Here is a 72,089-nt window from a genome sequence, read left to right as displayed (position 1 = left end):
CATGTCAACCTTCTAATGAGAGTAACTCTTTATCTCTTACACTATTTGATTGTCCTCCATGCTTACCAAAGGAGGTTGAATGTTATGTTCCTGTGGATTCTCTTGAAATAGTCCCTATGAGTAAAACTTGTGATAATAATTATGCTACTGTTATTTATAATAATCCATGCTATTTTGATAAATCTTATGATAATGCTTTGTTTGTGCCTGATGTCGAAATGCATGGTACTAAAGAATTTTTCTTAGCAAATGTTTATGATAAAGCTCTAGATGATGGTCCTATGTTACTTGATACTATTAATTATACTACTAATGAAGATGGGATTGGAAAAGTCTTGACTTTATCTAGGAGTCCCATATCTCTTGAGAATGATCAATCATCTTGTTATATTATTGATAAAAGTGGATTTGGAAGTTTTAATCCCATTATTTTTGAGCTTGATAAAAATTATGTGTTTATAGATCATGAGAAACATGCTTTATGTGATAGTTATATTGTTGAGTTTGTTCATGAAGCTACTGAAAATTATTATGAGAGAGGAAAATATGGTTGTAGAAATTTGCATGGTACTAAAACACTCTCTATACGCTGAAAATTTTGAAGTTACTCTTGTTTTATCTTCCAATGCTTGCCACTTTGTTCTTCATGAATTTATTTGTGTACAAGATTCCTATGCATAGGAAGTGGGTTAGACTTAAATGTGTTTTGAACTTGCTTTTTGATGCTCTCTTTTGCTTCAACTTTTATTTCTTGCAAGAGCATCATTAAAATTGCTGAGCCCATCTTAATGGCTATAAAGAAAGCACTTCTTGGGAGATAACCCATGTCTTTATTTTGCTACTGTTTTGTTGTGTCTTGGAAGTTGTTACTACTGTAGCAACCTCTCCTTATCTTTGTTTTATTGCAATGTTGTGCCAAGTAAAGTCTCTAATAGGAAGTTGATACTAGATTTGGATTTCTGCGCAGAAACAGATTTCTATCTGTCACGAATTTGGGCAGGGTTCTCTGTAGGTAACTCAGAAAAATCTGCCAATTTACGTGCGTGTTCCTCAGATATGTACGCAACGTCCATTATTTTTGAGTTTTCTGATTTGAGCAACGGAAGGTCCTCTTAAAAATTCGTCTTTACTAGCTGTTCTGTTTTGGCAGATTCTGTCTCTTTTTTTTGCATTGTCTCTTGTGGACTTTAAGCAAGGCTTTCTAGACGTGGAGAGCTGTAGCTAATGTTTTATTGAGTACTTGCAATGTTTCACTACAGGACTAAAGTGGATTAAAGTTTTTTGAGTACTAACCCCTCTAATGAAGTTTATGAGAAGTTTGGTGTGAAGGAAGTTTTCAAGGGTCAAGAGAGGAGGATGATATATGATCAAGAAGAGTGAAAAGTCTAAGCTTGGGGATGCCCCCGTGGTTCATCCCTGCATATTTCAAGAAGACTCAAGCGTCTAAGCTTGGGGATGCCCAAGGCATCCCCTTCTTCATCAACAATTTATCAGGTTTCTTCTATTGAAACTATATTTTTATTCGGTCACATCTTATGTGCTTTACTTGGAGCGTCTGTATGTTTTTATTTTTGTTTGTGTTTGAATAAGATTGGATCCTAGCAATCCTTGTGTGGGAGAGAGACACGCTCCGCTTTTTCATATGAATACTTGTGTCCTTCGTTTTACTTTTAATGTTCAATGGTAAAAGTTGGAAGCTGTTGCATTTATTGCTATTTGGTTGGAAACAGAAAATGCCTCATATAGTCTTGAATAATTTGATACTTGGCAATTGTTTTGAGCTCTCAGGTAGATCATGATTAAGCTCATGCATCATGTAGTTTGAACCTATTAGTGGAGAAATACCGTAGAGCTTGTTGAAATTGGTTTGCATGATTGGTCTCTCTAAGGTCTAGATATTTTCTGGTAAAAGTGTTTGAGCAACAAGGAAGACAGTGTAGAGTATTATAATTCTTGCAATATGTTCTTATGTGAGTTTTGCTGTACTGGTTCATACTTGTGTTTGCTTCAAATAACCTTGCTAGCCAAAGCCTTGTACTGAGAGGGAATGCTTCTCGTGCATCCAAAACCTTGAGCCAAAACCTATGCCATTTGTGTCCACCATACCTACCTACTATGTGGTATTTCCTGCCATTCCAAGTAAATACTTCATGTGCTACCTTTAAACAATTCAAAATTTATAATCTCTTATTTGTGTCAATGTTTTATAGCTCACGAGGAAGTATGTGGTGTTTTATCTTTCAATCTTGTTGGGCAGCTTTCACCAATGGACTAGTGGCTTCATCCGCTTATCCAATAATTTTGCAAAAAGAGCTGGCAACGGGGCTCCCAACCCCAATTAATCACAAATAGACACTCCTCCATGGTATGTGAAATGTTGGAAGGCACCCGAGGATTCGGTTAGCCATGGCTTGAGAAAGCAAAGGTGGGGAGGAGTGTCATCTAAATAAAACTAAAATAAATAGACACTCCTTCATGGTATGTGATTGTTGGAAGGCACCCGAGGATTCGGTTAGCCATGGTTTGTGAAAGCAAAGGTTGGAAGGAGTGTCACCCAAAAATAAAAATAAAATACATCATGGGAGCCGCTCTTTGAAGGTCTGTCTGGCAAGGGGGTTAGAGTGCCCACTACCATTCGTTGACAAGAACAAACACCTCTCAAAACTTTACTTTTATCCTCTCTATATGATTTCAAAACTTAAAAAGCTCTAGCACATGATTTAATCCCCGCTTCCCTCTGCGAAGGGCCTTTCTTTTACTTTATGTTGAGTCAGTTTACCTACTTCCTTCTATCTTAGAAGCAAGCACTTGTGTCAACTGTGCATTGATTCTTACATACTTGCTTATTTGCATTCATCATATTACTTTATGTTGACAATTATCCATGAGATATGTATGTTGAAAGTTGAAAGCAACTGCTGAAACTTATATCTTACTTTGTGTTGCTTCGATGCCTTTACTTTGAATTTATTGCTTTATGAGTTAACTCTTATGCAAGACTTTTGATGCTTGTCTTGAAAGTAGTATTCATGAAAAGTTTTGCTATATGTTATCTATTTGTTAGCAACTATAGATCATTGCCTTGAGTCATTTCATTCATCTCATATGCTTTACAATAGTATGATCAAGGTTATGTAAGTAGCATGTCACTACAGAAGTTATTCTTTTTATCGTTTACCTACTCGAGGACGAGTAGGAACTAAGCTTGGGGATGCTGATACGTCTCCAACGTATCTATAATTTCTGATGTTCCATGCTTGTTTTATGACAATACCTACATGTTTTGCTCACACTTTATAATGTTTTTATGTGTTTTCTGGAACTAACCTATTAACAAGATGCCGAAGTGCCAGTTCCTGTTTTCTGCTGTTTTTGGTTCCAGAAAGGCTGTTCGGGGAATATTCTCGGAATTCGACGAAACGAAGACCAAACATCATAATTCACCGAGACGGACCAGGAACCAAAGGGGAGACGGAGAGGAGGCCCAGGGCCCCCACACCATAGGGCCGCGCGGGTAGGCCCCTGGCCATGCCGGCCTATGGGGAGGGTGCCCTGGTGCCCCTCCTGCGTCGCCTCTTCGCCTATATAAGCCCTTTCAACCTAAAAACGCGATACGAATTGACGAAACTCCAGAAAGACTCCAGGGGCGCCGCTGCCATCGCGAAACTCCAATTCGGGGGACAGAAGTCTCTGTTCCGGCACCCTGCCGAGACGGGGAAGTGCCCCCGGAAGCCATCTCCATCGACGCCACCGCCTCCATCATGCTCCGTGAGTAGTTCCCCCATGGACTACGGGTTCTAGCAGTAGCTAGTTGGTACTCTCTATCCCATGTACTTCAATATAATGATCTCATGAGCTGCCTTACATGATTGAGATCCATCTGATGTAATCGGTGTTGTGTTTGTTGGGATCCGATGGATGATACATTACGATTAGTCTATCTATAAAGTTTGTGAATTTATTGTTGCTGCAATCTTGTTATGCTTAATGCTTGTCACTAGGGCCCGAGTGGCATGATCTTAGATTTAAGCTCTATAATTATTGCTTAGATTGTATCTACAAGTTGTTTGCACATATTGCTGTCCGGAACCCGAGGCCCCAAAGTGACAGAAATTGGGACAACCGGAGGGGAAGGCTGTGATATGAGGATCACATGTTTTCACCAAGTGTTAATGCTTTGCTCCGGTGCTCTATTAAAAGGAGTACCTTAATAGCCAGTAGATTCCCTTGAGGCCCGGCTGCCACCGGCTGGTAGGACAAAAGATGTCATGCAAGTTTCTCACTGCGAGCACGTATGACTATATATGGAAAACATGCCTACATGATTAATAATCTTGATGTTCTGTCTTAATGCTATTTCAATCCTATCAATTGCCCAACTGTAATTTGTTCACCCAACACTTGTCACTTGTTATTGGAGAGTTACCACTAGTGTAGATCGCTGGGAACCCCGGTCCATCTCTCATCATCATATACTCGTTCCTATATGATATTGGAAGTAGTATCAACTATTTTCTGGTGCCATTGCCTACGTATTACTTTATTCGCTGTATTCTTTGTTACTATTGCTCTCATATTACTGCTGCTTTCACATCACCCCTGTTACTAGTGCTTTTCCAGGTGCAGCTAAATTGAACACTCAGTTGTTAAGGCTTATAAGTATTCTTTACCTCCCCTTGTGTCGAATCAATAAATTTGGGTTTTACTTCCCTCGAAGACTGTTGCGATCCCCTATACTTGTGGGTTATTAGGCATATCTAGTATAACTCTATCAACTAATGTCCACTTGCACATTTCTTCGAGAAATGTGCAACTAGTGTCTAGTTTGTAAAATGAGGCGCATCTTTTCTTATTTTTGGTTGCACCTCTTTTGTCGAGATACATGCAACTTACCCATCCGGGGTTGCATGTTTCTCAAAGAAATGTGCAACTCGACATGGCTTGGACATTTTTCGTCGAGAAACACGCAACTATAACTCATGTCCATTTTGCACTTTTTAAAACCACCATGAGTTGCATGTTTGTACAAGAAATTTGCAATTCAAACGTGTTAGAAATTTTGTCAAAGAGGCATATCTAGTATAACTCTATGAACTAATATCCACTTGCATATTTCTTCGAGAAATGTGCAACTAGTGTCCAGTTTATAAAATGAGGCACATCTTTTTCATCTTTTTGGTTGCACCTCTTTTGTCGAGATACGTGCAACTTACCCATCCATGATTGCATGTTTCTCAAAGAAATGTGCAACTCGACATGGCTTGCACATTTTTCGTCGAGAAACACACAACTATAAGTCATGTCCATTTTGCACTTTTTAAAAGCACCATGGGTTGCATGTTTCTTCAAGAAATGTGCAATTCAAACATGTTAGAAATTTTGCCAAAGAGGCATATCTAGTATAACTCTATGAACTAATGTCCACTTGCACATTTCTTCGAGAAATGTGCAACTAGTGTCTAGTTTGTAAAATGAGGCGCATCTTTTTCTTCTTTTTGGTTGCACCTCTTTTGTCGAGATACATGCAACTTACCCATCCAGGGTTGCATGTTTCTCAAAGAAATGTGCAACTCGACATGGCTTGCACATTTTTCGTCGAGAAACACGCAACTATAACTCATGTCCATTTTGCACTTTTTAAAACCACCATGGGTCGCATGTTTCTTCAAGAAATGTGCAATTAAACATGTTAGAAATTTTGTCAAAGAGGCATATCTAGTATAACTCTATGAACTAATGTCCACTTGCACATTTCTTCGAGAAATGTGCAACTAGTATCTAGTTTGTAAAATGAGGCACATCTTTTTCTTCTTTTTGGTTGCACCTCTTTTGTCGAGATACGTGCAACTTACCCATCCAGGGTTGCATGTTTCTCAAAGAAATGTGCAACTATAACTCTACCAACTAATGTCCGCTTGCACATTTCTTCGAGAAATGTGCAACTAGTATCTAGTTTGTAAAATGAGGCGCATCTTTTCCTATAGGGTTGCATGTTTCGCAAAGAAATGTGCAACTCGACATGGGTTGCACCTTTTAGTCGAGAAACATGCAACTAATTACAGGGTACTCATAAGTCATTTCCATTTGCACTTTTCTTCAAGAAATGCGCAATTCAAACATGTGTTGGATATGTTGTCAAAGAGTCATTTATAGACATGGCTTGCATAATTTTCATGGAGAAACATGACTTGTATTTTTTTGATTTCATGTTTTGTGTATGGCTTTCCCATTTTTCTTTATAACATATATGCAAATGTCTATTTTAGAACTTTGTATTTGTCTATAATGGATTGATGATGGTAGACCATCATTATCTCTCGAAGAAAGTTGGCTTGCAAGTCCAAGAGGACAGGTTAGCTATATTTTATAATCAACTACGACTTTCTTTTTCTCTGTATGTAAGCTATATAACATGGATTTTGTTTTTTAGGTGCTTAGGCATGAATATATGAAAAAGTTAGCACAAAGGAAGTCTCTCTGTATAAATAAAGAAGAATTGCAACCACATGAAGCCTCAGTACATGCTTTTCAACCTCCTTCTCCTCAAATGGTTGATTTGTTTGGAATAAGAACATCTCCACAGAGGACAAATTATCCTTCCAACCCCAATTCCCCAGCTAGGAATGCAGCCAATGAAATAATATCAATAGTAACACTACAAAGGAAAACATTTTTTTTGACAAATCACTTTCGTCATTTTAAGGCCAGTTTTCGTCAAGCATTACTTCGCGGTGACGAAATTTGATCATCAAGGGGTTCGTCAAGGAAGCTCCATCATAAAATATCGGGGGTGACGGTATGCATTTTTTCGTCAACGTCAAATGTTTGATGGTGACGACCTGCAAATTCGTCAACATCGAAGGTTCATTGTTGACAGAAAGGTTTGTCACGAAAAATTGCAAGTTTCGTCAATATCTAAATCTTGGGAAGTTTCTGATTGGTCCAAAAAAAGCATACGTGGCCTTACATGTGGGTCCCATTTAGCTTCTAACAACATGGTCCGACGGCGCTGACATGGTGGGACCCACAAAATATTATGACAAGCTGGACCCTCAATATTCTGACCGGTGGGATCCACAAAATTCAGACAAGTGGGACCAGGTAGTTGCCGACATATGGGTCCCAATAATGCTGACTGGTGGGACCCACAAATTCTGACAAGTGGGACCAGAAATTGGTGCCACGTGGTTTCATTTAATAGTGACGTTGTGACATTTTCCGTCACCTTTTGAATTTGACAAAATTTGAGAGTATTTGAATTATTTGCGAAATTTGGGAAACAAAAAAACGGCGAAATATGAAAAAATAGACAATAAATATCATGCATAAATGGTGGCACAAGAAGTATATATGTCTCTCACAGACCGAAAGATTCATAAGAAAAATTACAGTTGGAACACAAAGAAATTAAAAGACCTATGATTAATAATGTTGTAGGACGGTGGTGCAATAGATCAGTTGCCCTGGGATTCAGACATGGATGGTGGCTGGGATGTCCTCAAGAGCAAATTAAGCACGGCATTCGTTTCTCTCTGCCTCTTTTCAAAAGCCAGAGTCTTTTCTTCTTGGGCTTTCTTCAGAGCTTCAAGTTCTTCCTGCTGCTTCTTCCTGATCTCTTCAAATTTGTGATCTTGTTCTTGCAGTCTTGCCTGCATCTCACTGTGGTACCTTTCAGCTGCCTGTATGGAGTTCTGCTCTTGTTCTGCCAGTCTTTGTTGTAGCTCTCGGATGCGTGTAGCTAAGACAGAAGACTTCCTGGAGCTTGTTGCGACGCCCAATCTTGGTAGGAATGTGCTGTTGCAGGTGGTGGATGGGCTTTTCTCGCTCAGAACTAGCTGAACAATTTGCAAATCAGTCAACTCAGGTTCATCTTCATTGCGTGGCGCCATTTTTTTTGCCACCATTTTATCCTGCATAAAGATTACAATCATTGCATGGACAACATACAAAACTGGATTATATTATATTGTGCTAATATGAAATATTTCTTACATATGCACTTTTTGCTTCAGCACTCATAATGTTATCCTTGTTAGTGTGTGTTATTCTAAAAAATTCAATTGGAGAGGTTTCTTCTTCCTGCTGCTTAGCCTTCTGCTTGAAAAAATCTAGAATGCACATTACCATTGTACACTGTGTATGACAGAAGTATGAACTGTATGGGGAAATTCAGAACACTTACTATAAGTTCCCAGTGAGCAACATAGCTTCGAGATCCAGTGGTATGGAACTGTTTCACAGCTTCTCTGTTCTTTCCATTTTTTACACACACTACCTATGTTCAGTACATGCATTTTATTTATCCAGATCAGAGAAATGTAAGAATTCAGTAGCTGTTATTGAAAGGAATAACGTTTATGTACCTGGTACTTCTCATCAAACCATCTCTTCACCAGTTCTTTCCAGCTATTCTCTTCTACATGATCTGGCTTCTTCAGATATGCTTGCTCCAGTGTGAGATTTTTAATTTTCGGCCAATACTCCTTTTTAAGCCTATATCGGAACTGCCGAATACTAACTTGCAGCATATCAGTGCACACATCTTGAGCCACCTCTTCATTTTTGTCCATACTGAACTTTCCCTGCAAAATAGTGATGCATTAATCAGTAGATTCTTAGATAGTTGATCATGTAGCATACTAATTAGGTTAAACCAAGATTGCACAGGACTCACCGCTACTGTACTTATAGCATGAGGAATGACATGCTTGAGAGTTTCATCTTTCTTGTACTGTGTCCAGTGTGTTGCAAGCGGCATTTTGGCACGGATGTGAATACCAACCTCACTGCTCAGCTTTGCTGACTGGATATAATCCTTGGGTCTCCTGACACCAGCAGAGAATTCAATTGGCATCTTATTGCCACCATGTCTTCTTGTGTACTCATGTAGTCCATGGTCCATGGTAGGTCTGCGTCCACCTCTCTTTCTCTTACTACCGCCAGATGTTGTCAATGTCTCTGAAATAAGAGATATGAAATGATTCTCTTTTATATGAAAATATGCGGTACAGTGTTTAGTTTTTACAAACTTTCATACCTTGCGGCTGAAAGTTTACAATTTGATTGTCCTCAGGAGATGAGTTGCTGCCTCCAGATGTCACGATCTGGTTAGGTGAGGGTGCTGCTTCAGTGTTCTGAGCAGCAGTGGCCGTCGGCTCATCAGATGACCCAGCTTTAGGTTCAGTTGTTGCCATTGATCTGGTTGCAATGTTGGATGGTGCAACTTCAGGTCTGGATCGCTTCTTCTGTGCAACAATTGCAGAAGAAGCAACTATCTGCAAGCAAAGTAGAGGCTACATTAGTAGGAAACATTTAGCATGTACGTATTTACTATCATAGTTCAGACATAGTTCCACAGACCTGAGCTGAAGTTTTGCCGACAGTGCGCTGATCCTCTTCTGAATGAAGATCATCTTCAGCAGTAGCTATCTCTTCTGGATTCGGTTCGTACGAAGGGTCCTCTTCGACCTCCTTCTCTTCGCAGTCTGTGTCCTTTAGATTGTTACTAGTTCCTATTTGTATCCCACCATACACTAATGAACGTGCAAAACTAGAGAATTCCTGCTGATTTTTTTGGCCAGCTCCAAATCTTTCAGCCAAAACTTTTTCCATGCGTTGTACATTTTCTTGCATTTGTTTCTCCTTGACAAGCTCATATGCCGGCTTGACGGGGTTTTCTGTCTGCGCTGAAATAATCGGAAGAGCAGAGCGTGAACAAAACATAAGAGGGGGCCAATTCCATAGAAAACACCAAATAATTGTCTTTGCAAAATATTGTACAGCAGCAAATGATTGAAAACATAAGAGTCTACGTAAGATGTGGACGAACAAAACATAAGAGGGGGCATATGCCAGGCTAAGGGACATCATGTGCTTTTAGATATCTACTCGTAACAAATAATTTTCAGTGGGATGCAGCCAAGTCCCTCTACTTTTGTTTGAAGTCGTAATTAGGATGCACCATTTCTACCTGATTAATCCCTTGTCTCAGTTACTAACGCACATGCGCACCAAAAGCATCATTGAGGTTACAATATTAGAATCAGAAAAGAATTTAAAAGGAAGTATGTTTTGTGATCACCTAGATATGGGTCAATTGTTTTGTAGTTTGGTTGATAGCCTTTGGACCTGATCAACCTCCTAGATGTAGAGTTAATTGACACATTGATTTGGGAAACACGTGCAAACTAACTAGATCTATAGAAAACAGCAAACAATTGTTCTAGATCAAACTCTGCTTCCCTCTGAAACTGAGGAATAAAAGTCTGAAGCAATGTCGTTGTTCACTGTAGCTCGTCAGGCTGTTTTAGGCAACGGCTGGAATTAGTTCGATTAAGTGTTTCGGCAAACAATTGTCTACGCAAAAGATTGTACAGCAGCGGGATGGCAAAGATTGCATAGCATGGCATGATTGTCTCTGCAATAAAAACGATAAACCCTAGACGTATGATGTCGGGATTGGATCTATCAAATATGCAAGATCTAGATATAGGTCTAACGGGCGAGGTAGACATGTAAAACCGATCTCTCGATCTAACCATCCGAAAAACACAACAACAAGCCGATCACCGACAGATTTACCTCGGGGTTTCTTCGAGCTGGGCGTCTTCTTCGGCGTGTGTGCGCGATTTTCCTTCCCCCCGACGTTTCGACGACTGCCGGCCATGGCGACCACCGGCCGGGGAGATAGATGCGAGATGGAAGAACGTCCGGCGAAGACACCGGATCGGGGTGAGCACGAGAGGATGAGGTCGGGGGGTGGGGAGTTAAGATGCTCGTAAATCATGCGGGAGAGGCACGACGTATATAAGGGAGGGCGAAATATTTGATAGGTGGGGTGCGCGGGAGGAGTGGAGGGAACAAAAAATTTGGGCGTTTTGGCAGCCAGCGTACTACAATTTGGAGGGAACAAGTTTTTGCCGTGAAAGAAAAATATTACTCTGAAAATGGAACTGTACATGTATATTTTAATTAAAAAATGACAGAAAACGAGTAAAACTCATAATAAATGCTAAATTCAATGTAAAATCATCAGTAACTAGTGGGACTGAGTAAATGTTGTGACATTCATGTGGAAAATTCAAATTTAAATTTTTCATGAGGTTTGGTGTAGTTTGATGTGAATTTACACAAGTGAGGGCATTTTCGGCATAACGGTCGAATCGTCGACCCCGGAAGTTGTAAAACCTTTTGCATGTGAGGTATATGTGAGAACACATCCCACATATACATGTTATTGTTCACACATGTGAGATTTTGTCTGAAAACACTTGTGGAACCTCATGTTGGTTGGGTCGATCCATGTGTGGACCTACATCGATCATGTCGGTGAAGGGCTCTTTTTCAAGCAAGCTGCACTTCAAAGACTCAGATTGAGCTGCAAATTTTTGTGAGTGGTCATGAAGGGTAGGTATGTGTGCCTGAGGAGTTTCAGATTTTTCTGACAATTTTAGGTGTTTGTTGATTTTTTTATTAAAAAATGACAGAAAACGAGTAAAACTCATAATAAATGCTAAATTCAATGTAAAATCATCAGTAACTAGTGGGACTGAGTAAATGTTGTAACATTCATGTGGAAAATTCAAATTTAAATTTTTCATGAGGTTTGGTGTAGTTTGATGTGAATTTACACAAGTGAGGGCATTTTCGGCATTGGGAAAATTGGGAGCACGTGCTGGTCTCATTTGGCGTCACCACATTACCCTACAACAGAAGTTTCACTTGGAAAAAGGTTTGACAACCTCTTAGTGCAATGAGGTCAACCTAGGTTTCACCAAACACTCAAACTTTCATATAAAATTGAAAATTTGTTGAAATCTTTCCAAACCTTGTGTATTGGCCAATGTGTGGCTAACACTTTCCATGGAAAATAACAAACTAGAAAAAATTTTGTTTCCCTACCAAAGCACTCACAAAAGTGAGGTGCGTAGTGAAAGATTATGCCCGTCTACCTCGAACGGACAGTTCTTGACCATTTTTTGAGGTAGCTAACTTGAAATGGACTGAAATTTGGCACAAGGGTGCATCAACATGTGGGTAATGACGCTAGCATGCTATCTTGGTAGTTTGGTTTGAATATTTTCAAAAATTCATCCCCTAAACTCAAGAAGAGCCTATGTGTGATCACTAATTCGTATTTCAAATATTTTAGAGTTTTTAATACCCATACTGAAAATTCTGTGCCAGTCCATCCATCATGCGTGGGACCCATGTCAAAGTAATGGGAAAGTGGACTGACTACATGCAGGAATCCACGTTTTCACACGCACGCGTCAGACAGAGGAACCCAAACGGCAGCACCTACTGTATATCCATCGGCCCCATCGTCTCTCCCACCCGCAACTTCTATTCCCCAATCTCTGGCGAAAAACCCTGCTTGCACCTCCACCAGCGCACCACCGACCTCCCCTTCCACCGAAGATCCCGAAGATGAAGCGTGTTCGCGGAGACGAGCCGGAGGCGAGTGCGGTCGTCAACGTCGACAGAGGCGACGGCGATGGTCCGGTAGTAGTCGACGTCGCGGAGGCGGGATCTTCTTCCGGAACTGGAGCTGCTCTTCGCCGCGCCGTGACCGTGGAGGGCTCCGCCCAACCGGCCGTGGTCGCCATCGCTGATGAGGCCAAGGGAGATGTCCTCGCTCGCGCGGCACAAGCAGATGACCAGGGCTTCGATCCGAATGACCCGTTCTACCACCACTCCAGGCAGTGCCGCGAGCTATATGGCCCCAGAGAGTGCGACGAGTTCGAAGAGGAGGCCTCCGACAACTGCAGCGAGGTACTCTACTATTCCGATCGATCCCCTGTTTTTCTTGATCTTACTGTTCACCATAGGGTTTGCTCATAGGGTAGATTGATTTGCCCTGTCTGCGACTTCTTGTACAAATTGATGATTCTGGGGTTCTTGCTCATCTGATTTATGGTTTGTAGTTACTAGATCTGTAATATTTGATGCACATCTTGATTCAACTGTAATGATTCCTTTTGTGTGATGAATCATACCTGCTTAGTGTAATGCTCACTGCATTTCAAACTTAAATTCATCCGAATATGAATCATACCAGAGTGATTATGATTACAATAATTATATTATAGGTACTATTAATTGATCTGATACATGGATTTTATAATCACCATTTGTCTTAAACTGGTGCTTATTTATACGATGAAACCATAGTGTGTACATCATTTTTATTTGGGGAACAAATGAATTATCAGTTGCATGTAATTTATGACCACCATTTTTGTTGAATTCCTGCTTATTGACGTCATGAATCCATATTGTTTTATGAATCAGTACATCTTCAGGGAACAAATGATTGATCCCTGATCCATGAAATTTATAATCACCATTTTCTCTTAAATTGGTGCTTAGTTATAATACTGAAATAATGATTGGACTACCCATGAACAAGTTGTGACAACAGTTTAAATTGGTGCTTATTTATATTAGTGAAGTAATTATGTATGGTTGGATCTAAATCATAAATGTTGATTCTACATGATTAATTCTTAATAATGTTCATACAAAAATATTTAATGCTTGAATTGTATTTCAGTTAATTTCCTTCTCTCACTTCTTCTTTACTTTCAAAATCGCAGGAAGACTCTGAGGATGTTGACAGCGACAAGGAGGACCGGGACCGGAAGAGCCGCTTCGTTCTGAAGAAGCTGAAGACTGGCCAGATCCCTTTCCGTCGGAACGGAAAGCCACATTGCCCATTCTGCGACAGGGTTTTCCCGAACGATCTCGAGTGTCTGATCCAGCACGCAACGAGAGTTGGAAAAGGTAGCAAGCAGAAGCACAAGTCTGCTAGCAAGGCGAAGCACGCTGCCTTTGGCAAGTTCCTCAGGGACTACATCAGGACTGGCCTCATCCCGCTCGTCGGTCCAGCTGTTGGCCCTCATGTTCTCCACTAAATTTAGTTTCTGTTTAGTTGTTCCCCTGGAGGTTCATGGTTAAACTATGTCATGTTTCAAAGACTATGTTCTACTTTTGTTATTTGGAACCTGGGCAATCATACCCAGTTGTTTAAGACTATGTCATGTTTATATGTTGTTTGCTGTGGCAGAAGCATTACTGCTGCACATGTTATCTCTTATTTCATGTTGATGCACGCTGCATTTGTGTAGATGCTTTATTCTGTAGCTAAGCAAGTTTTGAGTTAATTTCGACTACCAATGTTTGGCTACACCAGAGTTGTGTAGATTACATATCCCTTTGTCCCACAAGGGTGCCAAATCTTGCCCCAATCCATGGTGGTTTGGTGAGTTTTTGGCGATTTCCCCCTCTTTTCGTCTGAAAACCCCTCTTTCGACACATGTCCACCATGGGGACACCATGCCACCAACTCCAAAAAATCAAAACCCATAGGCAACCAAGGTATCATATCACAATGTGCACAAGGGAGCCAAATCATGCCCCAAATCCATGGTGGTTTGGTGAGTTTTTGGCGATTTCCCATCCTTTTCGTCCGAAACCCCTCGTTCGACACATGTCCACCATGGGGACACCATGCCACCAACTCAAAAAAATCAAAACCCATTAGCAACCAAGGTGTCATATCACAATGTGCACAGTGGTGCCAAATCATGCCCCAAATTCATGGTGGTTTGGTGAGTTTTTGGCGATTTCCCCCTCTTTTCGTCCGAAAACCCCTCTTTTGACACATGTCCACCATGGGGACACCATGCCACCAACTCAAAAAAATCAAAACCCATTAGCAACCAAGGTGTCATTTCACAATGTGCACAAGGGTGCCAAATCATGCCCCAAATCCATGGTGGTTTGGTGAGTTTTTGGCGATTTCCCCCTCTTTTCGTCCGAAAACCCCTCTTTCGACACATGTCCACCATGGGGACACCATGCCACCAACTCCAAAAAATCAAAACCCATAGGCAACCAAGGTGTCATATCACAATGTGCACAAGGGTGCCAAATCATGCCCCAAATCCATGGTGGTTTGGTGAGTTTTTGGCGATTTCCCCCTCTTTTCGTCTGAAAACCCCTCTTTCGACACATGTCCACCATGGGGACACCATGCCACCAACTCCAAAAAATCAAAACCCATTATCAACCAAGGTGTCATATCACAATGTGCACAAGGGTGCCAAATCTTGCCCCCAATCCATGGTGGTTTGGTGAGTTTTTGGCGATTTCCCCCTCTTTTCGTCCGAAAACCCCTCTTTCGACACATGTCCACCATGGGGACACCATGACACCAACTCCAAAAAATCAAAACCCATAGCAACCAAGGTGTCATATCACAATGTGCACAAGGGTGCCAAATCATGCCCCAAATCCATGGTGGTTTGGTGAGTTTTTGGCGATTTCCCCCTCTTTTCGTCCGAAAACCCCTCTTTCGACACATGTCCACCATGGGGACACCATGCCACCAACTCCAAAAAATCAAAACCCATAGGCAACCAAGGTATCATATCACAATGTGCACAAGGGTGCCAAATCTTGCCCGCAATCCATGGTGGTTTGGTGAGTTTTTGGCGATTTCCCCCTCTTTTCGTCCGAAAACCCCTCTTTCGACACATGTCCACCATGGGGACACCATGCCACCAACTCCAAAAAATCAAAACCCATAGCAACCAAGGAGTTATATCACAATGTGCACAAGGGTGCAAAATCTTGCCCCCAATCCATGGTGGTTTGGTGAGTTTTTGGCGATTTCCCCCTCTTTTCGTCCGAAAACCCCTCTTTCGACACATGTCCACCATGGGGACACCATGCCACCAACTCCAAAAAATCAAAACCCATTAGCAACCAAGGTGTCATATCACAATGTGCACAAGGGTGCCAAATCTTGCCCCCAATCCATGGTGGTTTGGTGAGTTTTTGGCGATTTCCCCCTCTTTTCGTCCGAAAACCCCTCTTTCGACACATTTCCACCATGGGGACACCATGCCACCAACTCAAAAAAATCAAAACCCATAGGCAACCAAGGTGTCATATCACAATGTGCACAAGGGTGCCAAATCATGCCCCAAATCCATGGTGGTTTGGTGAGTTTTTGGCGATTTCCCCCCCTTTTCGTCCGAAAACCCCTCTTTCGACACATGTCCACCATGCGGACACCATGCCACCAACTCAAAAAAATCAAAACCCATAGCAACCAAGGTGTCATATCACAATGCGCACAATGGTGCCAAATTATGCCCCAAATCCATGGTGGTTTGGTGAGTTTTTGGCGATTTCCCCCTCTTTTCGTCCGAAAACCCCTCTTTCGACACATGTCCACCATGGGGACACCATGCCACCAACTCCAAAAAATCAAAACCCATAGAAACCAAGGTGTCATATCACAATGTGCACAAGGGTGCCAAATCTTGCCCGCAATCCATGGTGGTTTGGTGAGTTTTTGGCGATTTCCCCCTCTTTTCGTCCGAAAACCCCTCTTTCGACACATGTCCACCATGGGGACACCATGCCACCAACTCCAAAAAATCAAAACCCATAGGCAACCAAGGTGTCATATCACAATGTGCACAATGGTGCCAAATCCTTCCCCAAATCCATGGTGGTTTGGTGAGTTTTTGGCGATTTCCCCCCTTTTCGTCCGAAAACCCCTCGTTCGACACATGTCCACCATGGGGACACCATGCCACCTACTCAAAAAAATCAAAACCCATTAGCAACCAAGGTGTCACATCACAATGTGCACAAGGGTGCCAAATCATGCCCCAAATCCATGGTGGTTTGGTGAGTTTTTGGTGATTTCCCCCTCTTTTCGTCCGAAAACCCCTCTTTCGACACATGTCCACCATGGGGACACCATGCCACCAACTCAAAAAATTCAAAACCCATTAGCAACCAAGGTGTCATATCACAATGTGCACAAGGGTGCCAAATCATGCCCCAAATCCATGGTGGTTTGGTGAGTTTTTGGCGATTTCCCCCTCTTTTCGTCCGAAACCCCTCTTTCGACACATGTCCACCATGGGGACACCATGCCACCAACTCAAAAAAATCAAAACCCATTAGCAACCAAGGTGTCATATCACAATGTGCACAAGGGTGCCAAATCATGCCCCAAATCCATGGTGGTTTGGTGAGTTTTTGGCGATTTCCCCCCCTTTTCGTCCGAAAACCCCTCTTTCGACACATGTACACCATGGGGACACCATGCCACCAACTCAAAAAAATCAAAACCCATTAGAAACCAAGGTGTCATATCACATTGTGCACAAGGGTGCCAAATCATGCCCCAAATCCAGGGTGGTTTGGTGAGTTTTTGGCGATTTCCCCCTCTTTTCGTCCGAAAACCCCTCTTTCGACACATGTCCACCATGGGGACACCATGCCACCAACTCCAAAAAATCAAAACCCATAGCAACCAAGGTGTCATATCACAATGTGCACAAGGGTGCCAAATCATGCCCAAATCCTTGGTGGTTTGGTGAGTTTTTGGCCATTCCCCCCTCTTTTCGTCCGAAAACCCTTCGTTTGACATATCTCCACCATGGGGCCACCATTTTATGTTATTGTTCACCACTTTGAGATTTTTTCGATGAAAAATTTCAGAAAAATGAGTAAAAGTCATAAAGAAAATTTGAATCACAATTTTTGGTGATTTTTACGTCTGGTATGTTTTGATTTTGAAGAACTCTACTGCTCTGAACATTTAGTTTATGAGCACTTTGAAGTACTAGGATGTACACAACATAAAATTGAAACCTCCCAAGACAATTGTTAACATATCATGGCAAAATATTTACAGTTTCAAACGAACGGACTACTAGCCAAAAGCACCTCACGCAGGAGGGAGACCAAACCAAAAGATCAGGGGGTCATGCAGCAGAAGAGATGATCAATCCACCATCAGCAGGACTCTGTCGACCACGATCTTGCGGTAGAGCTCGTACGAGACCCAAGCATCAATGGCTGCATACTCGATGTTCATATTTGGAAGTGGGAAGTCCCCCCACAGTCTGTGCTGATGGTGGTGGAACTTCTTCTTCATATCACCGTACCATGAATCAATGAGTCTTGCTGCCATGGTAGCCATGCCAGCCCTGGCATGACCAGTGTACTTGAAGTACTCGTCCTGGAGATCGACGTAGTACTCACAAGGAATCTCCATGTGCCATGTCCTCCACAGAACTCTCTTGTCACCACGGATGTCAACACTCGCAAATGTAGCGCCTTCTCGAAAGAAATCGCAGATAGCCGGAGACTCCCACCAGTTAGCACTGCAGTAAACAAAGTAATGTACTAGTCACACATCAGTTACAAATATGCAAGAACCTACAGAGGAGACGAAGATGAAACAAATTAATAAATCGGGAACAATGTGTAGCAGATTTAGATCGGGAATGTACTGCTTTTCGGGAACAATGTCTAGCAGATTTAGATCGGGAATGTACTGATTTTCGGGAACAATGTCTAACGAAAGTCAAAGAGAGACAGAACGGCGGCAAGTAAAAAACCCCAATCGAAAGATTAAAAAAGGGGATTAGTTCTTACGCTGCGTAGTGGAACACCAGCACATGTCGACGCATGCAGAGTTGAACCACGGCGATCTTCTTCTCGTCCTCGGCTCGATGGTTGGTGTACTCGAAGTCGAGGCCGACGAACTTGTGCTCGTCCTCCTTGAGCCACTCCGTGTACATGTCGAGGATGCGGCGCACTTCCCAGGGGTCGTTGGTGTAGACCACCTCCAGGTCCTGGTCGTCGTGGATGTGGACTGCGCGCGTGCTAGTCCAGTAGTACATTTGCTACTCATCCATGTCCATGGCGACGCGGCGGCGGGAGACGAAGATAATGAGGGAGCGGAGACGACGATAAGTGTGGAAACCAGGATGCGGTGCGAATATTGAGACGGTAGGGGAGGGGGAAGGGGATAAATATCATCCCCATTAATTACTCTGTGCGAATATTGAGATGGTAGACGAAGAGAATACTGACGCGGGTCTAGTCCAACTGACGTGCAGTCCAACTGACGCGCATTCGATCGTGTTGTCACGTCAAAACCCAGCACCGCCCATTTGCACTCCTCTTGACCTACCAAAATTTACTCCACGATATAACTTGCCATCATATCACGACCTCCTTCAGCCGCCGCCAGATCTCGCCACGTCTCTCGCCGCCACAGCTCGCCACGTCTCTCGCCGGCGAGAGTTGTAAGACTCTCGCTCCGCGTCGAGACCAAGGATGGCGCCTACTAGTGGAGTACGTAAATAACATGTACGTCTCGCGATCGATCGTTGTTTCCGATTTGTAATCTTTCTTCATATTTTTTGCAGTGTCCAGTTTGCTTTGACAAGAAGGGGATGTGCGGCGGAGGGGGAGTCGCGTTAGGTTTTTTCGTGCAAACACTACAAGAGGGTTTTGAGGAGAAGACGGTACATGCACTTATAAGTTTAAAATTCATTCAGATGTTTTATTAATTCACCGCCACATCAAAGTTTAACACGTGATCCTAGTAGTTATTGCTAGTTTAGTACTATTATTCAGATGTGTGTAATAATTATTGGTCACCATATGTATTAACCGCTTATTTATGGTTGAGTATTAGGATAGTTGTGATAACTTTTACCTTCATATGAGTTTTACGATAGTTGTAGCTGTTAGAGAAAGAGGTATCGGTAGTTCAGTCCTATACCGATAGAAGTTCAGATATGTGCTGATAGAAGTTCAGATATGTGCTGATAGAAGTCCAAGATCTGAGACTCGGTGATTATCCGAGTAGACGCATAATTCTACCTGATCATTAGATTTTACAGTAGCTACATGCAATTCCTGATTCTTCAAGGTCCTAATATGACACGATGTGTAACATTCACATGTTTCTATCTTATTGAATTTTCAGAATAGTTAACTTACTTTTGTATTAACTCTACTGAATTTAGGTCATCCCTTGCTACTATAGACCGTATTTCCTTAAGAAGTATGGTGTCCAGACCTCCCACAGGACAACTTTTGAAGCTGCACTCAAAACCAAAGATGGCCATGCATTTGTTGTTAATGTTACCAACAGAGCTGGCAAAACCTATATCAACAGAAGATTTTGGAACGAATTTGCTAGAGTGTACAATTTTAAGGTTGGCATGGAGTTAATTTTCAGAGTTAACTCATCTGGTCAGGATACTCTTGTAATAACTGGAACTGAACCACTAATCCATCCAGGTAATTTTCCACCTTTGGACAGAATGATTGATCATATTAATTATTCCATCTTATGTCGATTATTTTAATTATGCAGCTTACTACCAGCTTGTCCCGTACGAAGCGTGACATTGTTGACTCGCTCGAAAGAGGGATGGAACAATGATAAATTGGAGGATGATGCATACCGTCATTCTTCAGGTGGACAACTTGGACTACCTTGTTGAGTACCACAATGCTGGAGATTATGATCAAGGAGCACTAGTTGTCCCAATGCTGCATACTCTGAATTGGACAAACAGTGAAAATTACAACAAACACGTGGTAAGCAGTAGATCATATCATTTCATTAACTTTGTGAGCTACATTACGTACAAGTGTTAACTAAACTATGTCTCTACTGTTGGAACAGAAAATCCCCAGCCGTTTGGTTCCTAAAGATATGGAACAATATGGTGCAATCAGTATTGTGTGCCATCCCAGTACTTTGGTGCGTGCGTCCTACGCAATTTCTTCTGACGATGGTCGTCTCTGCGTCAGTGGGTGGAAGGAGTTCATGGACAAGGAAAAGCACCTTCAGATGGGTGGCAAGATGCTGTTCTTGCTTTACCTGGGAAATGCAGGGGTTTACTTGTTTTCTACCCATGTGCCTGAAATCGATCTGGAGTAGCTAGTCAGTGATTCATGGTGCCCGTGTGTCCAACTATGCAGCCCCTTTAGGTTTAAATTAAGTTGTAAGACTCTTTATGCGATTGTCGATTTTGCTTCTGTTAAAACAATATTTAGTCATATCGTGCTGCTGGTTGTAATCGTGTCAAGTGTCGATTAATTAAAACCATTGTCAAAGTTATGTTACCGACATGTTGGCTTTTCTTATATCTGTCCATATTTTAGCTTATATTAATTTGCTCTTAAACCCTTCTGGATAATTGAATGACAAGTTCGAGATCGTAAACATCTAAATAAGAACATTTCAAATATTTGGAACAAAACATATAGTTGTATGCATAACATGTTTCTATCAATCTACATCACTATCTTCGTCTGAAGTTTTTCCCTCGTCATCATGTATGTTCTCTTCCAATATGAGACTATCTTCCTCATTCTCTAGTTCATCTTCGCTCATATCCATGTCAACATTGGGACTATCTTCCTCATTCTCTAGTTCACGAATTGTACGAGCATCATGAATATGTACAACTTCATCAGCACGATGATCATCCTCCTCTGCCTCCACCTCTGCTTCCTCCTCGTCTAGGTCGACAACATCATGAAATGTATGGTCGACTGAACCTTCATCCTCCTGGTATGCGTCTTCATTCCGTACAAATGCATCATCGTTACCATCTTCTAATTCTGGAACGTCGTACACGTGTCTATGGCTGAACTTCTGCACCACTTTCCACGGATCACCAAACTTTGTATCCTCCAAATAGAAGCATGTTTCAGCTTGACTGGCCAATATGAATGGTGAATTCTTGAACCATAGGACAGAAGTGTTAACGCTTTTAAAATAACCATCATCTTTTATCTTGGAACCCCTGCCCGCAAGGTCGAACGATCAGACGAAACAAGTACACGGACCTATCACCGTGCTTGTTAGTCTCGTCTTGCAGTTCAAGAACTTCTTGCAGAACACCATAGAACTTCGGTCTCATCTCGCATCACCAAAAGATCCCTTAGTCGCTACGCCCGAATTTTGAGTCTTCGTGTCTTTATCCCGAGTAAGCGTGCGAAACCTCGCACCCTTTACGTTGCAACCAGCGTATACTACTACACGCCGGTCTGGCCCAAAGAGCAGAGACTTCAAATCTTCTGATGCATTGTCCAACTTTCTCAGATGGTTTACAAACCAACCTGCAAACTCTCTCTGAACCGTCTCCTCGATGTCACGCACACCCCTACCTCCCAATTCTTGTCGGAATTCACTGAAACATAGAAAAAACACATATGAAATACAGGACAATTATGTCTGCAACATTGAGAAGTAGTTATTAAAGTGAAGCTAACTACTTACTTGATATAACGTTCTACATCGTCACAGTTGTTCAGCACATACCAAACCATTTTTTCAAATTCCTTGTCAAAATTTTTCAAAATGGATTTCCCAAGACCTTTAGCTCCAACTGAAAATACTTCCATCTCGTCACGATCAGGTTTTCTCCGTATGCCTTGGTTCCTATCATCTTTGTTAAATCTTGTTTCTGTGCCATCCTTGAAAAATCTAGAGCAAAAAATCAAACACTCATCAACAATGTAGCCCTCTGCGATAGAACCTTCTGGCCTTGCTTTGTTACGGACCGTAGACTTTAGATAACCTAATCTTCTCTCAACTGGATACATCCAACCATAATGAACAGGACCCCTCAAAAGAGCCTCCTCAGGAAGATGAATAGCTAAGTGCACCATTACATCAAAAAAAGCTGGGGGGAACAGCTTCTCAAGTTTGCATAGGATCACAACAATTTCAACCTTCAATCGATTCAGCACATCAACTTTCAGGGTTTTGGCACACAGCTCCCTAAAAAATCTTCCTAGCTCTGCAATAGCCACATACATTTCCTTAGATGCAATTCCCTTGAGCCCAGCCGGCAACACTCGCTGCAGAAGTATGTGGCAATCATGCGTCTTCATACCGGTAACCTTACAACCATCAATATTCACACATCTTCCCCGGTTGCGCAATAACCATCTGGGAACCTAGTGTTTGCCAAATACCTACACAAATGTCTTTTCTGTTCCTTCGAAAGCGTCCACGGTGCAGGGGGCTTCGCATAAGTTACTGCTGCATCATCATCATCCTTAACAATTTTCTTCAACCAATACTTCTCCCGGATTTTGAATTTCTTCAAATCAATTCTAGCACTAACAGTGTCCTTATTGCTGCCCTCAAGTTCAAGTAGTGTACCAACAATATTGTCACATATGTTCTTCTCAATATGCATCACATCTAAGTTGTGAGCTAACTTAAGTTCTGGCCAGTACGGTAGATGATGTAAGCTGACTTTCAGGTGCCATGTTGGTTCACCGGGTACAGTTGCACGCTTCCGCTTTCTACTAATTATTGGATTTTTCCCATGTTCAAAATCCTTAACCCTTTCTACCTTCTCAGCTACCTCTTTGGGTGTGTACTTCCTTGGTGGATCTCCAGTCTCAGTTTTACCATTGAAAAGTCTGCTTCTCCTGTATGGGTGACTTTTATCAAGAAATCGCCGATGCCCAATGTATCCAATTTTGTTTTTCAAAGATTCATAGCAAGGATTCTCATCGCAATGCACACACGCATGAAATCCTCTTGTGCTTCGGCCTGACATAGTGGCATATCCAGGATAATCATGAATAGACCAAAGAAACGCAGCATGCAATGGGAAATATTCCTCTGTGCATGCATCAAATGTCTGCACACCACTCCATAGCTGCATCATATCTTTTATCAGTGGCTGCATAAATACATGAAAATCTTTCCCTGGGGAATACTTTCCGGGGATTAGCAATGCCATCATGTAATTCGACTGATCCATGCACATCCATGGTGGGAAGTTGTAAGGAATGACAAAAACAGGCCACATACTGTAAGGATTACTCATACTTCCAAAGGGACTGAAGCCGTATGTGGCAAAACCTAGTCTTATGTTACGAGGATCTTTAGCAAACCAATGAAATTTGGCATCAAAGTGCTTCCATGCCTCACCATCAGCAGGGTGCCTCAGTACATTGGGCTCATCAACCCTCTTCTCTTTGTGCCATCTAGTATGTGTCGACATTTCCTTTTTAACAAATAGTCTCTGCAACCTTTTAATTATAGGAAAGTACCTTAACACCTTGTGAGGGATTTTCTTTTTTGCAGTAGGGTCTCTATATCTTGATAATCCACAAACATGGCAGTGCGTATCGTCCTTGTGATCTCCCCAAAATAAAGAACAATCAAACTTGCATACATGAATTGTCTCATAACCAAGTCCAACATCAGAAAGAACACTCTTAGCATCAGCATATGATTTGGGAAAGTCCACACGTGGCAAAGCTGTACGTAAAAGGTGAAGTAAGAGATCAAATCCTCTGTTTGTTATCCGGCTGTATGATTTGACATGAAGGAGCTTAATAATGAACGACAACCTAGTGAAAGTGGTGCATCCCTCATGAAGTTCTTTTTTGGCTGACTCAATTAGATTAGCATAAATATTTGGCAGGTTAGGACCTTTATTTCCAGACTTCTGCAGTTCATCGATCATACTAGACGAATCATCAACATAACAATCACCACTGTCTTCGTCTTCATCATTGTCACTATCATACGCACCATCATCGTTTTTATCCCGCCCTTCGTCATCACTAAAACCTTCCCCATGTCTAGTCCATCTTGTATACGTCATGGACATACCTGAACAATTGCAGTGATCCTCGACTGTTTTTATATCCTGACGTATCAGATTTAGGCAGTCCTTGCAAGGGCACAAGATTGGTTCATCTGTATTGTCCAAGTGTTCTCGCGCAAACTTGATGAAATCCCTAACACCTGCCATGTACTTTGTTGTGAACTTCTGGGTGCCATCAGTTATCCAACTTCGATCCATTGCCTACAATTCAGTTAAGAATATGCCAACGTTCTTCAGAACAGATCTTGACAACTGATTAAAAAATCTAGACCTAGCGAACAATCAGGAGAACTCACCGATGATGCGTCTCGCCGCCTCCACAATGGAGCCTTCACGGATTTCTTCTCACCTCGACGAGAACCCTAGTCGATTCGACTGTTAGCAAGATCACCTAGATAGGCCGTGTCTGCTAGCTGCGCGACTTAAACGAGGCACCCGCGGTCGACTTAAATATTAATAAGGAAATTATTATGTCGTAACATCTACATCACACCATTGAAATAAATATGTAGAATAGACTAGTTACGGATCCAGATCAAAACTCCATGTCTACCTTAGCGGTAACACTCCGCGTCGGTCACGTCAAAGCCCTGGTTCGATTCTTCCAAAACACAATTTTTTACTTAATTAAATATGTTCCTGACAAGTGGGTCACGCATGATATATAAAACTAATAACATTTAATAAAGTAACTTAGTATTATTTACCTGCTATGTGGGTCCGTTGTACACGCAAATCACGGTTTTCATACACCACGATCTTTTTGATTTCGTCACCTATTAACAGACACGATGGAAGCCCTTCCGATTGGGTAATGGGTGACGATTTTTTGTTGACGAAAAATCATACCGTCAAGCATTACCTTAAATGCATGACGGAAGATGAATTCGTCACCTATAAGGACACATCCATGACGGTATGCATTTTTGTCACCAGGGTTTTCGTCAACAAATATCCCATTTCTTGTAGTGTAAGTTTTTATCTGTTTCTAATTTTGGCTTTCTTTTTTATATGTATTTTTGTTAATTTGCCCTTCCTATCTTTTTTGTTCTATATGCTTACCGTCTACTAGAATTAATCCTGTTATTTCTTACAAAACCAGAGCTCACAAGAATCAGTAGAGGTTATGTTTCTTCGGGAAAACAGAGGCAGCCAAATAATGAACTCCCATGATAATTCTGACGATGTTTACATTGGACAACATGGACTCAGCCTAATTCGAACGAATATATCTGAAGACATTGATGCAATGTATGACAACGACAACTTGTCTAAGCAGAAATCACAAGCCAGCTGCTCATCAATATTGCCACCAAGGTGTATAGTAATGCCTAGCAGATATGTTTCATCTCCTTACGATATCAACATATCCAGTTATGAACAAGATGAAGACTGATACGTCTCCAACGTATCGATAATTTCTTATGTTCCATGCTACTTTATTGATGATACTCACATGTTTTATACATACTTTATGTCATATTTATACATTTTTCGGCACTAACCTATTAACAAGATGCCGAATAGCCAGTTGCTGTTTTCTGCTGTTTTTGGTTTCAGAAATCCTAGTAAGGAAATATTCTCGGAATTGGATGAAATCAACGCCCAGGATCTTATTTTTCCACGAAGCTTCCAGAAGTCCGAAAGGGAAACGAAGTGGGGCGACGAGGCGACGCCACAGTAGGGCAGCGCGACCTAGGCCCTGGTCGCGCGGCCCTAGAATGTGGGCCCCTCGTGGTGCCCCCTGACCTACCCTTCCGCCTACTTAAGCCTTCGTCGATAATAACTCCAGTACCGAAAGCCACGGTATGAGAAACCTTCCAGAGCCGCCGCCATCGCGAAGCCAAGATCTGGGGGACAGGAGTCTCTGTTCCGGCACGCCGCCGGGACGGGGAAGTGCCCCCGGAAGGCATCTCCATCGACACCACCACCATCTTCATCACCGCTGTTGTCTCCCATGAGGAGGGAGTAGTTCTCCATCGAGGCTAAGGGGCTGTACCGGTAGCTATGTGGTTAATCTCTCTCCCATGTACTTCAATACAATGATCTCATGAGCTGCCTTACATGATTGAGATTCATATGATGAGCTTTGTATCACTATTAATCTATGTGCTACTCTAGTGATGTTATTAAAGTACTCTATTCCTCCTCCATGATGTAATGGTGACAGTGTGTGCATCATGTAGTACTTGGCGTAGTTTATGATTGTGATCTCTTGTAGATTATGAAGTTAACTATTACTATAATGGTATTGATGTGATCTATTCCCCCTTTCATAGTTTGACGGTGACAGTGTGCATGCTATGTTAGTACTTGGTATAATTGCGTTGGTCTATCATGCACTCTAAGGTTATTTAAATATGAACATTGAATGTTTTGGAGATTGTTAACTCCGGCATTGAGGTGCTCTTGTAGCCCTACACAATTAATGGTGTTCATCATCCAACAAGAGAGTGTAGAGTGGTTTTATTATGTGATCAATGTTGAGAGTGTCCACTAGTGAAAGTATGATCCCTAGGCCTTGTTTCCGAATAGAAAAGTTACACCACAAAGATTCCTATCTCCCACGTCAACTGCATGCCAGCAAGCTATTTTCTGGTGCCACTGCCGGGGAGGTCACCGTTTATTTACTATTCCACTTCATGTTTACTCGCTGCCATATTTTATTCAGATTGCTATTACCACTCATATACATCCATATTATTTGTATTTCACTATCTCTTCGCCGAACTAGTGCACCTATACATCTGACAAGTGTATTAGGTGTGTTGGGGACACAAGAGACTTCTTTGTATCGTGATTGCAGGGTTGCTTGAGAGGGATATCTTTGACCTCTTCCTCCCTGAGTTCGATAAACCTTGGGTGATTCACTTAAGGGAAACTTGCTGCTGTTCTACAAACCTCTGCTCTTGGAGGCCCAACACTGTCTACAGGAAAAGAAGTGTGAGTAGACATCAAGTTATTTTCTGGCGCCGTTGCCGGGGAGGAAAGGTAAAAGGCACTCACACGCTGGTCCCAGGTAACTAAGTTAGTTTCTGGTGCCGTTGTAAGTGCTCGAAGCTATTTCCTTTAGATCCTGCAATTGCATCTTTTTGTTTCTTGTTTTTATTTCACTAGTTAGGCATAATGGAAAGCAACATGGAGCTTTTTAATCTATTTCCTGAGTTAAGACATGGATTGTTTGCTGCGAAAATTAAAAAACCTAAGGAACATATTAGTATGAACGCTTTGAACACCATTGTTGCTAATGATATGGAAAATTCTAAGCTTGGGGAAGCTGGTTTTGATGAGCATGATATTTTTAGTCCCCCAAGCATTGAGGAGAAAATTTTCTTTGATGATACTTTGACTCCTATTTATGATGATTATAATGATAGTAGTCTTTTAGTGCCACCTACTATGGAGAGTAATTTTATTATGATGATACTATGCCTCCTACACTTGATGAGAATAATAATGATAGCTACTTTGTTGAATTTGCTCCCACTACAATTAATAAGAATGACTATGCTTATGTTGGGAGTAGTAATAATTTTATGCATGAGACTCATGATAAGAATGCTTTATGTGATAGTTATATTGTTGAGTTTTCTCATGATACTACTGAAAGTTATTATGAGAGAGGAAAATATGGTTGTAAAAATTTTCATGTTAGTAAAGCACCTCTCTATATGCTGAAATTTTTTAAGTTACTCGTGTTTTATCTTCCTATGCTTGTCACTTTGTTCTTCATGAATTTGTTTATGTACAAGATTCCTTTTCATAGGAAGTGGGTTAGGCTTAAATTTGTTTTGAATTAGCTTCTTGATGCTCTCTTTTGCTTCAACTACTATTTCTTGGGAGTGCATCATTGAAATTACTGAGCCCATCTTAATGGCTATAAAGAAAGCACTTCTTGGGAGATAACCCATGTTTTTATTTTAGTACAGCAATTTTGTTTTATATTTGAGTCTTGGAAGTTGTTACTACTGTAGCAACCTCTCCTTATCTTTATTTTATTGCATTGTTGTGCCAGGTAAAGTCTTTGTTAGTAAGGTTCATACTAGATTTGGATTACTGCGCAGAAACAGATTTCTTGTTGTCACGAATTTGAGCAGTGTTCTCTGTAGGTAACTCAGAAAAATCTGCCAATTTACGTGCGTAATCCTCAGATATGTACGCAATTTTCATTAAATTTGAGCATTTTCATTTGAGCAAGTCTGGTGCACCTAAAAAATTCGTCTTTACGGACTATTCTGTTTTGACAGATTCTACCTTTTATTTCGCATCGCCTGTTTTGCTATGCTTGATGGATTTCTTTATTCCATTAACTTTCAGTAGCTTTGTGCAATGTCAAGAAGTGTTAAGAATGATTATCTCACCTCTGAACATGTGAATTTTGATTATGCACTAACCCTCTAATGAGTTGTTTTAAGTTTGGTGTGGAGGAAATTTTCAAGGATCAAGAGAGGAGGGTCATACAATATGATCAAGGAGAGTGAAAGCTCTAAGCTTGGGGATGCCCCCGGTGGTTCATCCCTGCATATTTCAAGAAGACTCAAGCATCTAAGCTTGAGGATGCCCAAGGCATCCCCTTCTTCATCGACAACATTATCAGGTTCCTCTAGTGAAACTATATTTTTATTCCGTCACATCTTATGTGCTTTACTTGGAGCGTCTGTTGATTTTGTTTTTGTTTTGTTTGAATAAAGTTGGATCCTAGCATTCATTGTGTGGGAGAGAGACACGCTCCGCTGTTGCATATGGACAAATATGTCCTTAGCTTTACTCATAATGTTCATGGCGAAGGTTGAAACTGCTTCGTTAATTGTTATATGGTTCGAAACGGGAAATGCTACATGTAGTAATTTGTATAATGTCTTGAATAATTTGATACTTGGCAATTGTTGTGCTCATAAGGATCATGTTTAAGCTCTTGCATCTTATACTTTGCACCTATTAGTGAAGAAATACATAGAGCTTGCTGAAATTTGGTTTGCATGATTGGTCTCTCTAAAGTCTAGATATTTTCTGGTAAGGGTTTGAGCAACAAGGAGGACGGTGTAGAGTTTTATAATGCTTGCAATATGTTTTTATGTGAGTTTTGCTGTACCGGTTCATACTTGTGTTTGCTTCAAACAACCTTGCTAGCCTAAGCCTTGTATTGAGAGGGATTACTTCTCGTGCATCCAAAATCCTTGAGCCAAAAATTATGCCACTTGTGTTCACCATACCTACCTACTACATGGTATTTCTCTGCCGTTCCAAAGTAAATTTCTTGAGTGCTACCTTTAAAATTCCATTCTTTGTCTTTGCAATATATAGCTCATGGGAAAAATAGCCTAAAAACTATTGTGGTATTGAATATGTACTTATGTATCTTATTTCCTAATAAGTTGCTTGTTGAGCGATAGCCATGTTCCTGGGGACGCCATCAACTATCCTTTTTTGAATATCATGTGAGTTGCTATGCATGTTCGTCTTGTCTGAAGTAAGGGTGATTTATCATGAGTTGAATGGTTTGAGCATGCATATTGTTAGAGAAGAACATTGGGCCGCTAACTAAAGCCATGATCCATGGTGGAAGTTTCAGTTTTGGACAACAATCCTCAATCTCTTATGAGAATATTATTTGTTGTTGAAAGCTTAGGCATTAAAGAGGAGTCCATTATCTGTTGTCTATGTTGTCCCGGTATGGATGTCTAAGTTGAGAATAATCAAAAGCGAGAAATCCAATGCGAGCTTTCTCCTTAGACCTTTGTACAGGCGGCATAGAGGTACCCCTTTGTGATACTTGGTTAAAACATATGTATTGCGATGATAATCCATGTAAATTCGAGCTAATTAGGACAAGGTGTGGGCACTATTAGTAATCTATGCATGAGGCTTGCAACTTGTAGGATATCTTATACATAATACATATGCTTTATTACTACCGTTGACACAATTGTTTCTTGTTTTCAAAATAAAAGCTCTAGCAAAAATATAGCAATCCATGCTTCCCTCTGCGAAGGGCCATTCTTCTACCTTTATGTTGAGTCAGTTCACCTATTCCTTCTATCTTAGAAGCAAACACTTGTGTTAACTGTGCATTGATTCTTACATGCTTGCATATTTGCATTCATCATATTACTTTATATTGACAACTATCAATGAGATATACATGTTGAAAGTTGAAAGCAACCGCTGAAACTTAATCTTCCTTTGTGTTGTTTCAATGCCTTTGCTTTGAATTTACTGCTTTATGAGTTAACTCTTATGCAAGACTTATTGATGCTTGTCTTGAAAGTACTATTCATGAAAATTCTTTGCTATATGATTCAGTTGTTTACTCATTGTCTTTACCATTGCTTCGAATCGCTGCATTCATTACATGTGCTTACAAATAGTATTGATCAAGATTATGATAGCATGTCACTTCAGAAATTATCTTTGTTATCGTTTACCTACTCGGGACGAGTAGGAACTAAGCTTGGGGATGCTGATACGTCTCCAACGTATCGATAATTTCTTATGTTCCATGCTACTTTATTGATGATACTCACATGTTTTATACATACTTTATGTCATATTTATACATTTTCCGGCACTAACCTATTAACAAGATGCCGAAGAGCCAGTTGCTGTTTTCTGCTGTTTTTGGTTTCAGAAATCCTAGTAAGGAAATATTCTTGGAATTGGACGAAATCAACGCCCACGATCTTATTTTTCCACGAAGCTTCCAGAAGTCCGAAAGGGAAACGAAGTGGGGCGACGAGGCGATGCCACAGTAGGGTGGCGCGGCCCAGGCCCTGGCCGCGCGGCCCTAGCGTGTGGGCCCCTCGTGGCGCCCCCTGACCTACCCTTCCGCCTACTTAAGTCTTCGTCGATAATAACTCCAGTACCGAAAGCCACGGTACGAGAAACCTTCCAGAGCCGCCGCCATCGCGAAGCCAAGATCTGGGGGACAGGAGTCTCTGTTCCGGCACGCCGCCGGGATGGGGAAGGCCCCCGGAAGGCATCTCCATCGACACCACCGCCATCTTCATCACCGCTGATGTCTCTCATGAGGAGGGAGTAGTTCTCCATCGAGGCTAAGGGGCTGTACCGGTAGCTATGTGGTTAATCTCTCTCCCATGTACTTCAATACAATGATCTCATGAGCTGCCTTACATGATTGAGATTCATATGATGAGCTTTGTATCACTATTAATCTATGTGCTACTCTAGTGATGTTATTAAAGTACTCTATTCCTCCTCCATGATGTAATGGTGACAGTGTGTGCATCATGTAGTACTTGGCGTAGTTTATGATTGTGATCTCTTGTAGATTATGAAGTTAACTATTACTATGATGGTGTTGATGTGATCTATTCCCCCTTTCATAGTTTGACGGTGACAGTGTGCATGCTATGTTAGTACTTGGTATAATTGCGTTGGTCTATCATGCACTCTAAGGTTATTTAAATATGAACATTGAATGTTCTGGAGCTTGTTAACTCCGGCATTGAGGTGCTCTTGTAGCCCTACACAATTAATGGTGTTCATCATCCAACAAGAGAGTGTAGAGTGGTTTTATTATGTGATCAATGTTGAGAGTGTCCACTAGTGAAAGTATGATCCCTAGGCCTTGTTTCCGAATAGAAAAGTTACACCACAAAGATTCCTATCTCCCACATCAACTGCACGCCAGCAAGCTATTTTCTGGTGCCACTGCCGGGGAGGTCACTGTTTATTTACTGTTCCACTGCATGTTTACTCGCTGCCATATTTTATTCAGATTGCTATTACCACTCATATACATCCATATTATTTGTATTTCACTATCTCTTCACCGAACTAGTGCACCTATACATCTGACAATTGTATTAGGTGTGTTGGGGACACAAGAGACTTCTTGTATCGTGATTGCAGGGTTGCTTGAGAGGGATATCTTTGACCTCTTCCTCCCTGAGTTCGATAAACCTTGGGTGATTCACTTAAGGGAAACTTGCTGCTGTTCTACAAACCTCTTCTCTTGGAGGCCCAACACTGTCTACAGGAAAAGAAGTGTGAGTAGACATCAAAGACCAGAAAAACTACTATCAGACAATTGTCCGTCTAGCAAATATGGAGGGATTCAAGCAGTAAGTATAACAATTTAAATGTTTCCAACCTTATTTTGAATATATTTGATTGTTCTTCAACATTTTATTCAATTTTGCTTATATGTCTCTGTTTAACTATCTAAAACAGTAAGAAGGCAATACAAATTGGCAACTGTAAGGTCAGCCTTGATACATTCGGGAATTCTTTAAAACCAGGAGGTACAATTGAAGCTTGGGTCATAATCTTGTATTGTCGTATTCTATTCTTGTCTAACCATCCAAAGAACTCTAATAGACACACATTCTTCCATACATCAAGTGTAAGTAATTTTTACTTCTTTTTTCTTTTAATTTATGTCTTGTTTGTTGCAGTAACTACACTGGATGTGTACTTCTTTTTTCGTTTTTAGTCCTGACTGATATTTCTTGTCATGTTCAAATTATTACTTTAAATAGGAATATTTTCTTGAAAAATGGGAGAATGAATCAAGAAGATTATATATGAAAGATCAAGCAATTAAAGCTTTTGAAGGTGCTGGAAAAGCAAGGAAACTACACTTGACAGATTCGGTATTTTTTAAAAATATTTCATGATTTAATTTTCTTCTAGTTTTAAACCTTTTTCATATTTATTTTTCATGTTCTTTTTTTCTAACAACACCACTTTCTTTGTTTCAATAGCTACACTTCCCATCCCTATACAACTTTCACTGGTTCCTTTTCACTGTCGACATAAGGGACAAAAAATTCATCTTTATGGACTCCTTATTTGACAAGGATTCAGATTTACACCAAGAAGTTGATAACAGAATGGTATAATATGAACTTCATTTCTATTTATCTTAATGAAATCTAGGTTGTTAGTTTGTCTTTTTATGATCTAATATTATTTGTGTGGCCAGTCTCAGTAGCATTATCTTCTTTTTAATGTATGCCTGTTTCATTATTTTTTGTGTTATCAAGCCATGTATGAGAGTGGCTACTGTGTGTTTTTGGGGTGTGTGCGTGCGGTGTTTCAAGTTTTTTAGGTTAGTTAGCGAGATAGGAGGGAAAAGAGTACGTCATGGGCATGCATGTAGACCATGGTGATCGCGTCAGCGTGCGGTCATGGCCATGAGTTGAGGCGTCTGGGACCGTGAATAGTTAGTGCGTGTGTGTGTGCGCTAATAGTTACTAGTGGTGATAGCGTGAGCTTGCGGTCATATCTCCATTAGAACACCACGAGTTAGAGCTCGCGCTGAAGAAGAAGAGAAAGTTGTTCGTGTGTCCTAAATTCCTTCATTTGTACTGCTTGTTTTCCTCATCCGTTTCAGTTCAGAGACAGACAGAGAAATAGCTAGGGTAGGCAGCACCTATATGAACAAGGAAGTACATTTTTTCTAGAACTAGCCTTGATTTTATTTTAGCTTATGAAACATACTTCTTTTGTTTTCTTCACTGTGTTGATTTTAACACCAAAAATCAAGCAAGCCACTGTTAACTTTTGCGTTCTTAACAATTGGGTGGAATATCATTTGTCTACTTTTTACTAAACATGCCACTTATAGATCATTAGTGCAAACAAAACTTGCCAATGCTCATCTCCTCCTTTTACTGTGGAACAACTTGTTTTTAATCTTTCATATCTGATAATGTACTGCAGACACTCTGAATTGTTAAATGTCTTTTTACTGTCATGTTCAGTAGCAAGCTTTTGTTGTTAACTCCCATTATATTTAATGATTATTTGTATCCTATTTACCCTGTTTTTTATTTAACAGATTATGAACTTTGAAAGAACTTGGAATGAATGCCGATTGAAAGAAATTGACTTCCAAAATTTTGAAGTTATATACCCACCTGTACCGAAGCAAAACAATGGGTAAATTTTTTCCCATAAACTTAAAGTTCTTTTTCCGAATGTCTTTAATTATTGTATCTTTAATTTTTGTATCTTTTCCTGACTATAATCTGACTTTTTCAGCAAAGACTGTGGCCTACATTTGATGAAAAGTATTGAACTCTTCAAGTCAAGAACTAGTTTGATGGGCAAATTCTCGTACAAAGATATGCCAAACTTTCGAATTCAATTAGCAAATGACATGATGTTCTGTGAACACAACGAGATGCATGAAATCCAAGAAGCTCTCATGACCTTTAAACCACATGTAAGATATAATGTGCCTAATTATTTGTTTAAACTTCAATTTTCATATTTGTTACAATGTCTTACATATGTGATGTAGCTGATAATTCAATAAATCTTTTCGACAGTTCACTGAAATCTTTTGTACTGTTTTATTTTTTCAAGTGCAATAACTTGATTCATGTTGCTTTCTTTTTCCGCAGGTTCATGGAAAATATGCAAGAATGGGGTGATCAAGAAGTCAAGTGTTCCTGTGTCTTGTAGATATGAAAGAAAAAAGCATTAGTAGTTCGAAGTTTGTTTTCCTTTTGTGTAAACAGAGTTTTGCGTCAAAGTTAGATTTTGGGAGCCAAATGGAAGATAACAGTTAGGCTCAATGGACTATCTGTTTGTGTTCTAGTATTTTCTAGGTACATATGTTGGTATTTTGTGTCTGTCTACAGATTGTTATCTAGAGATTCGAGCAATCGTTCGTTTTTCCAGTTGCATCTTGTTGCAGAGTTAAGTTGGATGGTTGTTGTGGTATATATGTTTGATATTATATATGTAGAGTTTTCGTTATATGTAATTATATATGTTTGTATATATGCTTCTTTTTCATTGTTAAGCGACACATCCAAGTATTCAAATTTTCGTCTTTTTGTAATTTGCCAATCTAGTTTTAACTGCACTTTTTCAAAAAAGAGAACCACAAGATCAAGATTTTACAGTATGCATATCATTCACCATAAAGTAGACATAGGATACTTTCTTTTGCAGAAACTAGTTTTTGTACAAGCAAGCAAAAATTCTGGGAAAATAAACACGAGGTAAATATTACAAATATAAATTCAAATCAAGCATAGTTCAAATATCTATTTTATTACAACTTATATCACTTATTCTAACTCTTCCTTTTTTCAAAATCTGAATTTTGCAGCATAACACTAAACTATGCAGAACACTCATCCTGACAATCTGATGTAAGTCTTCTATCACTTATCTTTTGCCTTCTTTGTCTTCTTGCCAGTTTCATCTGTAGTCTTTTTCTTCCCTAAAATATAATGAATTGACAACTAGGTAAGAAAAGTACAAATAAATACAATATGACTAAACAAGCTTCTTCATGCACATAGTATATACCTCTAGGGTTATTTTTAGCATTCTTGTTGTTTGCAAACAATGACTCATCCAAGTGTAAACTTTCACATGTTTGAATGTTATGGTAATGTGACCCACAGTGGCTGCATGTAATCTGTTGCTTGCCCAATAACTATTCTGCAAATGTCATGTATCTTCTGTCTAACTTGTTCTTTCCCAAAACAGTTGGCCTCCCCTTGGACTTTACAACCTTGGGGTCGTTTAAGTAACCATATTCAGTTTCGACAACTTGCTCCTTACTTTTCTCTTTTGGATCAACTTCGTTTGCTTTGTCCTCAGCTAATGTCATTGCATCTAGTTTCTCTGCAATCTTCTTAACCTCTTGAGTGACAAACAAATATTTCTCATTACTTTTTGATCCATCAGATGCTATATTGATGCAAACTTTGGATAGCACATTGAATCTCATTTGGCTGCAGTCTCCAGTCATCTCCAAAGGTACATTGTATCTCAAATCCCTTATATCTTTCTTCTCTCTAGGCATCCATCTAGCAATGAAATACTTATCTGGAATGTGCACAATGTTTAGATGGACAAGAACCTTGAGAACATGAGAACATAAAATTCCATCCTTGTTGAACTTGGAACAAATGCAATTGAAATCATCACTTGTTAAATCAACAATAACTAAGTATCTCCTTGTCCTGTAATCTCTAGTCGCAGCCAGCGTATTTGAACACTTCATATTTTTTGTTTGGATCAACCTCTTGAACATGTAGATAAGCAAGAAATTTCAGTCGCTTCAAACTCAGAAATATTTTACGATTGTACTTTTTTCCAGCATGCACTTCCATATCATTTCCACACCAATAGCTAGGTGTTGTTGTCCTAGTGATCGAATCTTCATGTTTGTCATTTTCTTCTATATTTTCTGCAATCTTGTCATACTCAATCAAGAAGCTGCTGACACTGTATGTAGAGCAAACATTGTCTTTGAAAATAGCATTGGTGCCTTCACTCCTAGCTGTGCTGTGAATGAACGGGAAGAAGTTATTCTTGAAGAATACAGGTACAAACTTCGCCCTATTCTCCCACATAGTTTTCAAGTACTTGAGGTTGCTCACTCCATATTTTTCTATCATTTCTTGCCATGAAGATTCAAACTCTGCTACTGTCAATGGAAAATGAATAGTGTCCTTGAATTCATTGTGTAAATTAGGTATCTTTCCAAAGCTTCTTGGATGTTTCGCTTCAGCTTTCTTTACAACATGGAAAAGGCAATTCCTGTGTATAGCATCTAGGAAAACTGCAGGAATTGCTTTGGCCATAGCTGCATCTTGATCAGTAATTATGGTCTTCGGACACTTTCCACCCATGCATTTCAAGAAAGTTCGAAATAACCACTCAAAAGTTTCAGCACTTTCATTCTGAAGGATCGCACAACCAAATAGACAGTTGTCGCCATGTCCCGTTACTCCGACAAAAGGAGCAAACGGCATGTTATATCTGTTTGTCTTGAATGTGGTGTCGAAACTGATACAATCACCATATAGCTCATACATTCTTCTAGATGTAGCATCACACCAGAAAATGTTCTCCATTGTATTTGTTTTCTTGTCCACTTTGAAATCAAAGTAGAACATTGGATCATCAGTTTGCTTCTTCTTAAAATATTCAAGAGATTGCATCATGTCATTGAGCCTGCTTTCCTTTCTCATTGCAGTTCTTAAGTTGCTTACATGTTTTTTGGTATATGGAACAGCCTTTGAACAACCTCCTCTCAAATAAGTTAGAATTGCCATGATCTTTCTTGTGGGAAGCTTCACTGAATTGAATGTCCTTATGAAAAGTTTTTCTTCATTTGTCATGCGCTTGTGTGACCTTAAAAATCTGGATTCTTCCGGCGGGCTCAACTCATGGTTGTGTTCCATATTAAAACTAGTTACTGTCCATTTATCTCCTTTTAGTGTAACAATCATTTTAGCTAGACAACCTGTAATTTCCAGATTGTTACTCTTCCTCTTTTTAGGTTGATCCTTAGGTTTATCTGCTTCGGGTTCCAGAGGTTGCTGAGGTTGCAAAGGTACATTCTCTCCTTTCTCTAGCATCTTCTTTCTCTTTGTCTCCTGCCTCTTGACTTCTTTTTTCTTCTTCCTTTCTTCTTTTGTTTTCTCATCTAGTACTTTTCCAGAACGATTGCATTTGAAAGTACACCTAGTAACTTTATTATCCTTTCTGTAGTGATAATTTCCAGCTATTTTTGCTGAAAAGCCGATAATATTTGAATATGAGTTGTAGAACTCAAATGCAGCCTCTTTTGTATCGAAAACTTGATTTATATGGGGTACATGGTGACTACGGACATCCTGACTGCATGTTTGAGCGGCTTTAACACTTCCATTCTCAAGGTATATCTCTATATCTTCCTGATCCAGTTCTTGTACACCTCCATCTTCTTGTACTGACCTTACTTCACATTCACTTGCATCTGCTGCTAAATCATCTGCGCTGCCAACATTTTGATCATTTGTACTGTCAAGTTTATCTGGCTGAGAACATTCTTGTTCATCACATGAACTTTTTTCTGAAATCTGATCTGACTACTCTGGATTGACCCATGATCCTTGTACTTGTATGCACTATCTCCATTAGCATCTGAATTCTCTTCTGGTTCAAACATATTTCCGCAGGTGTCGTTGTCTCTTTGAGGATAATCTTCCTCACTATTATGAACATATTCACTTCTGCCTGTTATCATGAACATTCTGTTCTGCAAATTTGAAAACAACATAACAAAATGAGTGAAACAGTGATATTTTATTTCTGTAGTCATATTTTTAAGTTCTTATAATTTTACCTCATCTCCCATTGGCCCAGTTAGCAAATCCATAAAACTGCAATTACCTTGCTGAAATAATAAACATATCAGTACAATTCCTTTCTTTTTCATGCATTTTTCCTGAATAAGTGTACGAATTAAAATTGTTTGTCTAAATTTAACCTGTGAAAAATGCATTGCATCCATGCTCTGCATCATTTGAGAATATGACATGCCACTGCCTTGTGATAAATTAACCTGCAATTTTAAAAGTTTTTTCAATCAGTTCATATTTTCATTATTTAAAATGTACCGTATCATTTGTTAAAGCATGGAAATTCCAAACTAACCGCAAATTCATCCATGTGTATGCTTGCAGGCTCTAGGTCTAAGTGTGATGGCGGAGGAGCCTGTACATATATAAATATCATTTTTTTCAATTCTTGCTCATTACATTAGAAACTACAAGACAACAAGGTAAGCGTTACGAAAACATTCTACATTCTACATTCTGTCAACTGCTACTGCATTCTACATTCTACATTCTACATTAGAAACTCACCTGTGTACATTCTACATTCTGCATGCCTTCAGAGAATTCAAACTGCATTTACAAAAACATGTTCAACATCAGTACTAGCAAAGAAAGAAATCCAAAATAAACCATGTGCTGTAGGTTATTACACATTTTATCTGATTTTTATCTATATTTTATCTGTAAGATGTAAGAATGTAAGAAATCCAACATAATCAGCTTTTTCTTATCACAAGCATGCGATGTTCATCGCTCTTTTTTAACTTTTCTTTCTTACCTGTGAACTAGATGAAGAGCCCATAGTAGGATTGATGAATGCAATGTTCTCTGAATTTCTTGTTGAAACATCATTCTCTTGAGGCTGCCCATTCGGAGGTATGTAATATGGAACCTGCATTGACAAGTAATCATTGAATATAGGTCATGCTATTCCATTCTGAATTTCTAACAAGCATTAAGTTTAAGAAATATCACCTGACTTCTATCTTTTAATTGTGAACTGTATGATCCATATTTTTTTGCTTCCTCTTGATATCTGTCCTTGCCTGTAAATTTAAAGTCAATTTCATTTTATTTATTCAGCTGAAAAAGTGACTCATCCAACATAGTTTCAGTACAACTAGACTTGGCAGATTGTCCTTGTCAATTTCTCTGCCTTATTTTACATGCAATGTTTTTTTGATCATAATGCAAGTGCAAAATGCATTACAAGCTGCAATAAATTCCATGTAAATCATTCCCCTTGCTTTTTCTTTGTTTTTGAATCCTGATTTTTGTTCTTGTTTTTGATCAAGACCTTTTACAAATGCGACCTGATGCAACTTTTGTTGCCAAATTTACATGAAGGCAGAACTGATATCACCAAGCAAAGGCACAGCATAGCAAGCACAAGCTCAGGTGTTTTTCCGATGTCATCACCGTATGTGCTGACTTATTGTACTAAAAAATATCAGTGACATCCATATTCATTGTTATTCAGCAGGAGACAAACGAAAAAAACAACTAGCCATCTGATGCGAAAGGTAAATCAGAAATTTTCATCCACTATTCCATTATCATTTTATCATTATAACATCTTACTGTGCGTGCCCTAACCACAGTAACCCGTCAAACAGAACCTGTGATCTACCACATATGCCTTATCTAATTGATCCTGGTTTTTGTGCTCTGTTTTTCATCAGTTTTTGAGTATACAATGATGAGTTTTCGGTTCATTTTTTTTTCTGCATGCATGTGTTTGTATGATGATGATGGTACTGTTTGAATATAATGCAAATTATATGCTGGTAAAGCACAGAGAGAATGCTGTTTGCTGATATATCTTTTCTTGACCAGCTATCATGAAGTGAAAGTAAAGTGCTGGTCATGGATGACAGTGCTGGTCATGGATGAAAGAGTAAGACAAGAATAGATGTTCAATTTCTGGGAAGAACTGATATGAGAGAATGTTGTTGTCTCATTCAAAAGAAATTGCACAGAGAAGATCTGGGAGGAGCAGAAATTTCATACCAAGGTAAGATCCTGATCCATACTCCATATTCAGCAAGATTCCTGTCGAGGGAGGGGTTGAGGGAGGGGGAGAATAGAGCAGATCTTCCTCTTTCTATCTTTTTATGGGATTTTTTTTTCGTGGGAGATGCTGTTTTCCTCTTAGGGTTTGCTCCACTCTCTTTCCCCCATGGCCACGATGGTGAGGACGATGAATGGGGAAGAACTGATCACGAGATGATCGTGTCTTCTTACTTGCAGAAGGGGTTTCTGCTGGTAGACAGCCCACGCACAAATCAGGTGACAGGAAGCCCAGATGAAGCCCACTTAAATATCAGGTGATAGGCCACATTAAATGTCAGGTGACAGCCCACATAATGTCAAGTGACAGCTCGTGTGAAAAAGACAGGAAGCGCAGACAGAGACAAGGAAAAGGTTTCGTGTGTGCTGATTGATCGACTGAGACATAGAGATGTTCTCAGTCGACTGCCTGATGCTGCTGGCTGCGTGTTACTACGGCGTCGACTGAGACGTAGCAATTTCTCAGTCGACTGAGACGTAGGCGCTCCCTTCTTTTTTTTCCATAGGAAGCTGTTTCTGACGGATACAGATCAAACGAAGCATCTCATCAAAACTCTTTGGGGTCTTTTAGCGGTTACGTGGACAGGTGCCAGAAAAATCTCTCTGTTTTTTTTAGCCAAGGCGGAAGGATAGATTTGTTTCTTTGACAGTACCAGGGTTTAGATCGGTTTTTTTGATGGACGAAAATTTGTTCCGTTTTTTTGACCTACCTACACTACCGATCCGTAACTTATTAGTAGAGATTTCTAAACCAAATACGAGTGTTTAACTATTACAAACTTTGCATACTCGAACATTCTTGTATGCATGAAAAATATTTTTGTACTATACCTCCACGGGCGCAGAGTGTGCCGCGCCAAAGCCTACTTACTGGTTCCCTATGATTTATCATACAGATATCGAACAAATATCGTCATATGTATGCGTTCATGAGTCACTAACGCTCGATCCATGTTCCACGTAAGGATCAATAATTAACTACAGTAGTGCTTACTCCCTCCATAGCAAAATGTAGCGCATATAAGTTTTTCATGTCACTGACGCGGACACGGATCCGGTGCCCCCATGAAGGCAGGGCACGGATGAACAGTACCGTGCCCTGCAGTTTCGGCCGTTGGATCAAAAATAGAGAGCCAAGATTAATCACTGTAGCTTGGTACTGTACACTACCCTGTAGCAGATGCACTGTAGATAAATACTGTAGCGAATGTCCTGTAGCTAGCGCACTGTTTGTTGTCCTGTAGCAGATGCACTGTTCATAGTCATCTGTCCATTCATTTTTGATCCGACGGCTAAAAAAGGGGGCAGGACACCGTACTGTTCATCGGTGCCCTGCCTTAGTCAGGGCACCGGATCTCAATCCCACTGACGCTGGCTTTGAGTGAACTCCTGCCGGGCCGCCCTGCACGTCCATGGCGATAGCGATTGTTTCCCTCGACTCCGCTCGGTACGTGTACCTCCTGCTGAGAGCAATGTACACCGAAAGGTTCGCCACGGCGAGCACGGCGAGGAGCGCGTAGTAGTAGTCGAGGCGCGATGTGTTGAGGTTATTGGTCACCCACGGGGTCCCCCATTTCCCGGTGACACGCACGACCAGCGAGAGGACGGCGCTGCTGAGGATGTTGCCCGCCCCGTACGCCGTCAGGGACAGCGCCGTGCCGAGGCTCTTCATACTCTCCGGCGCCTGGTCGTAGAAGAACTCGATCTGACCCACCAACAGGAGCGCATCGGAGGCGCCCATGAGCACGAACTGCGGCAGCAGCAGGAAGATGCTCAGAGGAAGCACGCCGGCGGCGTCAGGGGCGTGGCTCCTTGCAAAGCCCAGCCTATGACTCTCGATCGCCGCCGTAACCGCCATGGTGACGACCTGGAGCAGCAGCCCGGCACCGATCCGCTGCAGCAGCGTGATCCCCCTCGGGTTCATTGTGCGCCTCCGTGCGACGGGGACGAATACGCGGTCGTAGAGCGCGACGCAGATGAGCATGGCTAGCACGACCACCGCGCCGAGGCTCGCGGGGGGCACCTGGAACCCGCCGAAGCGCCGATCCAGCGTCGCCGCCTGCTTCACGAAAAGCGTACCTGCCTGCGCGAACAGCGTGCACGGCACGAACATAGTGAGGAGTAACGGTACGAGCTTGGCCATCTGCTTCGTCTCCTCCACCTGCGTCACCGTGCAAAGCGTCCACGGTGGAAGCCCCAACGACTCGCGGTCGTCGTCGTTGTCGTCCTTCTCGGGATTAACCTTGACGGCCGCCTTGTTCAGGAACCTCATGGAATCCGTGGCGTCCATGCGGAACCTCTTCCTGCTCGTGTAGTGTTCCAGCTCCAGCTCGTGCAGCTGCTTGGCGTCCATGGGCAGCTCGACCTTGTGTTTCCACACGGCCGCCGCAACCACCTTCCCCATGCTCGTCAGCGGGCTACCCTGTGGCTTCTTGTGGCGGTACATCGGCGTGCCAGCGAGGAAGATGACAATGGAGACCAGAAGCCCCAGCGTAGGAATGCCGTAGCCCACGGACCAGCTAACGTTGTCCTGGAGGTACACTAGGACGGTGGTGGAGAAGAGGATGCCAAGGAAGATGGTGAACATCCACCAGTTGAAGAAGGAGAGCTTGTGCAGCTTCTCCACCGGGTCGAAGTCGTCGAACTGGTCCGCGCCGATGGTGGAGATGTTGGGCTTCGTGCCGCCATGACCGAGCGCGATGGTGTACAGCCCGCCGAAGTAGACGCCCAGCTCCAGGGCGGAGGCGCGCGGGCAGGTGGTGCCGTCGCAGGGCGGAGGTTTCAGTGCCGGCACGGTGACCGACAGCGTCAGCAGTATCATACCCTGCGTTTGTATCAGTAATTCAAGCTTGAGAAACTAAAGGAGTGATCAGATCGAATTTAATTAGTTGGTGCGGTGAATCATACATGGGATTTCCAAATTCCTGGAGAATTTAACAAAAAACAAACAATATCATGAACGAAGTTAGGAAAAAAATAGCGCGCTATAACAAAATAGCGTGGGTCTAAAAATACGCTATTAGCATGCTATATCGTGCTATTAACACGAATAGCGCGCTATAGCGCTGAAATAGCGTAGCGTCGGCTCTCCAAATAGGCTATAGCGTGCTATTAGCGTTGGAATAGCGCGCTATTTTTTTCCATGAGTACAACGCTATACGTCTTCTGTTTAATATATATAGCGAGTTTACTTTTTTTTCCCAAACAACACTTCTCCTTTATCGCCACATGATTCTATTTTGTGTACTAGGTTGGATTTGCAGCAACAACACATGATCGATAATCAACTTGTGGTAGAATGGTTATGAGAGCAGTGATACCCAGCATACTAGCCATAAAATCTCAGGTTTGACGATTTGTGTTTCATAAACAAGCAGAATATTATTTAGTGGGAGACGTATGTATTTTCTTCGTTAATCTCAAGACCCATTAAATAAATCTTTTAGACTCATTTTCTTGGAGGTTCTCATAGGGTATGATGTGTGCGTGCGGTCATAGATAAACGTACATATTTTCTGAGCATCTATACTAGGTTTAGCAAAAAAAAAAAGTGAGTGCATTTTCTTAAGGGCATTATTATGTTTCGCCTGCATTACTTATGTGGGTTGGATTTATTGTCTTTTCCTTTACCTTTTTTCTGTGTTTTGTATGTGGGATTAGAATGTTGTCTTTCTTTTTTATTTCCTTATTACGTATTTTTTTGTTCCTTTGTGTAGCCTGGAGAGAAGAGTCCAACTCCTCACTAAATTTAGACAAATGGTAGTCGAGCTCCAAATAGGCCTTATTTAATATATTTTGCAAAATTATATAAAAGATATTGGGTTTACTCAATGACTTATACTTCAAGCTTGTAATTCAGAAATTGTTACTCAGCTACTTAAAACTAATAATTGACAAATCTTGGAGTTCAGAAATTGCACCGTTCTTGCGTCAAAAAAATTGCACCGTTCACTATACTTAGGTTCACACTTCAGTCTTTTTTGTGTAGAGTAGGATACAAACTATATAAAGTTAAGATTGTGCACATTTGGGAAGTGATGTTTTGGCACATGAGAGCATATGCACCATTTATTTTAAAATGAATCTTACACTTATCTTGAAATATTAAAAAAATTGAAACAAAAAATTTGCACATACATATTGATGTGATACATGCTCGCAAAGTCGTTTCATGAAAAATCGTCTGGTCATGTAGCTTGTGTAAAAAGACTATAAAAAGTTTTGTTTTTTCGTGAACATTGACGAGCGCACATATATAATGGAGATGTACATGTAAAAAAAACAAAAATATTCGACATTTAAAAAATGTTTTTCTGGTATAGGGAGCATATGCACCCGGGAGCCAAATTGAATTTCCGGCACGCTTGTAGTATACAACATTGACTACATTATTGACTTCTACTTCTAGAGTTTTCAAATGTAATAAATATGATTCCAAATTTTTTTAGAAAAATGATGGGATCCTAGGAGCTCAGGCTCCATTTGGAGTTTCCTGGAGAAATGCTTCTACTACTCGATGTGCTGTTTTTTAGCTGATTATACGCATGATGCACCTTTTACAAATGCAATTAACCACTTTTAGTGACATGTGTATTTTCTCTGATTATGGACAAATTGTCATGTCTTTGCAACCAACTTGCAAGACAGGAGTATATGTCAAAGTTGCACTTTCTCAAAATTATGCAACTACTAAATCTGAAAAAACACAATCGAAGGTCTTGAAATGCTAGATATTTGTTTTTACACTCCCTAGTTGTGTGTATGTTGTACCTTTCACTAAACTAAAGTTGCATTTTATTTTACAAAAATATGAAATTACCCACTTGCAGAAACTGTAACCGGAAGGTTTTAACATAATACGCATTTTTCTTCTCAAATATAAAGTTTCAGTTTTTTCACAAAATTGAAATTGCACATTTTCATAAACATGCAACGACATACTTCCGAAATGCGTAACAAAAGAATTTGCCTTTTTTAACCATAATAGCTTAGTAAAAAAAATGCCATCCTCATTTGTATCTAAGTTTGAAATGTTTGCATAACCCGTTCAACCTTTAATGCCTAGTACATGCCGATCCAATGATCAAAAATGTAGTTTTTTTCCCTTTTATTTTCTCACTAAGAGCATCCATAGTGTATGCTAAATAGTAGTTTCAATTTGTGAATTTGGTTTTTGGCATTGGTTTCCTCCATTGTAAATGGTATTGCCATAGCCAAAAGGTATGGCATGAGAGCAAGTAGATGCTCTTAAAGTCAAATTGTGTTTCTTTCACCCCTCTCTAGTGGGCCATGTAAAGTTACCGAGAGAATGTAGATTTTTTCGACAATCTACACATTGTAGGGAACTTAGCCATTAGCCATCAAAGGTATTTTTTATTAGGTGGCATATTGAGCATTTAACAACATTGTAGATGCTCTAAGAATGCGCTGTGTTGCCCACTGCCCCAAATAGACGTGCATCACCTCCTGATTGAGGACGTAGAAGAGATTGGCCAGGCATACATCATCCATCATCTAACACATCACGAAATGCCAGTCAATACCCTATAGAGTATTCCCTTAGGAGTTGAGAGTCTGCTACCCTCAACAACTATCGTGACAAGTAAACAAGTAACAGAGAAACTAGCAACCACATGTGACCACATCCGCAATTTTTTGTTTCTTGTTTATTCTGTCGATCCACATAATGATTGAAGACGGCCTTAAAGTCGCACCAAGAATCCAAGGAGTACCTAATGCTCATATGACATGTCCAAAAGATGCACCCATGTTAATTATTGAACCCTGGTCCTGCGGCACGTATTAGATTTTCCGTGGTTATTCCTTCCTGATGACGCTTTTTTTTTGTCAGTCCTAGTTTTAACTAGAAGAACATATCCAGAGATCAAGAAGCAGGGAGGAGAATGAATGCTGCTGGTCATCATATCTAGACTAGATGGCTGAAAACGGTAAGAGATAGCCTTAAAGTCGCACCAGTAAGCCAACCAATATCAGTACCTACCCAATGACGCCTGGTCCGGCGGCAAAGTACGAGATTTCCCATTGTTATTTCTTCCCAATGACGCCAATGTTGCTTGTCAGGTTTAACTTGGATGCATTCTAAGGTCCAACCATTATTTTCGCTACCACACAAAAAGAAGTGACAAACAAACAACTAGGTGACCAAAAAAATAAAAAAGACGACCAATGGAGAGACCCCATGGCGTTTAATTAACAAGAATGGTGCAACATCATCGAAATTGGGGTACAAGAACTCAAACTCGGGTGGGTAAGAAAGCATCAACTCCTCCTTACCACTAGGTGACAAAAGCATCACATTCGCTCACTATCCTGATAAACGTCAAGAGGTGATGATTAACAACTGTAGTACTGCCTTTGTCTCAATTTTATTAAAATATGCCCACCCTTCTAACCCTAACCTCTCACGCTCCCCACCCTCCGCCGCCGTAGCCGCCGGTAGCGCCGCCGGGGCAAAGTCCCTAGGGGCGTGGCGGCGGCGGGGGCCCTTCCTCGTCGCCGCGTGGAGATCGGCGGCCGGATCCCCACCTCCTCGATGCATGGCGGAGCAGACGCGCATGGGATGGGCGACGGCGGCGGCGGCCCTCCTCCCGTCGGCTGTCCCCTGGCGGACCGGTCGGCGCGGGTGGGATGGGCGGCGATGCGGTCTCCCTCCTCTCGTCGCCTTCCCGCAGCACTCCGGCAGCGGTTGGTGTTGGGCGGCGGCCAGACCCTCGGTCTGCGCCATGCCATCCACCCCCGCCTCTCGTTGGTGCGTGGAGGCGATCTCGGGCATCTTCCGCGACACGAGGGCGCCCGGGGCAGCAGCCTTGGGTTTGACGGAGGAGGTGGCCTCTTCTTCGCCGGAGAGGGTTGGCCTGCGGTTGGTGGTGGTGGATTTTTGATCTATCATCGCCATCCGGCTGTGAGATGGAGGTGCATGGAAGCCGGCGATGGTGTCGCCGGTGGAGGGTTGGGTTGGCCAGCCTGGGATGGTTGCCGTCGTGGGGGTCCGACCTGAATAAAAGCGGCGGTCCTAGGGCCTCTCTTGCGTGAAGAGGAGGACCTACCGGAGGCCTGGACTCGTGATCTGGCCGGAGGGTTGAGTTCCGGAAGGCTCCGCCGGCGAATGTAACACTGCTTTGCCTGGAGTTTGCTGGATCGGAGGTATTCGGTCGTGCGCATCCATGCGTTTATTCCGACCGTTTGGTTCTGGAGGGAGCAGCGCGAAGCTCTTTTTCTGTGTTGACATCAAGTGACTATGGATCCATGATGAAAGTCGGAAGAAGAGAATTTCATGAAGGCCGGAGGAGAGGACTAGCTAAGGGAGGTTCAAATCTCCGCGTTGTTGAGGGGCTTGCTTGGTGTCCGGGCTTCACAGCAGCGGTATGAAAGTGGGGGCGATAACACATGTGAAGCGCAGAGTCCTACCTTTCAGGGTGAAAACCCAAGGTCTGGTCTTAACTGGTTGTGCCTAGCAGTGACCTTGGTGGAGGCATTGTTTTGAGAGTGGGGACTATCTTCAGGGTGAAAACCTAAGATCTTTGATCGAACGACGACGGTGTTGGAGCACTGTTCCCTTCTTGGAGGCGTCGTTTTTTGGAGAGCCTGCAATTCATGTGTTGTCATGGTGGTGGATGTATTGCTGTTGTTAGGCCTGTGATACTGTAGCGGGATTTTTGTTTCTTAGTTTTTTTTTTTTTTTTTTGGCTGTGTGCATCCGTAGTGCCATTAGGGTGGTGCGTTGTTGCAGAGGCTGGGTGTAATTGGTATCTCTTGATATTAATATATTTCCTTTATTGAAAAAAATGTAAGTTCAGAATCTTTTTGTGAACGGAGGAAATACTATTTATTTTCTCAGAAACAATAAATCTTATATATGATAGATGTTTGCAACGAAAAAATAATTACTACTTCCTTCGGTTCTAGATATAAACCATGTAGTTTGTTTGAGAATCATTCTAGAATATAAGGTATATTGTGTTGCACCACTTGTATGGACAATATTTTTAGGTATTTGATTATGTTTCCTTATCTTACGCAAAATCCTCTATTACCTCAAGTTAACTGCCTAGGATTAATCCCGTCTAATCATAGCGTAATTTTTCCTCAATTTGCATTCTTTAATTTTCGTGTTAAAAAATATATAGCTTATATTTAAAAACTAAGGGAGTATTGTGTAGCAAAATTGTAGGTAGTGCCTGCTGTATTGGTTTCCAAGTACGTTGGTGGTCTTTTCTAGGCACGGACCGTTTACTGATTTTTTTTCTTGCATAATTAGCGCATTTTACTGAAGAAACTATGTTTGGACCAAGAAGGCGGTCGTACCATGAGGTAGATGGCTGAACCGGCGACGAAGGTCCAGTAACGACCGAGGTAGGCGTCGGCAACGACGGCGCCGATGAGCGGCGTGAGGAAGACGGTGCCAGACCAGTTGGTGACATTGTTGGACGCCTCGACGATCCCCTGGTGAAGGTTCCTGGTCATGTACATCACCAGGTTCGACGCGATCCCGTAGTAGGCCATCCTCTCGAACAGCTCGTACACTGCAAATCAACACATGCAACGCCGGCGTCGCCGCCGACGGCATGGAACAAGCCGGTTAAGCATGCGCACACATGGATCTATTGCTGCGTTCCGGGCTTCCGGCGACCGGAGTAGGTACGTACCGACGATGAAGGTGCAGGCTGTCCAGCCGCCGCGCTTGGAGCGGAGGACGGGGTTGCCTCGGAGGTCCACGGAGCCGTCCTGCGCGTACTCACCATCGCCGTTCTCCATGACTGCAGGGCAGATGCAATGGCTCGGGCGACCTCGCTAGCAAATTCAATGGCCGCTGAGGCCACTGCTGCACCCTGACTATCTACTTATAAATGGCAGCATTGATGTCTGTACGTAGGCAGGCCCGTCTCCGGCTGTGCATAACCGAACTGAAACCGAAAACCGAACCGAAAAAAACCTAACCGTAACTAAATTATGGTTTTTTTCAGTTATAGGTTAGGTTACAGTTAGCAAAATAGCTAACCGTATGACAAATGGTTAATTCGGTTTAAAACCGAAATAATTCGGTTTAACCGAATGAAACCGAATTGAGTAGACAGCGAAACATTTTTCTTTGATGGCCCAGCCAAACTTCGCAGTATACTTTTATATAGAGTCGGTATTAAAATCCATACAAAGAATATGCTCTAGCATGCTGGTTTAGACGTGTAGTTTAGCCTTACGTGAGAATAGGTCGTGAGTTCAAGTACCAACATTGCATAGTTTTTATTTTCGTCCGCAGATTTTTTACATTTTTGTATCTTCCTCTTGTAAAACATTCAGTTCCATCGTAAAAATAAAAAAATATGAAATATATGTTCATAAAATTTATGTGTTATTCAAAAATTCGCGTCAACTTTGGTTAGTATGGTTATTACCGAAACCGAACCGAAATTTAATGGTTATTACCGAAACCGAATCGTATTTTTATACGTAACCATATTAACCGAAGTATTGAAACCGTATTTACCGTATAACCAAATAAACCGAACCGAATTAACCATATTAACCGAACGCGCAGCCGGAGGCCCGTCCCTTTCTGCCTCCCTTCACTCTGTCTCCCACTTCCTACCCAGCAATGCATACGACGCTGTTGCTTAATTACGATTATACCCGATGGACAACTTCTTCATTTCCTTCTTTGACGACTTCAATTATATAAAACCAAGTAAAGTAAGTGAACCAAAAGTAGTAGGCCTTTCTGGCGCCCGAACTCAAGTGCTTACTTTATTTTGAAAAAAATCTAAAATTGTTTCTATAAGTTTTAAAAGCTAAAATATAATCTGGACGTATTCAAAGATGTATCCTACAAATATGCAAAATCCCAGTTAAAAAGATTTTGTATTTTGAGTTGCACAAAAATAAAAAAATGTATGGTTCTAAATATAGTGAATACTGAACAGTGCCTATTTTCTTTCCTCCGAAACTTAACTGATTTTATTATTTTTATGTAGCCCAAACTTATTTGAAGATTTCAACTTATAAAACCAAGTAAAGTAAGTGATTTCTCAAAAAAAAAAAGTAAGTGAAGCAGTATGACACGGTGTTGTTTCAAAGGCTAAATGTAATTGATATCTTCGTGATATTAATATATTTCCATTAACAAAAAAAGTGAAGCAGCATTCTAGCTCCCTAACTCAAGTGCTTTATTTTGAATAAACTATAATTGTTTCTATAAGTTAAAAATATTAAAATATAATTTGGATGTGTTGAACTATGTATCCTACAAATATGCAAAATCTGAATTAAAAAGATTTCACATTTTTAATTGCATAAAAATGTATGGATCTAAATATAGTGAATAGTGCATATTTTCATTCCTCCGAAACTTAACTGATTTATTGTTCTTATGTAGCCCAAGTTTTAACAAATTTGGCATACTCTAAGGATTAATCATTGACTACATCTAAAAAAATCACATTTTAAAAAAATATGTAAATACGTTTTTTTTAAAGGGAGCACTAGATCTGTGGAGCCAAAGGAACTTTTCGAAGTGAGGAAACTCAGTAGGTGCCCTCCGTTCCCTTTTAATTAACTCTTATTTAGTACAATTTTGTACTAAATCGGAGTTAATAAAAGTGAAACTGAGGAAGTATTATGAAAATTGCATAAAAATAAAATTTAAGATGTCAAAAAATCTGAAATAAAATTTCGCGTGTATGTGTGAACATACTATTATCACACATAAGATTTCAGAAAAAAAAATATTATGTGACTTGTGTAAAAAGATAAAAAAATCACAATTTATCTTTTTACGCTGCATGAAAAATATTATTTTTAGATAAAACTTGCCTGCGAACCTACAATTTGTAGAAGTGTACATGTGAAAATATTCCAAATCTTTTTACATTTTTAAATGTATTTACAGATAATGGGTTCATATGCATCTGTGAATCGAATAAATTTGCATCTATAAAAAGTAATATATTTTCCGTGAATAGGAAACTACTTAAAAACTACAAAGGAGTAGAAAGGCAAAATCACTCTCTGGAACCTGCCCCACAACTTGAAAAAACTTCGAGCTACCAAGGCGATGCGAGGGGCGAAACCCTAACCCCCGTCATCGCCGCCTCCCCACCTTGCTCACCCCTCCCTCACCGTCCCCTAAGGCAGCTGCCGGCGAAGGCCTGCAACGCCTGATGGGGGCGGCGGGGATCTGCGTGCGGTGCCCCTGTGATGACGTATGGAGGCAGGCGGCCTCGGGGGGTTGGTCCTCACTGGTGAGGCCCGGCGGCTCTCTGCCCGCCGTGCCCCTCTCCAGCTCGGTCTCACCGGTGTTGGGTGGCGGTGGGAGGTGGTTGGGTCCCTTCTTGATCTGTTCACCCCCTGCTTGATCTCGGTCGTGGCAGCCTTGCTCGCTGGATCCTGAGGATGGGTAGGTGGGTTGGTGTTGGGGACATGGTATCGGTGGAAACCCTTGGTTAGCTCTGCTGGCCATGACGAGGACGACGCTGCCAGCGTTATTCCCCTTATCGAAGGCCTCGTTGAGGTACCTACCTCTCCTCACCACCACATCTCTGCTGGGGCGAAATCCCCTGGTTCCCCGTGCGGACGACGGCGGAGTTGCGATATCTCTCTCCTTCTGAAGGCGTCGTCTTGGGTACTGCAGCAGTGTTGGTCGAACAGTGATTCTTGGAGGTGGCCATGGCGACTCTGGTCGCTTCACTTTGGTGCGTCTTCGTCAGACAACTTTTGTCTGGTGCTACCATTGTGCCTTTGGTGGTGATGTTCTCGGTGTATCCCCTGGGTGTCTCTTGTTGCTTCCCTAGGCGACATTGCTCCCTACTTCATTGTGTTCTTGGGGGAACTACTCTGCCTCCCGATGGTACGACGTCCTCCGATCTAGGGCGAGGGACAAGGGGTCCTTTCCGGAGGCAAAGTCGATGAAGTTTTGAGCATGTTGCATGTTGGTGTAGACGACGACTCGTTCCCAGCTGCTTCTCTCTTGACCACGATGTCTTCTTGTCTCTCGTAGCGTCGGATAGTGCTAGGTGGCTCAAGCTTCATGATATTCTCGAAACTCCATTGGTAGTCCTCCATTTGTATTCACCATGGATCAAAATGTCACTTGATGGTAACAGGGAGTAGAGCTTCGCGCCGCTCTCTCCAGACTCAAACGGTCGGAATAAAAACATGGGTGCGCACGACCGAATACCACCCGATCCAGCGGACTCTATGCATAAGTGCACTGTTACATCCGCCGGTGGAGCCTTACGGAACACACCACTCCGGCCAGATGAAGACGGACCGGCCACATGGAGGTCTCCATCTTCGCACAAGAAGGACCCTAGGACCACCACCTTAAATCGCCGAAGCAGATGAGCAGAGGGCCCCACGCCGCCATCCGCTGGCCAACGACGACGAAGGAGGACTCGATGGATGGCAGTTGCCGCTACCAAACCATCCTCGCCCCGCAAGATCGCCGCCCCTCCTCGCGCCGCCAGGTGAAGCCGACGATGGATCTAGGCGGGCACTAGATCCAACAACCACCGCCACCATCCATTGCCGGCGAGGCCGTGGAGGGAGAAGCCGCCACCGCTCATCCAGGGTCTCCGCCCTAAACGCCGTGCGCGTGGAATCCAGCAGCCGCCGCCCCAGCCACCACCGCGGGTCGCCGCCACCACCAACTTCCCAAGCATGTTTGGCGTCGGGGCCTGCCGCCGCCGTGGCTGGAGCAAATGGCAGCGGCGGAGGGGGAGAGACCATGGTAGGGGGCGGGCGGCGCTAGGGTTGAGGCCCCTGGTGTCTCCCTAGGGAGCGACGCAAGAGGCGTCGATCAAAAAAAACCATGCGCGCTAAAAACTGTTTTTTCTAGCAAAGAACGAGATTTGAGCCAAAACTAAACAAAGAAGTCAATCTAAGGGAGTAAAACAATTTGATCTATTGGCTGAGGACACCTGCGTGGGAAATTTTGATCCGGTAGATTCTCAGCACTGCCAAAAACTAGACTGGGGAAGGCATTTCATAGACGGTTTTAGAAGCGCCTCTAAACATGACAGAGTATTGGCTCCGGTTCGCTAGCGACAGTACACAAATATTTTTTTTTGCGAGGCAGTACACAAAATCTTACTGCGGAGAGTGTTCCAGAACGAGCTATAAAGGTATAAAATTTGTGTTAGTGATACGTACACTTCCATATCTTAGGTGGCCAAATGAAATTAAACGAAAGAACGTGTCTGGTGGCCATATATAGCCAGCCGATCACACCAGAATCGGGCAATTCGATCGCTCTCGATGATGACATACCAGGTCAATCATGTCGCCGGCCGGCCGTAGAATCTTTCTTGTTCTTGTCTAAACCCTAATTAGCAGGACTTGTTCGGAGTGAAAGAATAAAACAGCATCGTCATTTCATTTCTTGACCTGCCCAAACGGCATCATCTTGCAGCGCGACAACACGAATCAGGTGCAACAAGCTGCAGCGCATAATGGACGATGAAGGGGTGTGTGCTTTGGGCTTCACGTGGAAATATCTGGCGAGGCGACCACCATAGACGTACGGCTGGGCTGATATTCCAAGACCCCGTCTGGTGCGCTCATCGATCGGCTACTCATGGTCCTTCTCTAAAACATGTGTAGCTGTAGCTTTGATGCTTCTTTATCTTTTCAAAACTTGCGCTGCTACTGTCTGCAGATTACAGCCATTTGGTGGCTTTACAGGGTTTTTCTTTTTTTGCCTTTTCCCCCCTTGATGATACAAATTAACGCTCGCTGAGCTTCGTATACAAACAAGGGATGTGCTTCCATATACCCTCTTCAACTTAAACGGGTAATCTGGTCTTTTCCCAATTAATTAGTTCGTTAATTATTCATTTTTATTAGTCCGACCCTTTAAGATTTAGATACAAACTTGTATATCTACATCACTACGTATCCTATACGACAATTATATCCCCACACAATGGACTTGCGCGACATGTGCAGCCGATGTTTGCCAAAGTATCGGTTTCCTCATTGCTGGCCCCGTCGATGTGTTTCAGGTTGCTGCCTTCGAACTTGCCTTCCATCATGCGTTACATCTCTCGGTAGGCGATCATATTGTCGCTGACCGCATCGCATAGATTCATCGACTGCTGCACGACGAGGTTTGAATCCCCATAGATCTCTAGGCGTGTAGTGCCCCATGCTTTCTCCATGCGCATGCCGTGCAAATGTGTTTCGTATTCCGCTTCATTGTTTGTTGGTAGCGGTAAATTCATTCGCAATCCGTACTTAATCTTGTCGCCTTGAGGTGATATGAGGACGACGCCAGCACCGGCGCCCATGTTTCGCTTCGAGCCGTCGAAGTACATGGTCCAAGAACCCGATGTATCAGGAGCGGCCAGTGTTTGTGACTGAATCCAGTCGACGAAGAAGTCCGGGAGAACCTGTGACTTGATGGATGTTCGGTTAAAATAGGAGATATCGTGTGGTGCCAACTCGATGGCCCACTGAGATACTCGACCCGTAGCATCTGGGTTGGTGTGTATGTTCTTTAGTGGAGCTTCAGCGATGACGATGATCGGGTGCTCCGCGAAGTAGTGCCGCAGCTTTCGTGCTGCCATCCATACGGCGTATGCCAGCTTCTGGTGATGCGGGTACCGCTGCTTAGCTGGGGTGAGTACTTTGTTGAGGTATTAGACGGGACGCTGAGCGTCGTGAATCTTTCCTGCTTCTTCGTGTTCGACGACTAGCACGGTACTGACCACCTGACTTGTTGCGGCGATGTAGAGTAGCATCGGCTCCCTATCATGAGGGGTGACGAGGACCGGGGAAGTCGATAGGACTTTTTTGAGATTGTCGAAAGCGTCTTGAGCTTTTGAGGTCCACTCAAACGTTTTTGACTTTTTCATCAGGTGATAGAAGGGTAGTGCCTTTTCCCCCTACTTGGTGATGAATCTACTGAGAGCTTCCACCCGACCCGCCAATTGTTGCACCTGTTGCAGGTTTTTTGGCGGCTCCGTGTCGAGGAAGGCTTTGATCTTGAGGGGGTTTGACGAGGGAGATCCTCGGCAATACCCACCATGAGGGGCTTAGGGTTGACGGAATCATCCATGTTAACATGAGACATCAGATACCAAACGAACAAGGAGCGAGATTTACCCAGGTTTAGGGCCCTCGATGACATAAAACCCTTACTTCCTGCTTGTCTAATCTTGATTTATCGAGTAAAATTGGTTACAATGGGGCAGCCGATAGAATGCTATGGTGAACTCGCCGAGGGGCAAGGTTCTAGGGTTTGTGTATGCTAAGTTGCGAGGGTTTCGTGTGTTCTAGTTCGGCAGGCCCTCTCCTGGCCTTTATATAGCAGGCCAGGTCTCGAGAGTCTTGTCCGAACTCAACTAGGTTACATTGAGACCTAATCTATTCTTTCCTTTACCAACATCTTCTTGCCTTGTTCGTCAAGAATCTGTCTCCTTGTAAGTCTTCTCTATAGTAATCGACCTATGAGCCCACCTTAGATTAGAACAATCTTCATGGGCCCCTTGTTGGGCTAAAGGAGGTAGACTAATGTTGGTTGCCCGAAGGGTAATGCCCACATCAGTAGCCCCCGAGTGACTAGCCGAAGCGAAGTTTCGGGCAGGGACTGGAGTTGTCTTTATCCAAACATCTTGATAAGTTGAAGAAAATTAAGTCTTCATCATCGTTGTAATAGTTGAAGCTGCTTGGTATCAGGTGCGCGTCCAGCGCTCCCGATGGGAGCAGCCCTCGAGTCCAGGGACGGATGTTTGCAACCGTGCGTAGACTCAAGTTGTATTAGTCTTAGATGTTCGTGTCGATGTTTTTTGAACTTCCTTCATCATCCGATACTTTTAGTTTATCATGTCCTCTAAGACTTTGGATGAAGCCGAATAATTGATCGTACGTAAGGGATAAAAGTAACGAGCCCAGATTTTACTCGACAAATCGATATTGGTTAACTACTGATGGTAAAACAACGTTATGCACCCTAGACAGTATCAAGTCCCCTTGCTTGAACCCGGATTTGCGGGAACCTTTGGGTCCGTTCTTCTTTGGATTTCTTTGATTTTTGATGCCTTTGTCGGTTTTATCGGGTGCGTGTCCAGCACTCCCGATGGGAGTATCCCCGGAATCTAGGGATGGATGTTTACAACCATGCGTAGACTCAAGTCGAGTAACCGAAAGTTGTAAATTCCTTCAGATGTTACTTCCATTCGAGTGCTCTGTCATAGGGAGCCGATAACTTTGATGACGTTAGCAATGACGTTGCATCTCTGGCAGCTTGATTGACAGGACGCGACCCAATGGGCCCACCCTATATCTGCGCGATCAGTTAAGAAATGACCAGTCCTTGCGCGTTGACCGAGGCGGTTCCTTGATTCTCGTGCGTAGTGGGGATAGTGGGCCGCCAGTTTCTCTCCGCTTGTGACATATGTGGACTTAGACTCTCGTACATTCCCCTTGATGCTGATTTGGGGGCCACGTTCTGTAATGACTTTTCCTTTATAAAAGGGGAGATGTACAGTTTAATCTGTTTTACCCTTGCTTCATCGCTCATCTTCCTCCTTGCTTTCAACTCGCCATTGCTACCTCTCTCAAATCCTTGAAGCTTACGAGAAGGGGCTTCTCCTGCACCATGGGCAAGAAGAGGATGCCTGCATCTTCTGGTGCCACCGCGAGTGCCTCTAGTTCAAGGGCGCCCACCGCCGCGCGCAAATCTGGTGCTGGCGCCAAGGATCCCCAATGCGATTGGGTGGCCTCCTCCATCACCAAGCGCGATGAGAAGAAACTGAGGAGTTTGGTGTTGATCTCAGCCAACGAGAAGGACATCATCTTCCCAGGTTCCGACTCTCGCCCCAAGCCTCCCACTGGCTTCACAGTTATGTTTCTGGTGTTTCTGCACCGTGGGCTGTCCCTCCCAGCCCACGAATTTCTCCGATGCCTCCTTTTTTCCTATGGCATTTAGCTCTGGCAGCTGACTCCAAATTATATCCTGCATTTGGCAATTTTCATTACTGTTTGTAAGGCCTTCCTCGGCATTTACCCCCACTGGGGTTTGCGGAGGAAGATTTTCTTCGTCAAGCGTCACAGCGCAGGTGGCGGCCATCACGTTATTGGGGGAGTTAGCTTCGTCATTCAAACAGAAATCAACTACTTCAACTTCCCGATGATGGAATTTGTTTAGGGTTGGCGGTCGAAGTGGTTCTACCTCAGGGATGATCTAGCTTCGGGTCACCAATCCAATATGCCAGTATTTGAAGATGTCCTTGAGGCTGTGCCGAAGAAATCGTGGCAGCATACTTTGAGTGCCAAAGAAAAGGTGATAGCCGACAAATTGTATGAGAAGGTTCTGGATCTGAAGAATGCAGGGGGCCAGACAATGTGCGGAACTGAAGTCCCCGCTTTATTTCGCGTCCAGCCAATGATGTCGAGGAGACATCAAATGTGGTTGTACACTGGCCCCAAGGACGTAACACGGATCAACTCGATAGATCTCACAGAAAAGAGCTTCTGGACGAAGTTAGGCATTTGACGTACTTCAGCCAAGAAGACTCTATATCCCTAAGATCAATCCAGTCCCCGTTTGAGTTTCGTCATCTTCCTACCGAGGTGACTTACATTACTTGACTGTTTCATACGCGATTTATTATTCGTACTCGATACTGATGATTTTTCCTTATCTTGCCAGGCCTCTACTATCATGAGGTGCTTTCTTCCTTCACCCGAGAGTGGAGCAACTCTCGAAGATGATGACCTCTCCGAGGATGTCGAAGAGGATGCCGATGTAGTCAAGGATAGTGACTCCTCCAAAGGAGAAAAGGAAGAACAAGATGATGGCGCGCCTTTTATTGCTAGGCGCGAAAGGCAGTTGTCGATGAATTAGTTGATACAACGGAGTCAAGCCCTAGCGGGAAAAATGACGATGATGCTAATCGTATGCTTCCTGACGCGGCAGCTCCCGAAGCTTCGACAGCTCCAACATCCAAAAGATCACTGGGTTTCTTTGCCAACGAAGATGATTTGATGTCTGACTCGTAAGTATTTTTTCTTCATGTCTTGTTGGAATTTCGAGTAGTCTGCAACTGATGTGATCAATGCCTTTTTATCAGTTCTAATGGAGACAAGGATCCTCCTCCTTCGAAGAAGGCGAGGATCAGTTCCGAAAGGACGGCGTCGACAAAGGAAGTAGTGCCGGTGTCTTCTGAAGAAGCGATGATTATTCCTCCTCCACCAAGAAGGGCGGTGAGGAAAGTCAAAGAAAATGCCCCTCCGATTACTCCTTCAGCAGATGCTCCTGTTCCATTGTCTTCGGATGGGCATGTAAGTGCCTTCTTCTTTTTTCTTTCTAACAATCCAAACCCGAGTAGCCCCCGAGCCTATAGTTGGCTGGTTGCAACCAAGTGTTGGCTTTGATGATCTTGTAATTTGTTTTGATGAATTCTTTGTTTCATTATTGTAGACTATTCAGGCTGCAGTAGATATAGTGGTGGACTTTGCTGCCCAATTCATCCACCTTGAAGCTGAAAATGCCCGTCTCCGAGAGGTTGCCAAGTCTTTGACTGATCAACTTGAAAGAGCAAACAGGCTGGCAACTGAATCTCAAGAAGAAGCCGCGGATTCGAAGAAAGAGCTGGATCTGCTGAAGGCAAAGATAAGGGAGGAGGAGCAGCAAAAGATTGAAGCTCAAGCCCAAGCAGACAAGAAGGAGGGCGATCTTCGCAAATCTATCGAAAGCCTTCTAAGTAAGATGCTTCAACTCCTTTATATCTCTTTCTTTGCCAAATTCTCTTCATCTTATAATGATTATTCTTTGCAATGCTTTAGGTGCTGCCGACATGCCTGTCAACCGCACAAACAGGCTTTGGGTGGATTCCATATCGGACGCTATCTCTTTTCTCGTGGACTCCAGCGACCAAATTCAAGAACTTCTGAAGAAGGCCAAGGGAGCTCTGTCGAAGTTATTCTTGTTGATATTCCCGAAGCTGGATCAGGAGAGAACTATGGAAGAGCTGGTGAATGCTTTCTGTATCGACACCGACGACACCATTGAGGTATTGAAGTGTCATTCACGTTTCTATGGAACACTTTTTGCGTTCCAACTTTTTAATGGGATATGGCTTTGAAGCCGACATGGAGCGCTTGACAAAGGCACTGTCGAAGAACGTGGACGGCTCAACTATCAACCTTGGTCTTTACAGTGATCCGGCGCAAAAGATGTGCATGCCAGCTCCTCAAGTTGGTAGAAGATCAAAAGAAACAATCTGCTTCCGAAGTTGTCCCAAGCTCATCCGTGCAAACTCGGGCGCCTTAATTTTATGATAGCTTTAATTGTAATCTGAATACCATTTTAACCATTTTCCTGTAATGAAACATGTTGGCTCTATTGACAGCACCTACTTTTGCGAACATATTCTTGAATGCAATGCTTTTGACGCTCCGGACGGGAGTTGAAATTGATGAATCCTATTGTCGGTTTTCTGAATATGTATGTCCAATAATTTGCTGCAGGTGAGTTCGACTATTTTCATGCCAAAAGTTCTCTGAGTTCCACCGCCAGTAATGAATCTAAAACTGTACGTCAATTACGCAGCAGAATATCCCAGATGGAGAAATACCTGGTTGGTATTCACGCTATGGTAGCAGTGGTGAAAAAGAAAGGTGAGCTAGCTGTAGAAGTCGAGCAATATGCTTTAGACGAGCTGCAGAAAGCCACCGAAAGCCTAAATTATAAGCAATCGATGTTTTCTTGTCCTTTAGATTCTTCTGATGTTCTAGCCTTCTTATGACTTGATTGTCCTTTGTATTCCATAGTCATTGCTCTGAACGCACTGGAAGAAAATAAGCGTGTTCACGATAAGATTGAGGCCATGGCTGAATTGTCGCAACCGCAGAGCACAATGTGGACCAATAGATCGAAAGCTGCAATTGTGGCCAACTTTAAGTATCGGGTGGAGCAGGTGCATGGTTTCTTTGACAAATGTCAAGCAAACCTAGCCATTGTATGGAAAATCATGTTTCCTCTCGATCCGGCCCCTTCAACTTTGTTGGCTTTGATGACTAGGTTCAAGAATCCTATCAGGGTTCAGGATTTGATACGCAAAGAGCTTCTTGCCAGAGCCGAGCTTGCATTTTCCTTTGCGCTGGCTCGTTTCCCATCGCTTGACTTAGAATTAATTGCTAAAGCCAATGTGGAACTTCAACAATATTATCATGTCGCAAGGCACCCGGCTTCAATTATAGTTACCAAAATGGAGGCAGGTACTGAAAGAAGCTTGCGGACCCGAACTGATCAAGGGGTCACGATTTGAAGGAGACATCGAATATTCACGCACGTGGTGCGATGTTTGCATTGTAATTTCTACAAATGTCTTTGTCCTTTATAAGTCATACTTGCAATCGAAGATAATCTTCTACCGTAATGACGATGTTCTTTTATAACACCGCCGCCGATGATTTTCTTTTATAACATCAAATTATATTGATGATGTTCTTTTATAACATCAGGTGCATTCCATGACTTTGTGAATATTCAAAGGGACCATAAGTCCACTTGATTCGAAGATGAAAATTTTATTTGAACGATGTCGAAGGCAACTGAATGATCAAGTTAGTTTGCGCATTCGACGGCCCCGTAGTAATTATAAATATGTTTTGTTGAGCCGTATGTATATGTTTTGATTTTATATTGGCAGCAACTCCCGAGTCAATGAGGGAACCATGTGCCCAGGTATCGTAAACACGATGTACCGGCGTGGACCTTTTGATTTGTATAATTTCCATCAATTGCAGCACTCGCATGTTCCGTGAGGCTTTGCGGAAACATTCATAACTACTATACTATTTGGGAACAAACATCTTTTTTGTAAGAATTTTGGGGCCATTTTAAGGGGTCATGGCTGGGTGACACGTGTTTTACTATGCTCTGTTATTGTTTCGTGTGTAGCTCTGGTGGTATCTTGCAGTTTCTATCTGTTTTTACTTGGCATGAATCTTCCTATGGTGTTTTAGGTCTGGGTGTGCGTACCAATTCGTTTACCTGGCCTGCTGTCGCGTCGTGGGTCCCAACCATGTCCTCGCTTATTCGTTTACGCGTGCACACAGCTTTGACTAACTAATTTGTTCTCCGAGCGCCGCGTGCCCTTTCTCGACCATTCCGCTTCCACATTTCGTCTCTCTAAATCAGTCGGCAGCGCATGGTCTCCATAGATGGGCAGCGCCCCGGTCCATACCCCTGCGGAGGCCCCCGTCCTCATCTTCCTTCCTAGAAACCGATCTGCTCGCGGTGAAGTTGGCGGGCGCCATCTTCAGGCAGGCGCATCTGCGGCGGGAGGGGGTCATCTTCGGCTTTCTCTGCTCGCCCACATGCTCCCCTACCTCAGCTCCCGTGCCACCTCCGGTGGCATCGAGTACCAGCTCTTCCCCGAGTTCGTGCTGCGTGGATTGCTCGCTGATGAGGCCTCGATTTGCTTGCTCTGGCGGCGATTTATTGGTTGCCTCTGTCGGGAACGATGTCAAGTTATGTCAAGTTGCTGTTGCTAGGAGGAGCGGTGGCATTGGTGGTGCGTGCGGCGTGGAGCGTGCGATGGTGTTGCAAGCCTGATCTGGGCCCACGGGGCGCGGCCGTTCTCGAGGCGTTTGGTTCCGATTGAAGCGATGGTGGGGCGTGTGCGGAGGGGACAAAGGAATTTGTACTTCGTCATCGTCCGGGAGCTCCACATCTTCTTCATGATGCAATTGCTGCAATGATTTTGAGGACGCCACAAGACCGCCTGAGAGACCTGCTTCGTCCTCAGCGACGGCGAGCCTTATAGTGATGACCATCACGCAGGTGAGATTCTCAAACTCCATCACTTGGTTGCCCTTGCTCGCTTTGATTCCTGGGCCAAGCTAGGTATACTCCCCTTCAACTGGACTAATTCTTAGTTTTTTCTGGTTTGTAGAACTGTAATGTCTTCTATCGTGGAGCATTGATATGACCATCTCGACCTCGCAGCCACTGTCGCGCTCCAGATCTGTGTTCCCCTTTGCTGCCGCATTTGCTGTTCATCTCAGAGGCTAAGGAATTTGCTCCAAGGATTGCAGATTTTGGGGGAGGCGCAGAGCAGCCACCTGCCGAGAAGCTTAGACAGGCTGCAGCTCTGGATCACCACTTGAGAACGTGAGCTGAAATTCGTACGCAAATAGCAAATCTTCTACTAAAACTTCCGTACCAGGTTGTTTTTACTGCTCAAATTACAATTCTTAGGTACTGTAATGTGTTTTTTTCTCTGTAGCCAGCCTTATATAGTTTAAGGTCATCTCGCAGGAGAATTTTCGCTCTAGCCCAGAGTTGAGAGTATATCTATTTAATGGATATACATCTTGTTGAGCTTCCATCATTTTTTCGTCATGCTTTCTAAGTGCAAAATGTCTTCTCAGATCTCCATGGCCAACTATTCCTTCTCTTCTCTTTTTTAGTTCGTCTGTGTATTTGCTGTTTATGTACTTTTACTTAAATCAAAGTACTATCAGTTCCTTTCCTATAACAAGCGGACACTAATGAATCCTGCACCTAAGTGTTCTTTGTTTGTTTTGAGCGATTGGTTAACCATTTTGTTTTGTTTCAGGTAGACTATAAAGTTTGGAGGACCTAAAATATATGCCGGCTAAATATTACACACCTGCTCATAAAGATTTGTTGTATCCGCCTTCCATTTTTATGGTATATTGTTTAGATGGACATTTTTGATTTGTCGTGCTTACATTTTAACAGGTATGTTGCTTACATGTATGCTCTGCACTCCAATTAAATAACTCCCGGTGACTAAACATGGTCTAATGTTCAGCGTATACCATAGTGTGTACATTTTATGCGCATTTTGACCGTATCTCAGGATGGTTTCATAGGCTGTCCATATACAGGGCTCCCTATATATGTATACACTGCTTAGTAGTCCTTCTCTCAGGACTAATTTCTGTTTTCCAGCCACAACTAGCATGTTGTGCTAAGTAAGTTAGCCCTTTTGCTAAAGACATTTGTACCTTATTATCTAAATTAAGCTTATCAGCAAAAAATCTGTATACTACTTTTGCTTGGACGAGGAATTGGTTAAACAGATATAGGTACATGCTTTGCTCCTCTTCAAACGGCTATTTGACTGTGCACTGCATACTGTAAGAAATCATCAAAACGATAGAAGCAGATGCTAAGAAAGGTGTTATAATATGTAAGAATGCAACCTGAAAGCCCTACAAGAACTGGTAATAAAACCTATACTAAAGGGGATTAGTTTGACGTAAATTACCAATGTATATTCTTCTGGTATATAGTAAGCAGCAGGAGCAAGATAAGCTTGACTGTGGAGCCCCTAGGGAAATGCTAATTCACAAATTCATTGAAGTTGGATGTGAAATAACTGATAGTATCAATGTTCGGTAGTAACCTCTAAGTATGCATATGAGATAAGTGTGTGTGCATCCCTATTAGTCCTGATTTAGAAAACATGATTTCTGATGTCATATTTTCTTGAATAGTATTGTCATTGAGACACTGATCTCAGATGTATGCGTACTCTGATTGGAAATTTGTTTGAACAAACAGTGTATATTTATTAAAATTGCTACTGTTCTTATCAGCATGGATAATATTACAAGATCATAGAGGCAGTGTGAACTAATCCCCGGATTCGAAAATGAATGATTCAATTTCTTTATTTTGCATGGACTGAATTCTATTGTTGGGCACAAATAGAAAAAAATTAACATGTTCTAAATTAAAATAAGAATGTTCATTGATGACAAAAGGTCAGATACTTTTGAATTGTTGTAGGCTCTGGAGTACTGATGTTGTACAAACGGTATGACAAAGCTAACTAACCTGGAAAAAATGCACACATGCAGCTAAATATACGTGTATTTTTCCTTAATTATAGAAACAACTGAAAGATTCTACATTTGCCCCGAGTGTCCATGTGAAATTACAGTATAGTTTTACAGGTAACATTCTAAATTCTATGTAATTGAACTATTTCACCATTTAGTTCTCAAATGTTTGACAGATTGTTCCCAGTGTTCAAAAAGATTCTCTTATGATCTTCATGTTTCAAATTCTGTACAGAAGCGCTTTTTATATCTGGTGTACTTATTCTCTTAAAAAGATGATAGGAATGTTTTCTCACTACATATTCTGTCCAAGATGACAGTTCAACGCTGCTTATATAAATGTAAAATTGTAGTTTGATTGTAGCTTTTTTTAGTTTATTTATGTTTGTCTCTACTTGATCTGGAGGAAGATAGTTACACTACTGTATATTCAAAGAAATGCATTCATTTGTTTTTATAGTTTATTAATTGGCACTATGTTAGAATCCACTGGAAAAAAGTTGTGCTTAACGATTTGTGATGGGCTTTATATAATCGACAAGATATATAACTTTTTCCTTGCCATTTTGAGTAGTAGACTGATAAAGATGTAGGCCAGATGGAAAGGCTGATTCCTATGTGATTTAGTTAGTTTGCTTGATTGGCATTTATGTGATTTTACACTTTTCAACTTATGCTATGCAGGTCTGTAGTTGATGTTCTGGCTAGAATATAATATAAATTATATTGAACTTTTCTCATTATGAATTACTCTCTAAGATAGCAAGCTTATACCTCCATACTTTTGTAGGTGGAAATTTTCTACGTAGAAACACTTTAGTACTGGCAGGTACAAGTAGTGTTACCTTTCTCTACCACCTTTCACCCTGCCTCCATTATTTATGAATAAAAGAATATTGGTTCATCAAACAGTAAGTGGCAAAATTTTCCCCTCATTTTCTGGTCAAGTGAAGTTCTAAGGTCACTAAGTTGCGATTTCTTGAGTTGTATTCAAAACCTGAATCCATCTAAATTTTTTGGGAGTATGGTCAATTGATTTTCATGAGTATAAATGTAGTCAAGCATGTTATAATCGCCGTTTCTTTATTTTCCGATTATGATATCGCTGTTTCCTGTGATGGATTCAGGGTGTACAACATGCAGTCTAATGACCCAACTAGACATGTATCAAATCATTTTTGGGGCCAGTTAGATCTTCTACTGTATGTGAGTTGGGATGCCAATTTCTGTGCAAGCTTGTTTTCCTGTTTCCTTGGTATCAGGTAGCTTAGATCTCTCAAGGGTAATTCGTATTCATTGGCACATTTTAAGAAACCAACGGAAATCTCCATATTTTCTATTTCTTGGTTATTCATGTTTTGCTGTAGCCAGACTTGGATTGTAGAGTTAAAATTTCTATATAGTATTGGGAAGCTATTACTGGCAAAGAAGAATTAGTTCCTTGAGGTGACTACCGTTACGCTAAATACATTTTATCTTTCTTCCAGGTTCATCCCTGTGAGCCAAAAAATTAGGAGATCAATACAGCAGGGTAACAAACTCTTCATCGAAAAAGTAACAAACTGAAACTACACCTGCTACCAACACACCAACAGGTTCCTTCACTCCACAGGAGCACCTCTTCTTTTTATCTGCTTTTCTTTGGCATGGAAACCTTTCCTAATATTTGATAGGGACATCTTTTTAAATACTATTTTGCTAGACCTCAACCTTTGAGTTTATAGTACTTAGCCAAAGCAGAGCGACGGTGATTTTCTCTTATAAATTTATCTTTGTGAGTTTTTTGCTGGTTATACTTTTGAGTTTATGAATTAATGTTTCTGTATGGTATTGCAAGATTTGTGGTGTTTGGTTTTCCTAGTGGGCTTTTCATTTCGCCAAATCGTTGGCTCAAATGATCAGCTACTATTCTTAGATTATATCAACCAATGCAGACTATCCATTATTTATCTCTATTCTTACTAATTACAGTACAAGAAACTAGAGTTCATAATATACATGTACTTCATGGTGAGCCAATTGGTAAAATAATAGTAGTACAGAATTATCTGTATTTACTTTACCCTGCTATCCCCCAACATAGTTTGTTGTTTCTGGCAAAATACATAGGTTCATAACTCCGCATGTTAAAACATGTATGGACATTGGACAAGCTTAGATTAGGTAATTTTTCATTTTCGCTGGTGTGTCAATTTGAGTATTTTATCTTACTCTCTCAGTTAGTTACTTCAGTATATCAGTTTTTTGTTTTCAGATGTCTTTTAATAGATCTTTAAAGGATGCAGTTACCTTGCGATGGTCAGTTTCCTACCTGGGAGAAAGGATGTTTTGAGGTTTATGAACTCTTATTGTCCCAGCTGGAGGTCAAACTATCTGTATCCGTAGATGACCTGGCAGTTTGGCCAGTTTGTACTTGGCGTTCTTTTATTATGGTTTAGCATGACCTGAGAGGAACTCGGCTATTACTTTGAATGCTACACGTTTCTTAATGAATAGGTGCATCATTTTTTTATAATAATTACTCACAAACTGGATAGATAATTTTCAAGTTTGTATAATTGCATGAAGGAGTTGCAGGGCTGCAGCCCTCTTTCTGTGTTAAATGGTTTCTCCATGTCATTAGTTTCCTAATACACACCTCACATGTACAACTTATCACAGTATATCCTCCTTTCAACTCCGCACATACCAAGCAGGCGCGGCGTGCCGCCGTGCCATTACATGCTAGTATTCTTATGTGTGCTAAGATTTCAATCAATCGCAGCACTCGAATGTTCCATGAGGCTTTGATGGAAATCATAAGATAAAAACTATCGTCTGCAGCCCCCGAGTATTTCCGGGTATGCTTACCATATTTGGCAATATATATATATATAAGAGAAATTTTGAGATAATCATCGTGTGGACGATGTCTTTTCTTTGTACTCGAGAGCTCCCGATGGGAGTAAACTTAGTAGACGAATATTTTCCATTAACTCCCGAACAATTTTGCAGGTATGTCTTTAGCAATCGATGTAATAAGTGTGTGAACTAGAAGTTCTATAAATAATATGCAACTGAGGTATACATTGTCTTGATTATGGCTAAGAAGCCTTATTGAATGAAATAAAGGAAGGCAAAAAAGGGCCTAAACATAGAATCGTCGCAATTGCGCAACGTTCCAGGGGTTGCCTTCCACTAATCTTGTTGTAGTATTCTTGATGCGATAGGCGCCTCCTGGGATGACTTCGGCGACGATGTAAGGTCCCTCCCAAGGAGATTCTAGCTTCAGATTTCCTGTTCGTTTCAATCGCAGTACTAGATCCCCAACGTTAAAGTTTCGGGTGCGTACCCTTCGGCTGTGATAGTTTCGTATCGCCTGTTGATACACAATTGTCCTAGCCAAAGAAATATCTCGAGCTTCGTCTACTAGGTCCATATCGTCTTAAAGTGCTTGAACAGAAGCACTCTCGTTATATGCAACAACCCGAGGTGCTTCAAAACGGACATCAGCAGGCAGAATAGCTTCGGCTCCATGTACCAGAAAGAAAGGAGTATATTGCGTCGATCTGTATGGTGTGGTACGCAAGCTCCAAAGTATTGATGGTGACTGTTCGACCCACACACACCAACTGCTTTTCTGGGACGCTTTTTTATGCCATCACAAATTAGACCATTAATCCTCTCCACTTATCCATTGGTTTGAGTATGCGAAACCGAAGCAAAACTAAGTTTGATGCCGAGCTTTTCGCAAAATATGTGAAACTCATAAGAGGAGAAGTTGCTTATGTTGTCTGTGATGATGTTGTGAGGTACACCAAAACGACAAGTGATACCACAGAAGAACTTGATAGCTGCCGCAGCTGTTTGATTGGTGACTGGTATAGCTTCGATCCATTTGGTGAACTTGTCGACTGCAACCAATAGGTAAGTATGCCCTCCTGGCAAAGATTTTGGCATTGGCCCGACTTGATCGAGTCTCCATTGCGCAAAGGGCCACGCAATAGGTATTTTCATAAGATCTGTGGCTGGGGCTTGCGGTTTCGGCGCGAAGCGTTGACAGGGATCCCATTTTGTGACCAATTCCCTGGCATATGCTGCTGCTGTTGGCCAATAGAACCTAGCTCTGAAGGCTTTAACTACAAGTGCTCGGCTGCTTGCATGATGGCTGCACGTGCCTTCGTGTATTTCTCGCAATAAGGCCTTTCCATCCTCAAGCGCGATGCACCATTGAAATATGCCAAATATACTTCGTTTGTAGTGTTCGCATGCTACCACCATATACACCATAGAGCGGCGCACAATACGTCGTGCCTCTACCGGGTCATTAGGCAGATCCTGCCGAAGTAAGTATGCAAGGAAAGGTTTGGTCCAGAGAGGCTCAAGGAGCATAACTTCCTAGCTTGGGCTAGTAGTGATATTTCTCATCGACTATTTGAGGCACAACCCCAAATTGGTAGCCGACTGTATGGCAGGTGCCGAGGTTTTAACTTTGATAGATCGCTGGTTGATTACTTCGTAGAAAACTCCGTCTGGAATCGCGGAGCAGGTGGAACCGATGTTTACCAGAGTGCCGGCTTCTTCACTGTTGGCTCTGCCGATATGTTTCAATTCGTAACCTTCAAACTTGGCGTCCATCGTCTGGTACATTTGGCGGTAAGCAATCATATTTTCACTGATCGCATCGCATAGGTTCATCGACTGCTGAACAACGAGATTTGAATCTCCGTAAGTATCCAAGCGTGTGGCGCCGCATGCTTTGGCCATATGCATTCCATGCAACAACGCCTCATATTCTGCTTCGTTGTTTGTTGGCATCGGGAAGTCCATCCTTAATACATACTTCATCTTGTTGCCTTGAGGTGATATGAGTACTACTCCTGCGCCAGCACCCATATTTCTCTTTGAGCCATCGAAGTACATGGTCCATGAACCCGACATATCGGGAGCGGCCGGCGATTGTGATTGAATCCAATCTACGAAGAAATCTGGGAGGACCTAGGATTTGATGGATGTTCGATCGACATAAGAAATATCGTGTGGCGCCAACTCTATGGCCCACTGAGATACCTAACATGTAGCATCCGGATTGGTGAGTATTTTCTTTAGCGGAGCCTCGGTGATGACGATCATTGGATGCTCCGCGAAGTAGTGCCACAACTTTCGTGTTGTCATCCATACAACATATGTCAGCTTCTGATAATGCGGGTACCGCTGTTTGGCTGGTGTTAGTACTTCGTTGAGATAATAGATGGGACATTGTACACCGTGGAATTTCCATGTTTCCTCACGTTCGACTACTAGCACGGTGCTAACCACCTGACTTGTTGTGGCAATGTAGAGTAGCATTGGTTCCCTATCATGCGGGGTGATGAGAACCGGGGAAGTCGACAGAACTTTCTTGAGGTTGTCGAAAGTGTCCTATGCTTCTATGGTCCACTCAAACTTTTCTGATTGCTTCATCAATTGATAGAAGGGTAGCGCCTTTTCTCCCAACTTAGCGATGAATCTACTGAGAGCTGCCACCCGTCCTGCCAGCTGTTGCACCTGCTGCAAGTTTGTTGGTGGTTCCATGTAAAGGATGGCTTTAATTTTAATGGGGTTGGCTTCGATCCCCCGAGCAGATATAAAGTACCCGAGTACTTGGCCTCCAGGTACCCCAAAGAAACATTTCTTCAGGTTCAGCTTGATTTTGTAATGATAGAGATTGTCGAAGGTTTCACGGAGGTCGTCGATGAGCGTGGCAGCGTTTCTGGTGTCGTCGATGTAGACCTCGATATTCCTGCCAATTTGTTTCCTGAGGTAGGCTTGCATCCACCGTTGATAGGTTGCACCTGCATTTTTTAATCCGAAGGTCATGACGTTGTAACAGTAGACACCATGCGGTGTAATGAACGTCGTTAATTCTTGGTCTTCTTCCTTCAGTTTGGTCTTCAACATTGAGGTTGCGCTCAGCGAGTTCCCCGGGAATACCTGGCATGTCGGATGGCTCCCATGCAAATATTTCCCAGTGTTCACGGAGGAACTCGATGAGCGTGTCTTTCTATGCGACAGTGAGGTCGGCCGACTGATGGTGCTCCGGGGATGGGCCAGACAATCTTGGTGGTGGTTGTTGTGGAAGCGGTTCGGAAACCCCAAGAGGAAGGTGTGATGAGCACAACAGCAAGTTTTCCCTCAGTAAGAAACCAAGATTTAATCGACCAGTAGGAGAAAGGCGTGACTTCTGAAGGTGTTGCTAGCTGACTAGTGGCAGGGCGCACTACTGGCGTCAGCAACAATGTGGAACCTGCACACAACAAAACCACAATATTTTTCCCCAACTTACAGTGAGGTTGCTCACCAGTTTGCTAAACACAAAGGATTAGACGTATCGAGTGGAAAGAGATATTTGCAGTAAAAAACAGAACATGATTGCAGAAAGTAAAGAGAACATGATTTCAGTAGTTGAATTTATCAGTGTAAGGGAAAGGACCGGGTCCACAGTTCACAAGAGGTGTCTCTCCATAAAGATAAATAGCATTCTGGGTGAACAAATTACAGCTGCGCAATTGACAGAATATCGACCATACATGACAATATGATTACTATGAGATTCGTTTGGGCATTACAACATAATACATAGACCATAATCCAACTGCGCCTATGACTAATAATCCACCTTTCGGTTATCGTCCGAACCCCTTCCAGTATTAAGTTGCAAGCAACAGATTATCGCATTAAGCAATATGTGTAAAGTAAACAATAGAATTACCCTCGGATAAAATATTGTTGTTTTCTCCCTAGTAGCAACATCACATCTACAATCTTAGAAGTAATTATCACTCTTCCAGAAAACTAGAGGCACGAACCTACTATCGAGCATAAATACCCCCTCTTGGAGTCACAAGCATCTACTTGGCCAGAGTATCTACTAGCAACGGAGAGCATGCAAGATCACAAATAATATATGACATGAATATATAATTGACCTCAACATAGTATAGAATATTCATCGGATCCCAGCAAACACAACATGTAGCATTACATAAAGATGATCTTGATCATGTAGGGCAGCTCACAAGATCTAAACATGAGGCACAAATTGGAGAAGACAACCATCTAGCTACTGCTATGGACCCATAGTCCAGGGATGAACTACTCACGCATCACTTTCGGAGGCAGGCATGGAGATGATTTCCCCCTCCGGAAGGGTGCCGGGAAGAGCTTCAGAACCCTCCCGAGCTAGGGTCTGCAATGGCCGCCGCGGTGGAACTTTTCGTGGATGGAGGCTCGGGTCTTCAGGGTTTTCCCGAGATCGTGAATAAATAGGCGAAGGGGCGATGTCGGTGGAGGCCAGGGTGGCCCACACCACCCTAGGTGTGGGCCAGGGGTAGGCCGCGCCTAGGCCTGGCGTGGCCGCCCTGCTGCCCCTTTCAACTACCCTCTGGACTCTGTCTTCGTTACGAAAAAATATTGACTTCGGCTTTTGTTTCGCCCAATTCCGAGAATATTTCCTGTACAACTTTTCTAAAATACAAAAACAATAGAAAATAGGGAACTAGCACTGTGGCATCTTGTTAATAGGTTAGTGCCGGAAAATGTATAAAAGTGCAATGAAGTATGAGCAAAACAT

General features: G+C 42.2%; 2 protein-coding genes and 1 long non-coding RNA gene across 3 annotated transcripts; 1 reads left to right on the top strand and 2 right to left on the bottom strand.

Annotated features, from left to right (window-relative positions):
• Nucleotides 1-41,704: 41,704 nt before the first annotated feature.
• LOC127299947 (protein NRT1/ PTR FAMILY 5.2) lies at nucleotides 41,705-49,516 on the bottom strand. The gene is made up of 3 exons (XM_051330012.2): nucleotides 49,327-49,516; nucleotides 48,986-49,203; nucleotides 41,705-43,484 (listed from the first exon to the last, which is right to left on the bottom strand). The coding sequence occupies exons 1-3, from the start codon at nucleotides 49,433-49,435 to the stop codon at nucleotides 41,982-41,984; spliced, it is 1,830 nt and encodes a 609-aa protein (XP_051185972.1). The 5' UTR covers nucleotides 49,436-49,516; the 3' UTR covers nucleotides 41,705-41,981.
• Nucleotides 49,517-54,708: 5,192 nt separating this feature from the next.
• On the bottom strand, nucleotides 54,709-55,239 carry LOC139832913 (uncharacterized). Its single transcript, XM_071822910.1, has one exon. The coding sequence runs from the start codon at nucleotides 55,237-55,239 to the stop codon at nucleotides 54,709-54,711; it is 531 nt and encodes a 176-aa protein (XP_071679011.1).
• A 6,229-nt stretch (nucleotides 55,240-61,468) lies between these two features.
• Nucleotides 61,469-67,016, top strand: LOC127299940 (uncharacterized). Its single transcript, XR_007850802.2, has 3 exons — nucleotides 61,469-62,465; nucleotides 62,578-62,850; nucleotides 63,244-67,016. It is a non-coding gene; the product is annotated as an uncharacterized lncRNA (long non-coding RNA).
• The last annotated feature ends 5,073 nt before the right edge of the window (nucleotides 67,017-72,089 follow it).

This window comes from Lolium perenne, chromosome 1 (assembly GCF_019359855.2).
Source record: "Lolium perenne isolate Kyuss_39 chromosome 1, Kyuss_2.0, whole genome shotgun sequence".
NCBI classification, from domain to species: Eukaryota; Viridiplantae; Streptophyta; class Magnoliopsida; order Poales; family Poaceae; genus Lolium; species Lolium perenne.
This window is presented reverse-complemented; position numbering and strand designations above follow the sequence as displayed.

Excerpts from the sequence above, each read along its gene's own strand:
- LOC127299947 (XM_051330012.2), bottom strand. The coding sequence starts at position 49,435 with ATGGAGAACGGCGATGGTGAGTACGCGCAGGACGGCTCCGTGGACCTC. Across the intron at positions 49,204-49,326 it reads AGCCTGCACCTTCATCGTCG|TGTACGAGCTGTTCGAGAGG; the intron begins GTACGTACCTAC and ends GTTGATTTGCAG. Across the intron at positions 43,485-48,985 it reads GTTCAGCCATCTACCTCATG|GGTATGATACTGCTGACGCT; the intron begins GTACGACCGCCT and ends ATACAAACGCAG.
- LOC139832913 (XM_071822910.1), bottom strand. The coding sequence starts at position 55,239 with ATGGCAGCACGAAAGCTGCGGCACTACTTCGCGGAGCACCCGATCATC.